A 72,089-nucleotide genomic window follows, 5' to 3' on the forward strand; every position below is an offset into this window, starting at 1 on the left:
AGCTTTGTATGAGGTGAAGAGGGGATTCCTTGCTGAGAGGATGATGTTGGGTCAGAACAACTGGTTGTAACTCCCACTTGGCTCTTTCTTGTTTATCAATAAAAGCTATTCAATTTTTCCTCCATACTCTTGTGTAATTTATGTTTGTTGCATTTGTATGGTCAATTTACATCTGATCCTAGATTATTTATGATTATAGATCCATGTTCTTGTATAGTGCTATGCTACTGTGATCTTACAGGTACTTTGTGAAGTTGGGCGTGCAAGGGAACAGGTAGCGAAAGACTATCAAGAAAGAGAGGAATCGAACCAGGAGATTAGCGCAAGACAGAGGTTGGTCTTCTTTGTTCTTCTCTATCTATACTTCATAAAGGAAAAACGAAAGTAGCTTTAATTTGTTTGTTTCTAAGGCAGCTATCACACCTTAGTGGGATAAGTAGTTCTGAGTAGACACTTTTCCCTGTAACAAAATGGCGACCATACTAGGGATGAATTAGTTTGTTTGTTTATCTTCCTTGTTGTCTATTTTATAAACTTACAGGCGGAGCCTGAAGTCGAGCCAGGTAGCTTTCACTCTGCATTTGCTATGCAAATGCAAAGTAGATAAATGTCGCTTCAGCCAATCTCCGGGCTTTGTTTATAAATTAAACAACTGATTTACGAACTCTCTAATTGCCCTTTGTGATAGCTCTTAGATCCTCCTTAGATCTACCCCTGATTGTTGCATTACCGATTACCATTTGCTCGGCCAAAACCCATGAACTGAACTGCAAACTGTGACCCGGAATCCAAGCAAAGTCTCGTCTCTGGCCCAGCGCAAGTACTATTCTGAGAATCTGAAATTCAGCACACTTCCCGAGTGTAGTAGGTGCACTGCATTTCAAATTCCCCGTGTTATAGGTGCGCTGATCAGACTAGGCATTGTTCAGTTTTGGTTTCTGTAGTTCATTCTTTCCAGTTCTATTCATGAATTTTGCTACCTGTGATCAGTATATCTCTGTTTGAAACTCCTTTTCTTTGCTGTTATTCCGCCTCCTTTGTACAAAAGAACTGTAAATGTTTTTGTGTGTTTGTTGAGTCATTTTCAGTTCTCCTTTGCAAAAGTAACGTAATCGTACTGTCGTCCATTGATTTGAAAGCATCGCAAGTGTCGTTTTCAGGCATAGGAAACAGTTTGATTATTGTAGATAGTCGATTATCCTATTACTATTGTATTTGGTTTGAATTTGTAATCATTCTAGTGTCGAAAACAAGTATTCATTTCCAAATCGTAAGGTGTTGTGATTGCCTCCATTTTTTATTTTGAAAAGAAACTTGTTGATAACTATCGCTTGAAAAGTAATTCAGATTTGTGCATCAACTTTCTTTTTACCATTTACATACTAATAAAGTCGAAAACAAATACATGCATGTGCATTTTCATTTAGACTGTTTGATTGGTTTGATTTAGGAAAGTGCATTTAGAGTGTGCTCTTTGCTCTTTGTGAAAGAATTCTGTCTTTCTTTCCTTAGTAGCTAGGATTGTCATTGCACAAAGAAGATAAAAAGATTGTTTGTCATCTTAGATTGCATTTTAGGAATTATACTACATCTCGCGGTGAACCTGAAAGGCAAATTTCTTAAACAAGATCAACTATAAAATAAATTTAATGAATCTAACAACGCTTTGGAACCTAACGCACAACATTTAGAAGTCTAGGCTAGAGACATATTCTGGCGTCGTAAAGCCTGGTAACTGTTGTTCTCACTGATGGTTGGGTGATTCCTCCACTTTGAGACGATAAGTGCCAGTATGGACTTGTGTTCCCACGTACCATCGAGTATATTTTGGGAGACCACAATAGGCTTAATCCTTTATCCATAGGAAGTCGTGTCTGCCTCCCTATCGATCGCAATGCACTGAACACAGCATTCGGCAAGATTGACTGTCGTACCGTAAAAAGTGTTATGCAGTTTTGCGATTGGTTTGGTAATCCCTCTACCTAGATTTCCAGAGCAGTCCCTTTCGTTCCTTTTCAGACTCCTTAACGGAAAAGGTCCATCTAAGCACTTGTCACTTCAGGCTCATTAAAAATCGAAGGCGACTAGAGTCATCTTTTGTTTTTTCTCGACTCTTTAAAATTGAAAAAACAAGTTGTGTCAAAGCGTCTAAAATTCATCTAATTCGGAAACATATTTCCCCTTGATTTTTAGTTGATTGAGTAATCCGCGATCATGGAAGAAAGTCAATCGAAATCGCTAGAAAATCTTTTGGATAGACTAGATATGTCTGAACAACTGTCGACATCCAGGACTGTGTCATCCGACGCAGCAGCAGCAGAGCCTCCTGCTTCTACTCCAACGATGTTCGATGGTATACCATCTGTCCCTGCAAGTTATCAACAAAAAGCCGGAGTCCAATCAGGGACTGTGTTGACGACATGGTCAGTTCCTATTTCTTCATCCGGATTATCATCTGGTATTTCTTATGTTGAAACTCAACAAATTGATCCAATGTGTCTTCAAACGCCAATCTACCCTTTAAGTACTGGATTTCCACCATATGGAGGGTAGTATGCCCTTTCATTGTTCCCTCCCAGAGAACAACCATATGGGAGTTTACCTTGTGTCGAATATTCCCACTATACCTGCTATGATGATCGTGTCGCAAGTACAAGCGCTACCTGTTGTAGGTCAACCCCAAGTTTCTCAGGTTGAAATACAACAGCCTCTTGTCTCAACGACTCAATCACAACCTCAGGTTAGTGCCTCCTTATCTGGAGCGACTCAGGCTCAAACAAGCACTATGACTCCTCATCTTGGTCAATCATCCAGTATTGGACAACAGCAAATGGTCCAACAACCATGGCTGGTTCAATCTCAACAACCGCAATTCCAACAATCATATCAAGGACCTGAGAAACAAGTCTTTGTAAGTAATGGGCAACCACATTTCCAAAGCGGTTATCAACAACCATATTATAATGGTTATGCCCATCAACCTTATCAAAGTTACCAACATCAAATACATTATGCTGGTATGCAAAGACCCACTGCTCAGGAGATTCCATCTTATCCTGGGTATGTTTCGCCTAACCTGAATCAACAGTTTCCCTTTGTAGCAACTCTAGAATTACCAGATCTAAACCGGCTGATGAATGATCCAATTTCTTATGCCCCTTGGTGGCCGGCGATTCCGCATAAACTTCCGTCAGATATTCCTAAATTTAATGGAAATCCGGGTGAAGACCCGTCGAATCATGTGATGACCTTTCATCTGTGCTGTTCATGTAACACTCTAAATGATGATTCGATTAGGCTTCGCCTTTTTCACCGAAAATTAACTAGTCCAGCAGCAAAATGGTATATCGAATTTCCTAGAGCTTCATTCGATAACTTCAGCACCCTAGCCACAACCTTTTTAACCCATTTTCAGTTACCAATAAGGTACGAAACAGGAACAGAGCTTCTTACCAATTTCAAACAGACAATGGCCACTCACATATCTGATCATATTCATGAGTGGCGACGTCGTCGCAGAATGGTAAAAACATATGTTCCTGATCAGCTGCTAGCCGAATGGTTTATTAAGTCATTATTACCTTCTATCACAGAAGATGTGGCAAAGGGAGGATTCGTCACTAAAGAGAAAGTTATTGCTCGTTCGCAATATTTAGACTTGATTTATACTCAGCCTGGCATGCTCTACGATAAAATCCCTAACGCTCTCAGACCAGAATTTTCCGTTCCTCCTCCTCCTAAATCGAACAATGAGTCTCATGCCAGCGATGGCGTGATTGGTACTACAAACACGAAATCAACAAAGGGTACATCTAAAAAGGCCCGTAATATTTCCAGTCAAAATGCAAATGAGGAACTTCTTGCCTCGGAAGTAAATGTCATGTCGACCAACAAGGGAAAACAACTGAAGCAACCAGGGGGCAAGAAGAAAAAGAAAGGGAGAAAAAGGAAGCAGGATGAGTCACCTCCTGAAAAACCTTCTGCAAACCCTTCTGGGCAAAGGAAACCCCCTGCGGGGTGTCATATATGTGATGAGGATCATCGGACAAGAGATTGTCCACATAAAGCTGAAGTTAAGAAACTCTTTAAGAGTTCAAAAACCTCAGCGGTATTGACTGATCAGTTTCCAAACCTGGGAACCAAACTGGTTGCTAATCAAAATGCTTCCCGATCCCAAGTGCTTATGTTGTCTATCTCAAAGCAGCAAAATGATGCTTTGACAAGGAATAAAGATTACGGGAATCCACAGCTGTCGAATAACAAGGCTAATGAACAACCTAGTAGTTCGACAACGAATTTGACCAAAGTTGTGCCACCCATCATTCCTAAACCAATGATAAAGTCTCCAAAGGGAGTAGTACACAAATCGACATTTAATCCTCATGCAAAAGTAGCACAGAATTATAATAAAGTAGAGGACTTGGCTCAATTGTTGTCCGCTATGTCGACACTTGAGGTACCGCAAAATTGCCTCTCCCAAAGGCATGATTTATTATCAGTAATAGGTGGGATTGACCCAATGGATTCCAATCTTGTGGCCTTTTATCATAAAGGATATGGCCCTCAATTACCGGCTCAACTAGATTTCCTTATTCAAGTGAAAGCCCTCAACAAAACTGTTCATCGAACAATTATTGATGAGGGGCCATCTACATGTATCATGTCGATGAGTTGCTGGAAAAATTTAGGCTCACCACCCTTGTCGCAATCATCAACAATGTTAAAAGCATTCGACGGACGGACATATACCCCATATGGTATTCTAAGTAACTTGCAAAATGAACTGGCGGGCAAAACAGTAAAACTTGATGTTGAAGTAATCGAGGGAAACCTAGATTACAACATCCTACTGGGAAGGCCCTGGATATATGGCATGGCCACAGTTGTGTCGACCTACTTCAGGAAGATTGCATTTCCCTTCCAAGGAAGAATTACAATCGTCAACCAACAAATATTTCTCCCCAAAAGTTCACAAGTTACGGGAAGCATTCCAGTGATCCATGGAAGCAATCATTCGCTTCAAAATATTGGAGAAGGCCTCCTAAAAGACCCTGCCTTAATGGGTACTTTTGCCCTACCGCCTCAAAGTAATCTGGCGGAAGTAACCACAGTGGAAACCTACAATATGAAATCTTCTATATCTAATGGATTCAGAAGGTTCCTAAACATTTTGTCAGCATGGATCATCGCCATTTTAGAAATATTGTAGCAATCAATTTTCTTGGCCTGGGGGGCAAACCCAAATCAATGCTCATCGAGTGTTTGGATAAATAGGTCTAAGGAATATGGCACCTCTTCAGATCCTTGGTCGCATGTACATTCTACAGACGAAGGAATCATTCAATCAATGATGATAGGAGAGGCACCATGGGAAGATTACCACCATCACTCCCATCTTCCGGATTACCACGAAGATTATTCCAGCAACCTTAATCATCCTTCAATTTTTTATTTTCTATAAAATACTGTAAATATGGTGGATTCTGGGGATAGTTCTTTTCCAGTGTCAACCTCATTAAAAAATGAAACAACTCCCTTTCCAAATCGAGTCTTTAACTACAATCTCGTCAAATCCAAGTCGAGTATTTCAAAGATCTCGAAAGTAAACCTTCATTCCAACCACCATGTTGAATGCAATGAAGCTTGGGGGGCATGCACCTCGATTTTCGTTATTATGCTGGGGGCATGCAAACTTATCACAAGCAGTGTTACTGCAGGGTTCAAGCTCGTTAAGAAATAAACCCGCCATGAGCAGTGTTACCATAGGGTTCAAGCTCGTTAAAAAATAAACCCTCATCGAGCAGTTTTAGCGCATAGTTCAAGCTCGTTAAAAAATAAACATAAGCCATGAGCAAATGTTTCCCCCCGCGTTTAAGCTCATTAAAAAATGAACTATTTCTTGGTAAATCATCATCGTGAATGTAGTACTTCAGCCTTTAAAAGCCTTGGTCGTGTTCTCACCATCACCTCCACTCTGTATTGGCTGATCATTCACCTCCATTTGATTGTTTACCCCTTTTGAGGAACAACTGCGAAGAGTGATCTCACTAGCCATCCTTGTAACACTGCCGTGATTGTAAAATTCCAAACCTTACCTGGAATCAGCTGCTACCCATTTTATCACTCGTTCCTCAAAAGACGAGTGTCCTTTAAGCTCTTTTCAACTGACTCATAAAATATGAAAAGATTGCCGAGCCATTGGCCTCTCTAGCTCGTTTAAGGCACCGGAAGTGCTATCCCTCCTCTAAATTTTAATCTTTTTGGACCTGAGGGATTATTACACAAAAAGATCGAGCGCTTGTTTTGTTCGGCTCGTTAAAAGTATCGAAAATTCATCCCTTCTGTATTGTTTTATACTTTTTTGGACTTAAGAGATTAGATGACGAAAAAGGAATTTTGGAGTTTCCTTTACGTTCCTTTTCAGACTCTCTAAAATTGAAAAGGACCGAGTCATCTTTGTCGTTAAACTCGTTAAAATTTTAATAGCGACAAACTTGTCTATAGACGAGAACGAGTTTCACTATCGCTAGGCTCGTTAAAACATAGCGATGGGTTTGCCCGAAGGGAAAATTATAGAACAAGCATGTGTTATCCTCCTCAAGCTTGACAAAAATAAAGAGGTACTTGTCAACAATGACTGGGGAAAATTGGGAAGAAAACTTGAAGAAACTTTGTTGGTAGCAAGTCGCTCTTGAACATGACACTTTCACTCCGCATCCAAGTCGAGTTGGGTTGTTTCATTCACCGGTCACATCGCCATGGTCCAATCACACCATCCACATTTGGGGTTAATGCTACCAATCCATCATCTCAGTGTCGCCGATATGTTCAAGAGAAGTCATTTAGAGAATTCACCTGTGTCTCACCCGCTACAATACATTTACACTCCATTCTTTCATGACCGCCACCCTGAACCTTATATCACCAGATCATTTTCACCTCCATTAAAATCATTTGCTCCGTTCCGTGTCATTGATGTGGGATTCAATAAGGCCCTCCTATGACGGATCGCTTCTTGTCGACATCAGCTCATTATCCAAGAAGTTGATCTAGGAACACCCCATTCAGTACTTTGAAGCTTGCATGCCTCAATGGCAAGTTTCTCACTTCCGGCGATAGGTTTACATCAATGACCTTCGACCGAAATATTTTGCGTGGTGTTCGACGCCAAGTCCTTTATTCACACCACGTGAATTGTACTGCAGTACCTTGAGGGTCATTATCATTATCAGTGATTCCTCTCGCGCCTGTTAACAACTTACATCATTGGCTGGTAATCAGGCAATGTATTTCCATGTTCGACTCCAGAACATCTCTCACATGGATCGACTTGTACTTCGAGTGAAGATCGAACGAGATTGAAGACCCCGGATCTAGTTTCATGCATCCAGGCTGCGATATATATTTAGGGAAATAAAGACATCAAATGTACATCATTGCTGCACAGATAATCATCCAATCAAAGGGATGATGGCTCTACCAGAATCATCAGTCTACACTCAAATGATTGTCTGTCCTATGTACATGAAAATGAATTTATAAAGCTGAGCATGGGAATGCCCGCCTCAGCTAGATCATGAAAATATTATGAAGATAATATATTGTATTGTATCTTATTACAGGTCTCCTCCCAGTTTGAAAGAACTTCGGATCCTCATAATAAAGCATTTCACTCGACATCAAAAGATTAAAGACCTCATGCTTTAGGGGGCAACTGTTATAGACATTTTTGGGCACTACAACCCCAAGCATGAAATGTCCATAAACCAAGGGCTCCTAAGTCCCTAAAAGTGTTGTTCTAACCCCTAAAGGAACAAGGTCAACTAATTACAGCTTCTCCCAGAAGTTATCCATGAAAAACTGCTTAGAATTGATCAAAACAGGATCATTTCAGCTGCTCCATAGGCAAAGTGCGTTGCATCTCACCTAAACACACTGTGTGGGTGTGTTGCATTTCAAAAAGACCTTCTATGGGGTGCGATGGGCGAGAAGTGACAAATGGAAGTGTCATTCCGCGAGGTGGAGAGGCAATGGAAGCTTCCAGAAACTTCTCCTGTGACACTTGCCTCTCTCAATTTGACCAAGGATGAGTAAGAGATCATCAATCTCCAAGTGTAAGCAAGAATTATTAGAGGGAAGACACTAATCAAGTCACAAGCTGACTCATCTCCCTTACAGATATCTATATATGGATCCCTCATCCCAGAGATCCAGAGGCTGCAATTTTGCATATTGTAAGGAATTGTTGTTGGTTTCTTGAGACAAAACATCAGATTGATGGGTGATCTAAGCTTTGTATGAGGTGAAGAGTGGCTTCCTTGCTGAGAGGATGATGCTGGGTCAGAACAACTGGTTGTAACTCCCCTTGGCTCTTTCTTGTTTATCAATAAAAGCTATTCAATTTTTCCTCCATACTCTTGTGTAATTTATGTTTGTTGCATTTGTATGGTCAATTTACATCTGATCCTAGATTGTTTATGATTATAGATCCATGTTCTTGTATAGTGTTATGCTACTGTGATTTTACAGGTACTTTGTGAAGCTGGGCGTGCAAGGGAATAGGTAGCGAAAGACTATCAAGAAAGAGAGGAATCGAACCAGGAGATTAGCGCAAGATAGAGGTTGGTCTTCTTTGTTCTTCTCTATCTATACTTCATAAAGGAAAAACGAAAGTAGCTTTGCTTTGTTTTTTTCTAAGGCAGCTATCACACCTTAGTGGGATAAGCAGTTCTGAGTAGACACTTTTCCCTGTAACACTGACCTTTCTCCTTTAGGGTATGAAACAACACTTTTAGGGGTTTAGAAGCCCTTGGTTTATGGACATATGATATTAGGGTTGCAGTGCCCAAATATGTCTATAACATTATTGTGAACATAATAATTATAATAACATTGAAAATAAATATGTTGACAACAATGAAGAAGCCCAAATGGATTATGAATCTGAAATAGAAGGAAAAATTCATGAATATAACTTTGAAAACCTTGAAAAATCACCTTCTATCACATTTACTAATGAACATGATGTGTTATCAAATCTTAAAGATCATGAAAAAGACTCTTCTCTCTCTTTAACGGAATTTCATATGAGACACTTATTCTTAAAGAAATATTCAAGTTCTATAACTCCTAGTGGTTCTTATCTATCTTTGATTTCATGTTTAGAAGAGGATAACAATGAAAATACTAAAGGATAGGTTACATCTGAAATATTTGATTCAACATCCTAGGAATCAAACATTCTGTCACATATTCCTAAAGTTCCTAAACAACAACTGAGAAACAAAGATTTTCTTCCACCTATTGATCCTATTTTTAAACCTTTTTGTGATACAATAGGGAAGATATTAAATGAGCTAATCTTTGACTCTTTTAACTCAACTTCATTTGGTATTCATGTTGACCTTTCCCAACCTCTTGTTTATGATCAATATGACGATGAATTGAATCATAAATTAGGCTTACAATCTGATCATGAGTTTAGTTCTTGTTTCTAACATAATTTAGATGTTTTTAACATTTTTCAGAATGAGGGCTTTGATAACTTAATTGAATCAATATTTCCGCAACCTGTTTATGATAACTATGAGGAAAATGAATTTATAAATGAAAATGAAATTAAACATATCAATCATTTCCTTTCATCTCCTCCTTGCCATTATATTTATATCTGATGTAATAGCCTACAAGGTAATCATGATTTGAATTCACATTTTTCAAAATATAAATCTTATAGTGAGGAAAACATAGTGTCCCATGTTTCTAATGATGACATTTTTACTCAAAATTTTGAGATTGTTGCATCTTATAATGACAATAATGATTTTCATTTACAATATCTTTTGTGATATACTAAAGAATTATATCATAATACTATAAGCTTTAATTTGAAAAATGCTAGTTTTTTCTAAGAATACACTTTATCTGTTTTAAGTCATGAATATGAAGAATGTTTTGTGACTAATTCTATCCCATTTTGGAAAGCAGCAAGAAGCCCTCCTATGAAATAATTGTTAAAAATTTCACGCATCAAAATTTTAAACATATAAATTCTCAAATGGGATATCATGACTTTTGGAGGAATGGACGAATGAAGTTTTTAAAACACCATCAATCCCATGCTTCTTTTGTATCTACTTTCTTCTGGGAAGCATGCTAATTGAAGAAAATTACTCTTTGCTTCCAATATTATAGTTTTGGTTAAGAGTGGAGCCCAATGTCAAAAGGTTTGCCATTGACAAAAATTTTGTTTGGTTACACTAGATTTTCATTGTCTTTGATAAATATTGTTGTTGAAACACATTGTATATAAATTATGTATATAACTAAACCTTTTATGCTTTGTAGGTTTACAATGAATAAAGATGAAGGTTTTTGCACCTTGAAGAGTCTTTATGTGATGAAAGTGTTCGGGATAATGATTTTCGTTAGACCACAACCCGCAAGTGTTAGTCAACGATCGCATCACCAGAGATAAGGATCGACGAGAGGTGGTTAGTCCATGTCGCGAAACACATAGGGAGTGTTGGTTTATGCAATGCCCAACAATCTCCCCCCAATGCGAGCCTGGTGTGTATCAAACTCGTGACCTACACTCTGATACTACTTGTTGGGAATCACGATTGTCGGTAGAACAAAACCTGCAGGTGTTTGTCAACGTTCGCATCGCGAGATATAAGGATCCACGATAGCTTGTTAATCCATGTCGCGAACCACACAGGAAACGTTGGTTTATCCAATGTCCAACACAAAGTAGAATGGAGCATATATATATGAGTCCTTAGCATGAACTATATTAAAAATATTTTTAAATATATAATTAAAGACTTGGTTTGTAAACCATGTTTAAGGGGTAACAATATTTAAAGGGCTCCTATATTACTCTCTTAGTAATGTCACCCTCATATTGAATATTCCTCACCACATTCCTCTTCCATTCTACTTACACATAAATACTAAGGGATCACATTAAGTCATAAGGGCTAGACCTATAACCATAAGATTGGGCTTTCATAAAATTTAATTGAAGCTTTGGTAGGACTAGTTGCATTATAACCATGAATGCGACCTTCCCTTATCACCTTACTACCCTATGGATAGGAACCAATGTTTTCTTGTATGGGGCATGTTGGCATCTCCGTATGGGCTATAAACGCTCACTGGAAGTGGAGCAAGGCTAGTGACATTAGATAAAAATCTAGTGTGTAATCCTCCCACTCCTTCTGTCGGGGTAACTTTCGATGGGGCATGTTGACAGCTCCACGGGGGGTATGAACACTCACTGATAGTCAGTGGTATTGGAATAAATCTACTTGTAATCCTCCTATCTTGTGAATGCTATGTTTATTAAATAAATTGAAATAAGGACCTCTAACACGAAGGGAAAACAACGATCTAGAAAGTTCCTCATCTTAGGATAGTGGATGACTCGGTCAAGGCTATAGACGTTCGATGGTAGCGGAGTGACATCCGATTCTGGAACCTCATGTTATGGACCAAAAATAGAACCAAAATCCCTAATGGCTACCCTCCTTAGTTTCAATAATCTAAGGAATGAAAGTCACTCTTATGTATCTTAATTAGATCCATAGTTTATGTAATTTCTTAATCATTAATTGTAAGTAGGTATGACCTGTTATGGTGTTGGATGTTCTTATGAAGTGATACATTTATCATTTTTGAGATCATGTGCCTTAAACATTTTCATAGCTACCTCGATATACTTAATATACAAACAAATGTCTTTTATGTATGTAAATAATCATTTAATTCGCTAATCTATACATAATGAGACCTCACATTTATTCTTGTTTCATTCTTGCTATCGATTGACTGAGCTTTTAAGATGAAAACTATTTTCCTTTAATTACTTTTTGTCTCTTCAATTTCCTTTTTCGACTCAATGGCCAATATGAAGGCTTTTGGTTCACGTTCTTAGTCCTCCACAGTGGAGCACCATCCTCAATTGTAGCCAAATGTTGTCGTCAATTTGACCCCAATTAGATCTTGGCTCCTTCTCTTAGGTTCGCCTTGTGCCTCCTCTCATATTATCATGATTGAAAATTACTTCCTTGAATTCTCTTATTTACCCTGCATTAAGTTGATTGTTATAAAAATCATTATAATTTATAGAAATTATTGCATTAAATGAAAATTTGAAATTTTACTCTTAAATTAATTTCTCGCCTAAAAAATACTCTTTCTATAAATTATCATTATTATTGTAATAATCATTATTAATAAAATAATTAAAAAATAATAATTATTAGAAAAAACAAATCAAATACAAAATCATTATTGCAAAACATTACAAATTAAAAATTAATCACAATAATTAAAAAACATAAATTAAAAACTAAATAAAGGTTAATTAAAGATTTAAATTAATTAAAATACAAATTAAATATAATTAATTAAAATTAATTAATAAAATAAATGAATCATGTAATAAAATAAATTATAATAACATCAAGGAAAATATAAGAAAATTAGATTTTAATTAAAAATAATAAAAAAACAAAATTAAATCATATAACTTAATTAAATAAAAACTAAAATAAAAAACTGTTAAACTAAAACTTACCCTACTTACCTCCTTACTCCTCACTTAAACTATTAAAGAGGTTTGCCAACGTAACATTAAAAGAGGGTCCTCATTTTAAAAAGGCTTACTAAGTATGAACTCGCTTCCATGCCATAGGGTGGACCATAGTATAACAAAATGACATACGACATTTACTAACCCATCGAGCCATCCAAAAAATTAACTTTCGATCAAATCCTCATCGGATACAATTCAAATCTAAACCGTTCTTCACAAATTCTATCGACCGTTGAATTTGTCCGGTCCAACTCACTCTACTTCATTCATCAGGTTAAATTTAATTATTTTACAAATATAAATATATGTGGTTTGTTTATATGTATAATATATAAACCATATTATATGTATAACATTGTATGTATTATTAGTCCCTGCCATCTGGCATCCGGCAGGGACTATAGTAATCGTTCCGGACGGAGATAGCATTAATTCGAAGGTGTTATTCGGTTGTTTCGGTTGTTATGCTAAAGTTTCGAAATGCTTTGTGCGGGACGTATGCTAAGTTTCATTCGCAGCTCAACTTCGCCATCTTATTTGGCCTCTTCCCGAGGCGGAAGAGGCTCGACCATAGCTTAAAAGCAATAAGCCCGGTGCATTTTCGCTAACCGTCACGGGTGTCTGGTTTTAATGTTAGCATTACTTCTGCCCGGGTATGCGAAGGTTTAGTAAAGCTCTGTGTTCCCTGTTACAATGTTCTGCATTGGCAGCTGGTGCATGCCATGATGCACCATGGTTCAACAGCTGTTATTCCGAGGTACTAGGTGCTGTTTCCTCGGCCGTGCGCAATGGTAAGAGGAATAGTAGTTACAGAGGACAAGCTTTTCAGCGCCCACGCAGACCAAGAAATCTGCGTATGAGGCCGCTCTGGTTCGAGTTCTGGGGATGGCCACAAGCAAATAGCCACAATACTCACGTTGCTGGATTGCATACATCGTTGGATGAAGCCGAAGCACGACGTTTTTGGATGTTGGTCAGGTGGTACTGAAAACCCTAAGTCGACAAACCCTAAGTCCCCGAAGCATGTGGGCGCGATATGCTCTCTGGCTTACACCAATGGTTTCATGTATTCAGGCTCCTCAGATATGACTGTGAAGGTATGGCGAGTCTCGGACCTCAAGTGCGTCGAAACGATTCAGGCTCATGATGACGTTGTAAATGCCATTGCTGTCGGGCGGGTGGCATACCAGGGCTAAGAATCAGACTTTCTGTGGCCAGCAAAGATTGGAAACTTAATTGTCTGTGGCAGCGAGGGTTGGGTCAACCTTGTAAGGCAGCGGATTACCTTTGCCAAGTAGCAGAGTCTTCCTGAGCCTGAGGCTGCAGGTTGGTCTTCCAAGGCGGCGAAGGGCCTCCTGGGAACAACGAATTACTCTTCTGGGTACCAGAATCATCCTGAGGCTGAGGATTGATCTTTTAGGGCATCGAAGGCCCTCCTGAAGAGGACAGAGGATTGGCCTACCGTGAAAGCAACGGAATTCTGAGGCAACGTTTCACAATTCTATGCATGTGCACAAGGCTATATATATCCTCAAGTACACTCACATAATAGGTATGTCAAAAACACTGATAATCATCAACCTAAGTGACTCCTGATTAAAAGTTAATTGCAACTAGAGTAAATCCTAGTATAATAGAAACTGAATATCAAATTACAATTCTCATAATATGAGGCATAAAATCTACTGTTCACCATTACCATGTTAGCAAAGCAAGAACTGCCAGCTTTTCATAATTCCTGGATCTCTCTGCTCTTCTCTGAAGGCATAGAATTTGTTGTCTAACAATGCAAAGGAAGCAAGCCATTCACAACATCACCTACCTACTCCCAAGTCATTAACTGCACGAAGCCATTCAAATAAGCCATTAACTCAAGTGGTTCACCCACTGCACACAAAAAATGGTTCACCCGCTACGCACAGAAGCCATTCATTCACTGCATGAATTGTGCCATTGGGATTTTCCGTCGGGACTTGGATGAACCCAGAACAGGAAGAAGAGGAAGATATGGGGGAATTGGTTGAGTCACCACAGATTGATATGTCTCTGGTTTTTCTGTACCGTCAGGATCAACACACAGGATGAAACATCCCAGGTATTCCTATACGGCATATACTGGATGGTTCTTTGATTTCTTATCTTTACTTACAACGTATTCCAGCTTCGTCGCTTGATCATGGCGATCTTAGGGTGCAGGGAACGCGACACTTCGTATCCATGTGGTAGCATGAAGTCCAGCGGTCCAGCTGTGGCGACTTTTATATATTTATATATTCTAATTGTCATATTATTTTATTTAATAATTTTTTATATAACTTTTAATTATTCGTTTTTTCTTTTTATTACTAGCCTGTTTATTACTATGTCCAGTCTATTTGCTAATCTAATTGAAATTCATAGGCTTCATTCAGGCCTGCTGACTTCTTGCATGGCTAGTTTTTCAGGGTTATCTGGTTGGAAATGGAATTACAGATGAAGCATTTGACAGCACATGAAGCATTTGACAGCACACAGGTGCCAGCAGTAGCAAAATGGGAAGCAAATTTCTATGTTAAGGTCGATGATGATGTGCATGTTAATTTAGGTACCAATCCCTCATTCTTTTAGAACCAGGATAAGTTGATAACTACTATCAATGGAAGGATATCTTTGCCCTATTCTGTTATCACTAAGAACATACAGATGCTCTTCTCAGGGATGCTGGCCACCACTCTTGCACGATACTGATCTAAACCAAGAATTTACATTGGTTGCATGAAGTCTGGACCAGTTCTTGCACAGAAGTAAGTAGCTATGACCAAATAGCATAAAGCAATTTGGGTTTCCAGATTTAGACAAAACAATTTCTTCTCTTGAAATGGAATTAGCAGTTGCTCGGACTGAAAAATCAACCAACCTCAATGGGTCACCTGTTCTTGAGAAGCCTGATGGACAAGGCCCTAAGGTACGCCAGAAGGCATTTGTTGTGATTGGAATCAATACAGCGTTTAGCAGTAGAAAGCAGCGGGACTCTGTTCGAGAAACCTGGATGCCACAAGGTCCATATCAGTTATTGCTAATAAATTTATAGGTTTTGAAATCTGGTTAATAAATAATAAATGTTTTTAATTGCAAAAATAGTTCTCATGAACATGTATGAACCTAGGGCAGGGATATTCTGTTGTCTCTAGCTTTTCTAGATATCCGTTGATTTTGATAATTGGACCTTTTGTTCCTCACAGGATCCAAACTGAAGCAGTTGGAGGAGAAGAAAGGCATTGTTATTAGATTCGTTATTGGACACAGTGTTACACCTAATGGTATTTTGGATCGTGCCATTGATTCAGAAGACGCACAGCGTCATGATTTCCTTAGATTGGAACATGTTAAAGGCTACCACGAGCTCTCAGCAAAGACCAAGACCTATTTTTCTACAGCAGTAGCAAAATGGGATGCAGATTTCTATGTTAAGGTCGATGATGATGTGCATGTTAATTTAGGTACCAATCCCTCATTCTTTTAGAACCAGGATAAGTTGATAACTACTATCAATGGAAGGATATCTTTGCCCTATTATGTTATCACTAAGAACATACGGATGCTCTTCTCAGGGATGTTGGCCACCACTCTTGCAAGATACCGATCTAAACCAAGAATTTACATTGGTTGCATGAAGTCTGGACCTGTTCTTGCACAGAAGTAAGTAGCTATGACCAAATAGCATAAAGAAATTTGGGTTTCCAGAGAATATCCTAAAATACGATTTTAGTGTGTATCATCTACGTTACATTGGATGCAAAGAAAAGAGGAATATCCACATAATCTTTTCATTGTTTCCTGTCAAAATATATACACACATCATAATTATTCTTCACTTGTGTATATACTCCATTAGGGTCTGGGCAATCCCCATGGCTCCTGCAAGCAGGGCGTTTTTCTTATTTCTTGTAATGATACCTGTTGTTCAGGTAGCGAAGTGTTATGTAGCTGTTGACTTACCATTCCAGTTTACATGTTTAAAATTATATTCTTCTGCTTCTCTAATGGAGTACTTAATACTTTTCTCTGGGGTTACATATATATTTGTAACTATGAAAAAGAAACGAGAGGATTTCCTGCACTCCTTTTTTAGTAGGAGAATTATATTGTTACCTTGTCTCCTTTTCTGATAAAACATTTATATACTAGCCATTTTCATAATCCATTCTGTGTCATAGGTTTGTGTTGTAGGGTGATATTGTATACTGGCATCAAGTTGTGTCCAGCTATAGCTAAATTTTAGTTATGTATATTTATGCATGTTCATTCTAGTTAAAGCCCAATTGTTCAAGTCTCTTTTTCCTAATCTTTTTAGCTAGTGTAAACAAGAAGTAGTTGATTAGGTTAGAAATTAACTCATTGGTAATTTATGAATCAGTTGTCTGTGAAAGCTGCTGAGATTGGAGTTTCCACAACAGCTGGGGTGAGTATATATATGGCTAGACTATCACATTGATATAATTTATTCTCAGGTGAGAGTTCAAATCATGACTAGATACAGAAAGCCCAATATTACATATATTGAACTAATCACATTGGGTTCCTTTCTTTTCCTGCTTCCAGGTCCAAAGGAATGAGATACATGGGCTGATTTTGCAGAGCATAGGTATAAAACGTTTGACAGGACACAGGTGCCAGCAGTAGCAAAATGGGATGCAGATTTCAATGTTAAGGTCGATGATGATGTGCATGTTAATTTAGGTACCAATCCCTCATTCTTTTAGAACCAAGATAAGTTGATAACTACTATCAATGGAAGGATATCTTTGCCCTATTCTGTTATCACTAAGAACATACGGATGCTCTTCTCAGGGATGTTTGCCACCACTCTTGCACGATACCGATCTAAACCAAGAATTTACATTGGTTGCATGAAGTCTGGACCTGTTCTTGCACAGAAGTAAGTAGCTATGACCAAATAGCATAAAGCAATTTGGTTTTCCAGATTTAGACAAAACAATTTCTTCTCTTGAAATGGAATTAGCAGTTGCTCGGACTGAAAAATCAGCCAACCTCAATGGGTCAGCTGTTCTTGAGAAGCCTGATGGACAAGGCCCTGAGGTACGCCAGAAGGCATTTGTTGTTATTGGAATCAATACAACTTTTAGTAGTAGAAAGTAGCGGGACTCTGTTCGAGAAATCTGGATGCCACAAGGTCCATATCAGTTATGGCTAATAAATTTATAGGTTTTGAAATCTGGTTAATAAATAATAAATGCTTTTAATTGCAAAAATAGTTCTCATGAGTGTGTATGAACCTAGGGCAGGGATATTCTGCTGTCTATAGCTTTTCTAGATATCCGTTGATTTTGATAATTGGACCTTTTGTTCCTCACAGGATCCAAACTGAAGTAGTTGGAGGAGAAGAAAGGCATTGTTATTAGACTGTTGTCTGTAGCTTTTCTAGATATCCGTTGATTTTGATAATTGGACCTTTTGTTCCTCACAGGATCCAAACTGAAGCAGTTGGAGGAGAAGAAAGGCATTGTTATTAGATTCGTTATTGGACACAGTGTTACACCTGGTGGTATTTTGGATCGTGCCATTGATTCAGAAGACGCACAGCATCATGATTTCCTTAGATTGGAACATGTTGAAGGCTACCACGAGCTCTCAGCAAAGACCAAGACCTATTTTTCTACAGCAGTAGCAAAATGGGATGCAGATTTCTATGTTAAGGTCGATGATGATGTGCATGTTAATTTAGGTACCAATCCCTCATTCTTTTAGAACCAGGATAAGTTGATAACTACTATCAATGGAAGGATATCTTTGCCCTATTCTGTTATCACTAAGAACATACGGATGCTCTTCTCAGGGATGCTGGCCACCACTCTTGCACGATACCGATCTAAACCAAGAATTTACATTGGTTGCATGAAGTCTGGACCTGTTCTTGCACAGAAGTAAGTAGCTATGACCAAATAGCATAAAGCAATTTGGGTTTCCAGAGAATATCCTAAAATACTGGACCTTTCCGAATTGAATTTGTTTATAATTTTGTGAAAATTGTGATTGAAGATGTATAGAGCTAAATGATTTTAGTGTGTATCATCTACGTTACATTGGATGCAAAGAAAAGAGGAATATCCACATAATCTTTTCATTGTTTACTGTCAAAATATATACACACATCATAATTATTCTTCACTTGTGTATATACTCCATTAGGGTCTGGGCAATCCCCATGGCTCCTGCAAGCAGGGCGTTTTACTTATTTCTTGTAATGATACCTGTTGTTCAGGTAGTGAAGTGTTATGTAGCTGTTGACTTACCATTCCAATTTACATGTTTAAAATTATATTCTTCTGCTTCTCTAATGGAGTACTTAATACTTTTCTCTGGGGTTACATATATATGTGTAACTATGAAAAAGAAACGAGAGGATTTCCTGCACTCCTTTTTTAGTAGGAGAATTATATTGTTACCTTGTCTCCTTTTCTGATAAAACATTTATATACTAGCCATTTTCATAATCCATTCTGTGTAATAGGTTTGTGCTGTAGGGTGATATTGTATACTGGCATCAAGTTGTGTCCAGCTATAGCTAAATTTTAGTTATGTATATTTATGCATGTTCATTCTAGTTAAAGCCCAATTGTTCAAGTCTCTTTTTCCTAATCTTTTTAGCTAGTGTAAACAAGAAGTAGTTGATTAGGTTAGAAATTAACTCATTGGTAATTTATGAATCAGTTGTCTGTGAAAGCTGCTGAGATTGGAGTTTCCACAACAGCTGGGGTGAGTATATATATGGCTAGACTATCACATTGATATAATTTATTCTCAGGTGAGAGTTCAAATCATGACTAGACACAGAAAGCCCAATATTACATATATTGAACTAATCACATTGGGTTCCTTTCTTTTCCTGCTTCCAGGTCCAAAGGAATGAGATACATGGGCTGATTTTGCAGAGCATAGGTATAAAACGTTCTGAAAGTTTTAAACATATTTCATTATTTCTGAAAACTCTCATTGTTTGTTGTTGTTGTTTTAACCGTTGGTTGCTGCTATTGCTGACTCACTCTTTTTAAATAAATGAATTCAAGGTTCATTTCTGACCTTATTTCTTATTATTGTTTTCTGTTTATTACTTATTTCTTGTTGGTGTTGATGTTTCAAAATTTTCTTATAAATTCAAGACTCTTTCTCATAATCACTTATTATTTTTTTTGTTGTGTTAACATTTTTTAATAAGTTCAAGACTCTTGCTCAGAATCCCATGCTGTTTGATTTGCTTGTGGCAGATTGCAATGCAGCATGTGGAGAAAGATGCAAAGAAGCATCCCGCCATAGGATATGCTTGAGAGCTTGTGGTACATGCTGTGCCAAATGCAACTTTGTTCCTCCTGGTACATCGGGAAATACTGATCTCTTCCCCTGCTACGCCAACCTAACAACACATGGCAACAGACACAAGTGCCCTTGAGAATATAACATATCTTTTGAATAAGATGTATGATCGGTGTGTATGCTTTTGTGTACAGTTTCCCATTAACAGGTGATATCTAAGATGTTTGTTTAATGTAATTAATAAGATGTATATTTACTATAACATATTGAATAAGACGTATGATCATTATGTCAAAAGAACTTAGCAGAAGTGGTATGTGTTTTTTAATTGTGTGGTTTCAAGATAATTATTGGTTCAGGTCTTTAGAAATAGTTATAAAAACATGAAACCATCCTAATTGTGTGGATTCAAATCTAACAGTGTGAATTCAAGTCTCCATCTCCAGGGAAATAATGTACAAAGATACTAAGTGAAATATATCAAAGCAAATCATATCCTTGTGTTGTGTTCTGTCACTCTGTACAAAATTCAAATTAGTGGCTTGTAAACAGTTTCCGAAGTCGTTTTATATTTAGAGGGGACATAGATGTCTTCCACAGAATTGAGGTTCTTTGTTTGAATCAAAAGCCATGGTATTATAATACTTGAATGGCAGTAAATCATGTGTAGACTGCTGTGGAGTTTGAAGTTTAAACTGAGGTGTTCTTTTAAGGCTCCCTGTTGAGGATTTTCGTGTGCCTGCTGCAATACAAAACCTTGGTTCTCGCAGTTTTCTAATATTTACTGTCTTACATTTAGGAAAATGTGCTAATAAGAATAATTTGTGTTCTTTCAGAGGTGTCAAGTATCATGAGCCAGAATATGGGCATATAGAAGTTGTCATTACCATCAGCCAACTGGACCTACTACAACCTCTCTACTTGCCATACTCTACTTGCTCTACTTGCATGGATACGTTGTTAACCTAGCAGCCCCAGTCCGCTCAAGACGTTAGCTGTTAACTCTCAATGTTCTCATGATCACGATTGCTCTAACAATCAAGAGCTGACCTAGTCCCGAAGTGTTTCCGCTGACCTCTTCTCCTATATCGAATTGTTTGTTCCTCCCCTTTGAGAAATCAAGAATGCAGCCCCCTTAACTAAATAAGTTGAGTCAATTCCTTTTCCTTGAACTAGTAAGAACTCATTCGTTCTTGAGGGGAATCTATTTAGTTAATGATTCTATTGGTAAGGATAGAAGGCAGAAAGATAAGATGGGCTGGTGCAGTAAGGTAGCCTACTGTCTAGAGAAATCATACATAGAGAATATCGGCATATAGAAGTTGTCATTGCCATCAGCCAACTGGACCTACTACAACCTCTCTACTTGCATACTTGATTAGTCAATAGAAACTTTCTCTCTAAACTCATCAAGGCCCACTTCCATAGCTGACAAGGCCTATGAAATCTGAAGTCTCCATCCACTACAGAAATCATACATAGAGAATATCGGCATATAGAAGTTGTCATTGCCATCAGCCAACTGGACCTACTACAACCTCTCTACTTGCCATACTCTACTTGCTCTACTTGCATGGATACGTTGTTAACCTAGCAGCCCCAGTCCGCTCAAGACGTTACTAGGCCATGCCCGTTCAATTGTTTCGGGACATTAGATTAGTGCTATTCCCATTGCTTAGACCATTGCTGTTAACTCTCAATGTTCTCATGATCACGATTGCTCTAACAATCAAGAGCTGACCTAGTCCCGAAGTGTTTCCGCTGACCTCTTCTCCTATATCGAATTGTTTGTTCCTCCCCTTTGAGAAATCAAGAATGCAGCCCCCCCTTAACTAAATAAGTTGAGTCAATTCCTTTTCCTTGAACTAGTAAGAACGAATGAGTTCTTGAGGGGAATCTATTTAGTTAATGATTCTATTGGTAAGGATAGAAGTCATTGCCATCAGCCAACTGGACCTACTACAACCTCTCTACTTGCCATACTCTACTTGCTCTACTTGCATGGATACGTTGTTAACCTAGCAGCCCCAGTCCGCTCAAGACGTTACTAGGCCATGCCCGTTCAATTGTTTCGGGATAAAGAGTGGTGAGTAACGTGATATCCATACTTGATTAGTCAGATAAGCATTAGATTAGTGCTATTCCCATTGCTTAGACCATTGCTGTTAACTCTCATACGTAAATCACTACTAGCCACAGCCACCTGATTTCGCATTTACTACTGCCGCCACATCCATCATTCCATATGCTATTTGCTCCCCATGTCACATCGATCACCTAATTGCACATCCATCATTCCATATGCCATTTTCTCCCCATGTCACATCGATCACCTAATTGCACCGATCGCTCACTTAACGTAAGGTTTTCGTTTTATGCCCATTAGCTCCATTCCAAATCAATCCGTATATGTACTTATTTCTGCACCTAGATATTGACATAAATCTCCTGTCTAGCGCGACCCAATCTACCACCAAGATTGCTCGATGTCAGATACATCACCTAATTTCGCATTTACTTCTGCCGCCACATACATCATTCCATATGCCATTTGCTCCCCATGTCATATCGATCACTTAATTGCACCAATTGCTCACATAACGTAAGCTTTTCGTTTTATGCCGACCATTAAATACTGCCTGCTCCATCCGAGCTTCAAGTATTTTAGTCAAGTATTTTAGCTCCATTCACACTTCAAACCAGCTTACAAACACGTTGAACTTTTTTATAAATTGGCCTCTTCTGCACCTGGATATTCACATACATCTCCCCGCTTCACATAACATGGAATCCATTAGCATAAGCCAACTTACTCAACTCGCGGCATTGTTTCTCTTAGCACTTGTTCTCATGGCTCTTCTGATTATTGACATCGTAAAAGTCGAAAGACAAAGAAAAAAGAAACCAAGAAAACAATAATTCTGAATCTCAAGCCTATTTTTGCATTATTTTACGCATTGTCTCATTTCCCCGCTTCCTTCTCTGTTACAGGTGTACAACGGATGCTTCAAATATGCATTTGGGTCTGCCATGGTGGTGCAACTCGCATTTTTTATGCTTCTATCGTCTCTGCTAGGATGCCGGTCTAATGTCCTAATTGTTAGCATTCGTGCTTGTCTTGTATTCTTCACATGTTACAGTCTGTCATAAGAAATGCTTATTTTCAAGGTCAAATGTAAGCTCCACGGCGGTTTTCATGTTACTTGTGTCTTGAATTGATGACGATTCTCTGCAAGTTAGTTATTCAATAATGTTCAGATCTTTGGTATATAGTGCTCATGTGACTATTGCTATGCCCTTTCCAGTAACATATCATGTAATATTGCAGCCCATAGTTAATGAAACTTACACTCTTTCTTGTCTACTATTTTGACATTTATCATTGCCTGTTGTCTGAGTTTCAGAAGAAGTTGACACAGTCTACCGGAACTGGTACTTCAGCCTTACACTTGCATCTGTTCCTTGAGACTTAGTAGTTAAGTAATTCATTCGACACTCCACTGCGTTATCTGCCCAGCTCCCTGTTCTTAACTTCATGCAGGGACTCGCTGCCTCGCAGCTGCCTTGTTTGTAATTGAAATTTTGGGTTTACATATATAGATATATATATATATATATATATATATATATATATATATATATATATATATATATAGATAGATAGATAGATATAGATATATATATATATATATATATATATATATATATAATTATATATATATATATATATATATATATATATATATATATTATTTATACCTAATTGAAATTTATATGTATGGTTTATATTTTTTTTTTTTAATTATTTGAGATATATATGAAAATAAAATTTATAATTTATAATTAAAATTTTATTTTAAATTTGAAATTGAAAGGTATATATATTTCAGATTTGCTCTATGTTGAATTCATAATTTTGTTTTTAATGGATGAATAAAGACTGTGCATGATTATGGGAGGAGTATTGAGATTCTAGGTAGATTCTGTAGAAACACATGTATTTAAAAAGGAAAATCACATTCAATTTATTAAATTTAATATTTTTTTTTACTTTATCTTGTATTTCTGGAAAATAAGTGCACGTTAAATACATATTTTATGACCTAAAATTTTATATAGTGGGAAAATTTTACTTGGTCTTACCTTAAGTAAAAACTAAATTTCATTAATAATGTACGTGACATAATGAGGAGAATATTATGAAGGGTGAGCTATATTTTGATTTCAGTTATTATAATGTTTTATATTAGAGAATTAATTATTATCTTTTCTTTTAATGCATAAATATTATTAGAAGGAATTTTCACTTGGATAATTTGAGAAGGGATTTAGTTAAATGATGAATATGTATTATATTTAATCAAAATAATTATCAATGTAATTTTGTTTGGAGGTTACGAGAACTAAAAATAAAACGAATTTCCCAACATTTAAAAGAAGAGGTAGAAGACTATTCCAATGCCTTTTTTTGGCAGGACTTTTTTGGGGAAGATTGAAGGATGGTAGTGCATCGGAGATAAAGGCTTGATTCATTTTAAGGCTATCATGTACTTTCTGTAGTGGTATGGTTCATTGTGGTTGTGAGGATTTTTATTTAATAATATATTTTCTTTTCTTTTCTTTTCTTTTCTCTCTATGCATTATTATTATGTGAGGTTTTATTTACTGGTTCATTGTGCATATTATTGATATAACACAATTATTAAATAATATTGCATCCAATAACGATTTAAATACTTGAATACTTGTTATTTAAAGTATTTAAATTTACATTTTAATTATTTGTTGTAAAACAAAAATATAACAACACATGTTATTTAGGTTTTTATTTTCACATAAATTTAAATACCATAAAACGAGTCCTCCTATTTTATTTTTTTGTTAATTTATTTTTTATTTTATTATTTTATTATTTTATTAGTAATATGTGGTGATTACCAATGCTTTGACATGATCAAATTGATTAATCTCCCAACATTAATGTTGATTTAGTTTTTCCTCCAATATTTACTCTTTAGAAAAAATAAATCAAATATTTAATTGTTTTGTTGCAGGATGAATAATAATAGCATTTAATGCTATATTGTTTCAATTGCAACATTTCTATTAAATGCATTGAAACCAGTTTGTCGTAACCTTTGTGTTTTCGTTTTTTTTTTTTTTTACTAACCTTTATGTTTTGTGAGAAATATAATATATTAATTTAAACCTCATTTAGTCATAATGATATTTTATTTTAATAAGTTTTCACATGTTATACGCCTACCACCTCTATTTCCTAAAAAGCGTTATTTATTTAAAATACTCTTTATTCAATAATCTGGCCTATTTTTTTGTTAATTAGAAAATCTATTTAATTTACATTATTCTACAACGACTATTCAATTTTATTATCACCGTGGATTACCCCCTATGGTGAAAGGGAGGCCAACCCTCGTTACGTAGTGCAAGAGGATCTAGGATCCTCATTGATGTGGTCTCAGACTGTCTTCAATGACTGAGACAATTTGAGCACCGACATCTTTTGGCGTTGTTTCCAGGGAACGAAGGTATAGTTTTTTTTTTTCCTTTCGTAACTAAAGTAATCGGTTAAAATTCTGACCCATTGGTGGACAGGTTACAGTGGTATGCGCTTTATAGTGTTAAGGATAAATATTTATTGTTTATTTGTTCACCTAGAGACTCCTTATTTTAATTTTCTTGTTAATTTTGTTTCAATGGTGGCTTCATAGATTTCTTCACGCTTTTCTCACTTGAGTTTTTCTGATATTGCAGATTATCTACATGATTTACTGACATAGATATATCAAATCCTTACCTACCCCATTTTTGGAATGATGAAGGGGGTAAACCAAAACAACACCTTAGATATTTCCATGATAATATTTTGAAGATGGGAGTACACAATGAAGATGTTCCAATGAAGTTATTCATGATTTCCTTGGAACGTGACACTCATAAGTGGTACAAAAGTCTCCCTCCTGGTACAATTTCCTCTCTCAAAGATTTTCATGTAAGTTTTCCTCACTATCATAGATGCATGTATCCTACAAGATTGCTTGACTTTTAATATTGTGAACATAATAATGATAATAACCTTAAAAATCAATACGATGATACAATGAAGAAACCCAAATGGATTATGAATCTTGAATAGAAGAAAACATTAATGAATATAACTTTTAAAACCTTTAAAAATCACCTTCTATCACATTTATTAATGAACATCTAAAATATTTGATTCAACAACCTCTATCACATTTATTAATGAACATCTAAAATATTTGATTCAACAACCTACGAATTGGACATTCTGTCACATATTCGTGAAGTTCCTCAACCAAAAATAATAAACAAAGATATTCTTCCACCTATTGATCCTCTTGTTAAACCTTTTTGTGATGTAATAGGGAAGCTATTTCATGAGATGATCTTTGACTCTTTTGACTCAAGTTTACTTAGTGTTCATGTTGAAATTTCCCAACCCCTTGTTTATGATCAATATGACGATGAATTGAATCATGAAGTAGGTTTACAATCTGATCATGAGTTTAGTTCTTCTTTTGAACATAATTTAGATATGTTTAACATTTTTTAGAATGAGAGAAACCATAACTTAATTGAACCAATATTTCTGCAGCCTATATATTATAATTATGAGGAAAATGAATTTATAAATGAAAATGAAATTAAACATAACAATTCTTTCCTTTCATCTCATCCTATTTATTATAGCTATAACAGATGTAATAGCCTACAAGGTAATCATGATTTGAATTCACATTTTTCAAAACATAAATCTTATAATCAATAAAACATAGTTTCCCATGTTTCTAATGATGACATTTTTACTCAAAATTTTGAGGTTGTTAAATCTTATAATGACAATAATGATTTTCATTTACAATCTCTTTTGCGATATACTAAAGAATTGGATCACATTACTATAAGCTTTGATTTGAAAATTGTTTGTTTTTTCGTAGAATGTTGTTTCTCTATTTTAATCATGATTCTAACGAATGTTGTGGGACTAACTCTATCCCATTTCCGAAAGCAACAAGAAGTGCTCCTATGAAATAATTGTTAAAAAATTCACGCTTGAAAATTTTAGTCATTTAAATTTTCAAATGGGTTAAGATAACTTTTTGGAGGAATGGATGAATGAAGCTTTTAAAATAACATAAAACTCATGTCTCTTTTATATCTACTTTATTCTAAGAAGCATGTTAATTGACAAAACTTACTCTTTGCTTTCTATAATACAATTTTGGTTAAGAGTGGAAATCAATGTCAAAAAGTTTTCCATTGACAAATTTTTTGTTTGGTTATACTAGATTTTTGATTTCTTTGATAAATATTGTTGTTGAAACACATTGCATATAAATTATGTGTATAAATGAACTGTTTTATGCTTTGTAGTTCTATAATGAATACATATGAAGATTTTTGTATCTTGAAGTGTCTTTATGCGATCAAAGTCTTGAGAGTAATGATTGTTGTTATACCAAAACCCACAGGTGTTAGTCAACAATCACATTGCCATAGAGAAGGATCCACGAGGGGTGGTTAGTCCATGTCGCAAAACACACGGGTAGTGTTGGTATATCCAATATCCAACAATATCCTCCCCAATGCAAGCCGGGTATGTATCGAACTCGTGACCTATGCTCTGATACCACTTGTTGGGAATCGTGATTGTCCTTAAATGAAAACTTCCAGGTGTTAGTCAACGATCGCATCGCCAAAGATAAAGATACACGAGACACGGTTAGTCCATGTCACGAAACACAAGGGGAGCATTGGTTTATCAAATGTCCAACACAAAGTATATATGTGTGTGTGTGTGTGTGTCCTTAGTATGGATAATATTAATGATATTTTTAAATACATACTTAAAGAATTGGTTTGTAAATAATGTTCAAGGGGTAAAAATATTTAAAGGGCTCATATCTTAATCTCTTAGTAATGTAACCTTGATATTGAATATTCCCCACCACATTCTTCTTCCATTCTACTTAAAGATAAATACTAAGGGATCACATTAAGTCATAAGGGCTACACCTATAACCATAAGATTCGGCCTTCATAAAATTTAATTGAAGCTTTGGTAGGACTATTTACATTATAACCATGCATGATACCTTCCCTTATCACCTTACTACCTTATGGATAAGAAACAATGTTTTCTTGGGTGGGGCATGTTGGAATCTCCATTAGGGTTATAGACACTCACTAGTAGTGGAGGAAGGCCAGTGGCATTAGCTTAAAATCTAGTGTGTAATCCTCCTACTCTTGTTGAGGTAACTTCTGATGGGTCATGTTGACATCTCCACTAGGGCTATGAGTGCTCTCTTATAGTAGAGAAAGGTGAGTGGTATTGGACTAAGTCCAGTGTGTAATCCTCCCATCTTGTGAATGCTTTATTTGCTAAATAAATTGAAAGAAGGGCCTCTAACATAAAGAGAAAACAAGAACCCAAAAATTTCCTCATCTTAGGTTAGTGGATGACTTTGTCGAGGCTATGGACACTCCCTGGAAGTGAAGCGACATATGATTATGGAAATTCGTGTTATGGACCAAAAAGGGAACCAAAATTCCTGACGGCTAGCTTCCTTAGTTTCAATAATCTCAAAAATGGAAGTCACACTTATGTTCCTTAATTAGCTCCATAGTTTATGTAATTTATTAATCATTAACTGTAAGTAGGTATGACTTGTTATGGTGTTGGATGTTCTTATGAAGTGATACATTTATCATTTTTGAGATAATGTGCCTTAAACATTATCATAGCTACCTCGATATACTTAATATACAAACAAATGTCTTTTATATATGTAAATAATCATTGAACTCGTTAATCTATATGTATTGGGACCTCAAATTTATTCCTGTTTCATTCTTGCTATCGATTGACTAAGCTTTTAAGATTCAAAATATTTTCTTTTAATTACTTTTTGTCTCTTCAATTTCCTTTTTTGACTCCATGCCGCTTACTAAGGCTTTTGGTCTACGTTCTTGATCCTCCACAGGGAGCATCATCCCCAGTTGGAGCCAAATGTTGTCACTAATTTGACCCCACTTAGATCTTGCCTCCTTCTGTCAGTTTCTCCTTATGCCTCCTCTCATACTCTCCTGATCGAAAATTGCTTCCTTGAATTCTCTTATTTGCCCTGCATTAAGTTGGTTGTTATAGTAATCATTATAACTTATAGAAATTATTGCATTAAATGAAAATTTGAAATTCTACTCTGAAATTAATTTCTTACATAAGATACTTTATCTATAAATTATAATTATTATTGTAATAATCATTATTATTAAAATAATTTTTAAAAAATATTAAAAAAAAAATCAAATATAAAATTGTTAATTAAAATTTTAAATTAATTAAAATATAAATTAGATGTAATTTATTAAAATGAATTAATAAAAAAGTTAATCATGAATTAATTAAAGTATAATAAAATCACAACAAATAAATTTAATTAATTTTGAATTAAAATTAATAAAATAACAAAATTAAAGAAGAGCTACATAGTAGCTAATACCTACCACTTAGTGTAAATATAGCTTAATTAAACTCAAAAATAATAAAGACAACTTTTAACATAAAAATAAAACAACTAATAAAATATTGTATTATTAAATGTATCACCATAAATTACGAAATGTAATTAACTAATATTGTTTATATTGACATATATACACTTTAATATATATGTTTATATCTGTGTGGCGGAAATCGTGATATTATCGCGATAATATCAGAAAATTGCGATTTTTTGAGTTTGGAGATATTATCACCCGATTTTACACTAATTTTTTTTCACAAACAATCGCAATAACTTGAAAAAGTCGCGATTTTTTGGGGAAAAAAATCTTGGAAATTTTTTTTTTCCTCCAATTTTTTTATGAGGAGGAGGAGCAACAGGAGGAGGAGGAGGTGACACAACCTACCCAGCCTACCCCTGTCACTAGTAGAGGACGTGGTATACCTCCTGTAGCTCCTAATTCTACAGCTTCTAGGGCACAACGGAGTCCACTGCCAACTCCACTGGCATCTACATCTAGAGGGGTAGAGGAAATCAATAGTATTAGACTTTAGTTATTTGGTTCATTTCATTGTATATGACATTATGACTCTTGATATGAGATACATTATTATATTTTTTGTTGATATTTTGAGGCTAAGTTGGGACTCAAGAGTCAGGACTTACTATCCAGGACATGATTCATTGTTATGTGTGATGTAGCACTAGAAATGGTATTACGTATCTTATATATTAGTTCTTTTATCATATTTATGTGTCAATGTATTTATTTTATGTTGTAGGTGCTCTAGATGTTAAAAAAATTGAAAAAAATGAATATTTTTTTATTTTACGATTTTTTCCCCTCACCAATAATATGATAACTACAACATTGGTTTATATGTTTGTGTGTTTATCCTTTATATATATATATATATATATATATATATATATATATATATATATATATATATATATTTCTTTTTAATATAATAATAAGTTATCATAAATTGAAAATATGGACAAAAAACTATAATTCATGAAAATGAAAATAATAGAAAAAGGAAAAAGAAATAAAAAATAAAAATGAAATAAAACTAAAAACTAATATTTAGTAACTAATAGAAATAGAAATTACTAAACAACCCATAATAAAACCACAACCAATCACTTTACAAATAAATAAATTTAAAAATAATAAAAAATAACAAAAATTAAACTGTTAATATTAAACTACTTTTTATAAAAACATGAATACACAATCAACATGAAACTAAATACCTAATACCATACCTACCACAAATCTAATAATATAAATACCTAATTTACCCTACCTACCTCTTTACTCCTCACTTAAACGATTCAAGAGGCTTGCCCACGTAACACTAAAAGAGGCTCCTCATTTTGAAGAGGTTCACTATGTATGAACCCGGTTTCATGCCACACGGTGGACCATACTATAACCAAATGACATACGACATATACCGACCCATCGGCCCATCCAAAAAAATAACTTTCAATCAAATCCTAACCCGATACTAATCTAAACCGTTCTTCACAAATGCTACGATACTAATCTAAACCGTTCTTCACAAATGCTATCGATCGTTGACTTTGTCAGTTCAACTTTTCTCTACTTCATTGATTTAGCTTCAGTTTAAATGTTTTACTAGTATATATATATACCTTACTATACAGTATACATATATAATATATTATATTTGTTTGAAATTATAACATTGTATGTATTATTTGTAATTGAAATTTTAAGTTTATATATATATATATATATATATTATTGAAATATATACGTATTTTTTTAAAAAATGATTTGAAATGTATATTAAAATAAAGTATGAAATTTATAATTAAAATTTTATTTTAAATTTGAAATTGAAATATATATATTTGAGATTTGCTTTATTTTGAATTCATAATTTTGTTTCTAATGGGTGAATGAAGATTGTATAGGATTATGGGAGGAGCATTGAGATTTCATGGCAGATTTTGTAGAAACGAAAGCATTTAAAAGGGAAAATCACATTTAATTTATTAAATTTAATATTTTTTTATTTTATTTTGTATTTTTGGAAAATAATTGCATGTTAATACATATTTTATGACTTATTTTTTTATATAGCGAGAAAATTTTACTGGGTCTCACCTAACGTAAAAACTAAATTTCATTAATAATGTACATCAGATAATGATGAGAACATTATGAAGGGTGAGTTATATTTTAATTTAATTTATTATAATGTTTTATATTAGAGAATTAATTATTATCTTTTTTTTTAATGCAGGGATATTATGAAATGATTTTTCACATAGAGAATTTGAGCAGGGATTTATTCAAATGATGAATATGTATTAGATTTAATGAGAATAATTATCATTGTAATTTTGTTTGAAAGTTACAAGAACTAAAAATAAAACCAACTTCGAGACATTTAAAATAAGATGTAGAAGATTGTTTTAGGGCCTTTTTTCATACGACTCTTTTAGGGCATATTGAAGGATGGTGGTGCATCGAAGGTAATGAATTATTATTTTTAAGATCATCATGCACTTGCTACAATGGTGTTGTTCATGGTGGCAGTGAGGATTATTATTTAATAATATCTATTTCTTTATTTTCTTTCTTTGTGCTATTTTTATGTGAGGTTTTATTTACTAGTTTAGTGTGTAGGTTATTGATATAATATGATTATTCAATAATATTGCTTGCAATAACTATTAAAATACTTAAATATTTGCCATTTAAAGTTTTTTAAATTATATTTGAATTTATTGCAGAAGAAAACTCTAACAATACATGTCATTTAGGGTTTTATTTGCACATAAATTTAAATACTATAAAATGAGTCCTCCTAAATTTTTTTTGTTAATTTTTTTTTCTTTTTTCAATTCTTTATTTTACTGGTAATATGTCGTGATTAGCAATGCTTTGACATTATTAGATTGATTAATCTTCCTCACACTAAAATTGGTTTAGTTTTTCCTCCGATATTTACTATTTAGAAAAATTGAATCAAATAATTTAATTGCTATGTTATAAAATGAATAATAATAGCACTTGCTAACATATTGTTTCAGCTACAACATTGCTATTAAATGCATTTAAATCAGTTTTTGCTAACTTTTGTCTTTTCATTTTAATTTGGTTTTTAATTTTTACTAACCTTTATGTTTTGTGAGAAATATGATATATTAAATTAAACGTTATTTAGTCATAATGATATTTTATTTTAATAGGTTTTGACATGTTATATTCCCACCACCTCTATTTCCTAAAAAGCATTATTTTTTTCAAATACTCTTTATTCAATATGCCTATTTATTTGTTAATTAGAAAATATATTTAATTTACATTATTCTACAATGTCTATTCAATTTTGATTTTCACGAGGGATTACCCACTATGGTGAAATGCAGGCCAACCCTTGTCACCTAGAACAGGAGGATCTAGGAGCCTCAGTGATGTGATCTTTGGATGTCATCATTTACTAGGACAATTTGAGCACCAACATACCCCAAGCTTCGTTTATGAAGCTAAACTCTCATATCAAAAAAATGGTTACATGGGCACATACTGAATAATGGTGGGGCTAAATCTAACATTAGGCCTGCCAAACTTGATTTCCATCAACTCAAGGCATTGGTGCGTCACCAAATATTACGCTGTAAGGGATTGTATTTCAAGTGTACACTTGAGCAAGGCATACCCAGTAGGAAGATCAAAGAAGTGAATTCAAAAGGATGAACACTACTCGATTTCTCCTCTCCATCTATCAGAAAATGCTCCACCTCTAGCCAACTCATTGTCATCCTCCATTGCAGCAGAGCATATCTCTACTTCTGTGGACAACAATGAAATAATTAACTCAAAGGGTTTCCAAACTATTCCTGCAAAACCCCCAAAGGATACACCTACATCAGTGAAGATTTCTTTGGGGGGGGATCCACCCCTATGTATTCGAAACCGCCCCCGCCCCCCTCTTTCCTTTCCTTAAAATTTTTGAGCATCTCCCTCTAAGACTATTGCTCCAGTTTCATCCAATTTTTCCCCTACCATCATATACCCTAAGGACTTATTATCCTTCCTAACTAATCTCTCCCTTCCCATCTCCTTACCACTCTTCTCTATTTATCCTCCCATACCGACTCTTCCCACTACTTTACCTCTTTCAAATGTCTCCCCCCTCCCTAGTTTGGTCACCTCGACTACCATTCAAAGTTACACCCTTCATTACAACCTTTACTCCTAGTCGAAAACCCTGCATCATCTTCAAATGGAGCCTCCCATATGTTTCCACTTGGATTCGGGTTCTATGATTGGATTCAAGGAGGTAGGGGATCAAAAGTTTCATAGCAGGGGAAGAAAATCCTTCCTCTCTTTGGATCAACTATAGATAAACTCAAAAATTTTCTCAAGGAAAAAAATATGTCCTCAAGGCCCTTAGAGCACCAGAACCAATGATTGTTTCTAAAGGACTTTTCTTTCCCTAAACTACAAAGGATTAGCCAACCACACCAAAAAATTGGCAATAAAAGGATTGATTGAGTTGCACAATTCTCATGTTATTTTTCTGCAAGAAACAATGATAAAGGGAATGAAAGAGAAATTTCTATTAAGAAAAATTCTCCCCACTGAAATTTTTTCTTGTTAAATACTTTTGGGCATTTAGGAGGGATCATTTCTAGCTAGAATGCTCTCTTCATTCGACCAAAGTTCACTTGATTTACATGCTCAGGGTTATCTCTAGAACTTTACTCATTGGAACTTGACGTGGTCTTCATTTTCTACGACATATGTGGTACTTACTCTAATAAAATATCTTATCGGGAAAACTTCTTCAAGTTACTCCACACAATATGATAGTGGGAGACGATGTAAATTTTACCCTTTGGGAATCTAGATCTAGTGTCCCTTGGCCATTCCAGAACCCTCTCATACTTTAACATAAAACATCTAGACAACTCTAGACTTAGAGATCTCATCCTCTCAAAAATTTAGCCTACCTAGTAAACAATCAAGCTAGGATAGATAAAGTCTCAAGATGCATATATCGGGTCCTAATTTTGGAATATTTGATAGATCATAATCTTTGGAAATGTCAATAGGTGGACACTCAGATTATCAGCTTATTCTCAAACTCAATCCCTCTCCCCCTAATCCACCCAACCTCTTCAAGCTAAACTCACACTATTTTGAAGATCCCTCCCTTGACATGGCTATCAAATAGGCCCAATTCCCCTTATCCTTCGGTTCCCATGAATCCCCATCATTCCAGTTCTAAAGGAATTTAAAATCATCTAAATTTGTAATCTTAAATTGGGATAAATAAGAAAGGGATTGAGACACACAAACATTGGCAGATACATAGGGGTTTCACTCAATGAACCTTTGACATATCACGTGCATTCATGTCATACTAAATAATACCCTTAATTTGACTATATATTGAAAAATACCTCTAAAAATCACATTATTTAACCCCCTATCAATATGAACCCAATACACCTTCCCAATTTAAAAAAATCCTACTTGCGCTAGTTATTGCAGTTATCTTTTTTTATTAACTTTGAGTCCATTTTTTATACCCGTGAATATAAAAACCCTTTACCCCCTACTATATTATGTCGTTTTTTCCTCAATATATATCCCTCAATATGAACACATATGGTATGGTATTGATCCACTCTTGAATCCCCCATGGGAAAAAACTAAATAAAAACTGAAAGTCTTTCTTGATCAGAGCACATATGAACATTGGTCATCCGACCAACAAGAATGTATCAAATTCGTTGAAGAAAAAAGAAGGAAAATGCTCCTAGATAAAGAAAATGAGTGGGGTATGAAAAGTAGAGACCTTTGGATTTAGGCTACAAATGAAGACAAAAAATACTTTCACAAGATTGTAAAGCACTAGAAGGTGATCAATACCATATGGGAGATTAAAATATTAGATAGGTCCCTTGTCTCCTCCTTCAAAGACGTCTCTCAGAAATGTTGTAGACACTTCAAGGATATTGTTCACAAGGAAAATAGATCAACAATAATCCATATATTAAAACTCATTGGGATCTTCCTCAAGTTTTTAAATCAAGAGAAAAATGACAATCTTATGGTCAAGATCTTTTTTTTTTTTTTATTTTGGAGTGAAGGTGCTCCAAAATCCCATCTTCTGCAATTTGTTGTTTCCTACAAGGAGCAAGTAGTTCTTGATTAGTACATAATAAAACAAATAACAATCAACGTAATGAAATCTAACATGAAACATTAACCCTACAATCCAAAAACAATAAACATAGAAGGAAGACAAGAGTTTGTGAATAAATAAATTTCTTTATTGATGTAGAAAGGATAAAATCTCTCCCTAAGACACTAAAGAGAGACTTAGAAATAATTGATCCTTATATCTCCTAAAGGAGGGTTCCTCCTTTCGCTCTCATGTTGGTGTGATTCTCTCCTAAAGAAACGTTTTGGACACTCTTTGAATAGAAAGCTCCAATATTATAAAGAATTGCCAATTGGATGTAAATTTAGGTAGCATAACCTTGCAATGACTTCTCTCTTATAAATGGCCCCTAATGGAGTAGTATTTATAGGCTAAGGTTCATGGCTTCCCCAAATCTAGCTCATTGATGAGATTTAATCTTTGAGTGAGAATCTCATTTTGGTGAGAGACAGTAGTAGTCCTTTTGAGGCTTCATAACTCTCCTTTAATGCTATAGAGATTTGAGACTAAAGACTTGAACTTGTACTTACACCTACTAGGGGGAACTTAGGGTGACTTGGCCCATATATCTCTCAAATTTTCCTAAAGTGGACAATTAGTGAAAAATAATCCTTTTCTTGTGAACACTTGATTTTTTTACCTTTGAGAACCTTCGATTTTGATGATCATTAACATATTACATCATTTAATTCACACATTAAAGTGCACATTTTTTAAGTGATAATAGTTTCCCCCTGATGTGTGAAGCTAGGAGCATATATATAGCTGAAACACATCACATTTTTCCTGACTGTGAGTCTTGTTGATTCTTGGGAGAGATACATTTGTATGAGAGTCTAGAATAAGGGTCTTGAAGGGTAGTTGTGTAACAGTGGCATCCATTATTGAAAATGAAATGATGGTGGGCATGTTCCATTCTTGTGATCATGACTATTACAATGATGGTTACAATTGTATACAATAGCTTGGTTGTTTCCAACAATGATGAGAACATAATTGTTGATGTTGAAGCAGATGACTACTTCACCCTCAAGGGAATCTTGTTAGAAGAAATTATTAATGATGTACATGCACCCATGTATTGGGCATAACCAGTGATGATGAGACTATAAATTTTGGGATGCTAGCTCGTTTCATGGGTCTGCCATTTAAATAGAAAACTACATATGTTATAAAATGTAACACATCCTACCATAAAACAATGTTGACATTGAAATTTGAGGAGGCTGATGAACCCTAGCATTTTGTTGAGGATTTGTGGGGTTATATTGTGGTGGTTGTGCAGGATTCCCATAGGAGGGTCAAGGTATTGAAACAACATTAGAGTTGTGCAAGGTGGAATAAGTTCCCCCCCGCATGGGAAGGGCAGTAATTGTAGCAGGAGGATTATGGTAATAACTTTCCATTATAGGGGGGGTTGGTGGTGTCCCACCAATATTAGGAAATGCTAGAGGTGGACCATACGGGTTTTCATGGTAGGGAATTTTCTCCCCATGCTGTTGTTTATATTAGGTTAATGGACCCTATGAGGTCTTCCATAGCATTTGATGCCTATGATTTCTCTTTATTGAAAATTTGAGTTCAAGGGGCATTCAAGATGACCACATAAAAATACCCTAGTTTTGCGCAAATTAGATCAAATTGTTAAGCCTTGGAAATTTCTACTTCCTCATATAGAAGCATGGTGATTGCAATATCCTTTATTATAATTGGAAAGTTGAGGGACTTCAAGAAGAAGTGTAATAGAAGTTCTTTGGGGGATTTGATATTGAAGATACTACATTGTTTGCACTAGTCATCATTAGGGTTCATAATGTACGTGGGTGATGACTGTTGAAACTTAGATAATAACTCAAATTTTGTATCATGACAAACTTGAAGGTGGAAAAATGTGAGAAATGATTTAACTATGGGTTCAAATGTTTTATGAGACTTGGCCACTCTCACTAACATACCACTTAGCTAAGGGGCCAATGATTATGCACTAAAAGATCCTTATTTGAATTAATTCATCAGTGACATTGTTCAAAGAATACCATAGATGAAATACTATAACATGATTAGAAAGGTATTCCCTAGAAATGCCTTCAAACTTAGGGATGTCTGAAAGTTGTTTAGTGGGCATAGTGAGCCATGTTGCATTATGAGCTATGGGATCATTTTTCAACTTCGAAAGATATGAGAGATTCTGTTACGATTCCAAGAAACTCTCCTAGGTTGTAGCTCGGAGATGCCTAGTAACATATAAATTCAAATATTGTTGTAGGTTTAATGGAAGGAATGATCGTTTGGTTCAAGCCAGGTAACCACTTCTACTTTTTTTCACTCCAGACATGCGTGAACACCCTCAGACTGCAAGGCTTTAGACCACCAATGCTCATAGTTTTAGAGATTAGGTTAATATGGAGAATCCTAACCACACCAGCAGATGCAAAAGATCATGTGATGGCCGGCTGCAACTAGTAAAGAAACCTATAAATCTAATCTACTAATGCATAGACAAGATGACATCTCTCTTGCATCAAATAGAAAGAAACTTGAGTAACCTATTTAGTGATGAATTCAACAATCTAACACAGAGATAAGATCACAGTTATCTAGTGCTAAACCCCCAAAAGATCAAGAACACAGCGTATCAGGCACAAGATTAGAACAGAGGAAAATGGAAAGTGAGCGGTTAACAACAAATAATCTTGTATTAGCTGAAAATGAAGACAAGATGCTGCAAGTGACAAAACTATCTACAGTCTCCAGAAGTTGAACCTTACATCAAATGCCAACCTTGATTACATCTTGTTTCTGGGTATTTATATATTTTCATTACAAGGGCACTCATCCATTTAGGTATGGAGGGGTCATAATTGACCACCAACCGCATTTCACTGCCTGATGGAGTCTCTGAATGAATTTGCTTGCTTCAGTGGAAGAATATGATCTATTGAGGTGTTGTGTTGTCCTTTTTTGCTCTTGGAGTGCTCGTACCTGTGGAGTTCCATAACTGATAAATTCAATTACAGGGTCATGCTTTTCCTTTTCTCCCTTGGCCATGCTTTCTATTAAATATGGTGGCTGGGGGGCTGAGAGTGACTAGTACTGTCATATTTGATTATCTCCTTCTCTAGGCAAACAAAATGGTTAGGGGACATGGAATGCATGGGCGAATGGACGGACAGGATGAGAGGGAAGAACGGTCATTGGATCGAGGAAACAAACAGTGGAGATGGCTCGACGGAGGTTACCGATCGAGGTGAGAGCGGGTTGATTTGGGGCTGTCGGATCTGTAGCGGACAGATCGGACGGTCATTTGGGAACGGAGTTGCACGGGAGTTTAATGGGCGTGAGCGGTTTTGTTGGGTGGTAAAGGCACTCATCTCACCACTTTTGGGCCCTAAGCGGTAAAATACCGAGGTCGTACAATTCCATTTAGGGATCGACATGTAGCAGTGGATGAGAGAGAAAAACTACTCTCACCACACGCTAACGTTCGATTAGATTGCCAGCACAATGAGAGAGAAAATCATCATATCTTAGCAGAGATGATCTAACGGTGGGAAATGACTGAGAGGGTCACTTTATCGGGTGTGATGAGGGATGTTGGATTGGCAAGGATTGATCAACAGTGAGGATTCAGGAAGGGGTTTATGAGTGTACAAGGTCATATGGGTGAGGTTTTATGGCAGCTTTGGGCTTTGCGCTTAGAACTGGGGCTAAAAGGGACTTTGTCAGATTTCATAGGGTTTAGTTAGGGAATGGAAAGGGTTTAGCAATAAGCAGGGTGGAGGAAAAAGAGAAAAATGACTGATGTGGGCTTCCCTTTGAACATAGCCAATCAGGCCATGATCTGTTCTGACCTTGGAAAATCAGTATTGCACAGAAGAGCTAACACTGGCTCCTTCTGGGGATGAAATCCTCCCTGTGAGGTTTCAAGAACCGTAGACCACTGCCTTTCATACAAAAAACAAGATCAGAAATCTTTCCTAGTGTTCCATTGGGCATGGAGTCTAACTAAGCCTACACTTAAACTTGTAACAAGAACATATTTACAATACTGAGGCCTGGAGGCCTTAAGCAACATAAACCTTTAAAAACCGCCCATTTACTGGGCCATCAAAAACTGTTTTTCCTTCCATACTTTGCAGCATGAAAGTGTTGTTCCCCTGGATCTGAGCAATGATGAAAGGTCCAGTCCAGAGAGCATCAAACTTCCCATGATTGCATTTATTTTCCTTCAGTGCATCCCATTTGAGCACCAAGTCACCAACTTGAAAACTGACCATCTTTGCCTTTCAGTCAAAGGCTTCCTTGATTCTATTTTGATGTGCTGCAAACTTTTCAACCAATTGATCTTTGATTTGATGCACTTCTGCCAAGTCACTAATCCTCTTTGCCATGTCATCTTCCTCACTCTGCTCTTCTTGCAAGATCTTGGCCACAGGGAGGATCAACTAGATTGGGAATACAGCTTCAGTGCCATATACTAGCTTGAATGGAGAATTCCCTATGGATTTCTTGGTGGTCACTCTGTCAGCCCAAAATGCAAACTTCAGCTTGGAATCCCAGTTCCTCTTCTTGTCTTCCAACAGCTTTTTTATTATTCTTATCAGGCTCTTATTGGACAATTCTGCCAGACCATTAGCTTTAGGATAATATGAGGTGGAATGTACGAGCTTAATGACCATTGAGTCACACATGTCCACCAACTCTTTTGCCCTGAAGGCTATTGCATTGTCTATAATCAATTTGTGTGGACAACCAAACCTGGTAAAGATGTTTTCTATTAAGAACTTCATGACCACATGGTGATCAGCTTTCCTAATAGGGATGGCCTCAATCCATTTAGTGAAGTAGTCAGTGGCTATTAAGATCCATTTGTGCCGGCCACTGGAATGTGGATTAATTTCTCCTATGAAATCCAAACCCCACTGCTGAAAAGGCCGACTGGCATGTATTGGCTTCAAGGGCAAGGATTTCAACTATTATTTTCCTTCAAACCTCTGGCACCTGTCACAGGATTTTACAAATGAAAAGACATCGAAAAACAAAGAGGGCCAGTAATACCCAGCTCTGAGGATCTTATAGGCTGTGGCTTTCCAATAGTGATGTCCTCCACAGATGCTCGAATGGAACTGGTGCATGACCTCCATAGATTGTTCTATGTCCAAACATCTTAAAAGGATTCCAGATGGGTCCCTCCAATATAAAAAGTTTTCATGAATGCAATACTTGGCTACTTTGAGCTTAATAGTCCTAGCTTGGCTTGAACTTAGGCCTGGAGGAACTTCTAGCTTCAGCAAAAATTAAACTATTGTAGAATACCATTCACAAGAAGCTAGATTTTCAGGCAATGACTGATCATGTCCTAGTCCAACTGTTTCTTCACCTCTTTGTCTATCATCGGAGTTTGTGCTTATCAAATTCATGTCCAGCACCCTACAATTTTCTTCAGCCATCAGCTTGGCAAGGCCCTGACCTCTGACAAGCTTCTTGGGCTTCAATTCTATCTTGAACTCAATAAGCTTTGCAATCCATTTAGCCCTTCTTCCATCAACATCTGGCTATGTTAGGAACTCCTTTATTGAAGCAGAGGGCACATACACAATTACCTTGAAGTGCAGAATGTATATTCTGAAAGCTTTTAAAGATTTGATAAGAGCATAAGCCTGTTTTTCGATGATATAATACCTTAGTTTAGCATCCTTTAATGTTTTGCTGAAGAATGCCACTAGATGCTTTCAACCCTCATGATCTTTCTACAATAAAACTGTTGCAAGGGTGTCATCTAAAGAAAATGAGAAGATATGGAACTCTTTGCTATAATCTGGCCTAATTAAAGTGGGAGCTTCCATAATAGCTCTTTTGATGGCTTCAAAAGATCTTTTCGCTGCATCATTCCATTTGATCTCTGATCCCTTTTTCAGTATGGAGGTAATTTGCTTTACTAATTCTGAAAAATTAGGAATAAACCTCCTTACAAAAATTATTTTTCCCAGAAAGGATTGGATGTCCTTTTTTGTTCTCGGGACGGACAAGGTCGGTATTGCTTTCACTCTCTCTGGGTCAATTTTGACACCTGCAGCAGAAACAATGTGTCCTAATAGCTTGCCCTCTTCTAAAGCAAATTGTGACTTCTTAGGATTCACTGATATCCCAAACCTTCTACACTTCAAAAACACTTTCTTCAAATGCTGCAAATGATCTTGATGGCTTCTAGAGTATATTGTTATATCATCCAGGTAAACAAGGACAAATTTATCCTTCTCTCCTACAAACGCTATATCCATAGCTCTCTGAAAGGTGGCTCCAATGTTCATCAATCCAAAGGGCATCTTAGAGTACATGAAAGTGCCCCAAGGAGTGGTGAAAGTAGTCTTTTCTTGGTCATCTGGATGTACAAAAACTTCGTTATACCTTAAAAATCCATCTAGGAAAGACATAACTTTGGCTACTGAGACTTTTTGTAGCAAATGCTCCATCTTGGGCAGGGGATAGTTGTCTTTCTTGGAGCATTTGTTCAAGTTCTTGAAATCAACACATAGCCTGATTTCTCCACTCTTCTTCCTCACCACTACCAAGTTGGCTACCCACTTTGAATATCTCAAAGGAACTATGATTTTCACAGCCAACAAATTCTTGATTTTTTTTTCAATCAGAGGGAGGAGCAAAGGATTTATGGGTCTTAGCTTCTGCTTGAAAGAAATGGTATCTTTCTCCAATGGGATCTTATGTTGGATGATCTTGTTGTCATAAGTTTTAAGGTCACTGTATTCCCAAGCAAAGATGTCAACAAATTGGTTCATTAGGGTGCAGTACTCAGCATTTTGGGTAGCAGACAAATGGGTGGACAGATTTATATACTTTGGATGATCTGGACTGCCTATGTTATGCCTATGAACTACAGACTGATCTTCTTTTTGGGTGATCTTATGAGGCACTTCATTATGGTCAAACAACTTCTATAGAGGCACTAGCCCTTTAGGTATATGATTGCTAGGCGGCTGCACAATACTATCTTGTCCAATTCTTTTCTTTAGCTGGGGCTGGGGACATTCTTCCAAGGTTTCATTCTCTTGATCAATTTGCATTTCAAAGAAATCATCAATGACTTGCAGAAACCTATTTACTTCATCATCATCCTTGAAAACTTTCCAATGCTAGACATTATCAAGCAAGGATGGTCTATATTTTATCTGGACTTCATAAACCAATTTAGGGGGCATGGGAGGGATGAACATGCTAGCAGACATAGTAAGGGAATCAGCGAGCTGATTTTTGACTCTAGGAATATATGAGATACAAAAACTATCAAAAGAATATTTATGTCTCCATACCTCATCTCTATATGCTTTTAGCCTTAGGTGCCTTTCTTGGAATGTTTTGTTCACTTGTTGAATGATGAGATCAACATTTCTAAACACCTTTATGTCTCTGATTCCCATGTCTTTGGTAGCGTTTAAGCCCAATATCAGAGCCTCATACTCTTTTATATTTTTGGTGACCTGGAAAGTCAATTTGAAAGACAAATGAGTGCTTTCTTGTTTTGGAGACACCAGCACCACTCCTACTCCTACAGTTTCCCTTGAACATGCTTCATCAAAGAACATATCCCAAGCTTTTGTCCCTCCTTCTCCCACCACCTGGCCTACTGGTTTCTTGAGCTACATGGAGGCCCTATGGGATTATTCAATTTTGAGGATACATGCTCCAAAATTGGTGTCCACTGTGCAAATGGGATGATTACTGGGATTCTTCTCATCACTGATGATATAGGCCAGTTGGGCCTCCCTGTATAGTCTTCTGCTTTCTCCTCCAAAAACTAGGACAGTGGCATAAGATAAATCATTTTGCAATGTCCCACCTAATCTTTTAATCCACCCTCTGGATAGTAGTATGCCAAATTTGGGGGGGCATCTGCTACTACAATATCCATCATCATGCTCTTCATGGGCAGCTGAGCTAGGGTGATAGCCAAGTCATTGATCAACCCGAGACATTTCACCTTCCTTGAATCAAAGGAGAACAAGTCATGATAAGGTTTGGTAATGTCAAGGCCTAACTCTTCCATGACAGCTTTGGGCATCAGATTATGGCTGGCACCAATGTCCAACAGACAGTTGTGGAGGGTTTTATCATGAATGGTTAAGGAGATGTAAAATGATGGGGAATTGTTATCAGCAAGTTTAGTTATTGGGCTAAGGACAACTACAGGTTTATCATCTTGTAAATTTACATAATCAGTGGATGCTTGTGTGGCTTTTAGCTCAAGGGCATCAAGGATGGGCTTCCTAAAGGCCTCACTCTTTACAAGTTCTATCAGAGGTACGAATATTTTCAATTTCTGAGCTTTTGATTCAAAACTGAAAGGGGAAGGGGAATTCTCAGGGCGTCTTACCTCTTGAGCTAGTGCTTTGAGGATGATGGGATCAACTGCTGGTCTCTTTTATTTGCTGATCTACTGCTCTGTGGGGACAGCAGCTCTTTGGGCAGGATTCTCTTTGACATTACTCATTTTTTACCTCAATTTGTATATTTGCTCGTCTTCAGTCTATAGAACATCCTCTATGTCCCACTCTTGACTAGTCTGCTCCCGGAGTAATGACCTTTCATAGGCAGCTAATGTCAAAAAGGCAGCACTGCCCTTGTCTTCCATGCTTTGAATCTCATCCTCTTCATCAAATTGTTCCTCTTCCATGTCTAAGTTTTGGAAAGGAGTCTTAACCCTTTGCTCTTCACTGGGTTCTTTGCCCCTCCGAATGATCTGCAGTTGTTCATTTGCTCTTCTGAATGGATTTGGAGTTCTAAGAGCAAATATATCTGGAAGCCTTGCTTTCCCAGAACTCTGCCCAACCTTCAATTTGGATATTTCAGTAGCCAATGACTCTATCATTTTAGTCATTTTATCTATTTTAGGCTTTAAAGATGAAGAAGAAGAGGAAGCCTCACCTTTCTGCCTCCTTCTATCAACATGACTTTTGAGTTTTTCTGCAGCCATGATATTGGATTCCACCTCTAAGGCTGCATCTTGCATTTCAGCTAGAGTGGCACATCTTCTTTCTCTTAATAGTAGGTAGAAATTAGAATCAAATGCATTGGCATAGGTGAGTTTCGTAGAGGTGGGGGTAGGATTTACTTCAACTGGTATCTTTTTATACATACGATTGAATCTTTTATTAAAATCAGACAATGACTCCCCATTTTCCCTTTTGAGGTTGCCAAACTTAGTATGGTAGTGTAGAAGATCTTTCTTATCTCCCCAATGCTTTAAAAACACATCATCTAATGCTTCAATGTCTTCTTTAGACCTAGGGGTCAGTTCTCTGAACCACTTTCTAGGCTCCCCATCAAGGCTTTGGATGAACACTCCCATCCACACATCATCTTCACTGATATCTAAGTTATCAACATAGCTATAAAAAGAATCAAGGTGTTCTTAAGCTATTACTCCTTTTGTACCAGTGAACTTAGGCATGTATTTCTGATATTCTCCTTCAGGCATGGCATTCAAAGGAACAGGCAGGACGAGGGGTCCATACCTAGCAGCTATGATTCTTTCCATTTTGGTCGGTGCTTGTGGGCCTACCATGATGGGGTAGATGGAAGGGTATAGGCAGTTTGGAAGGTAGGGAGCTGAGAAACGAATGACAGGGCTAGAGAAGTATGATGGACTGGAAGGGAGGATTTCTTTGGATTGAGATCCAAAGGGGAACTTATTGAACAAGGAGCTTGACGAATCTCTAAGAGTATTTCTTCATTGACAGTGCTAGGCTCTATATTTTCAACATTTACATGCTCAGTTACAAGCCTTTCTTGCAGATATACATAAGATTGTTTAGGTTTACCTAATCCTGATGCTACTATTAGTGATATCTTGCTTTGCTTGACAATCTTCTCTGGGTCAGGCACTGGGTCAGCTGGTGATTTCTGAGGATTTCTCCGAGTATGCCTCACAAACTGAGCTAGACAAACTGAGCTAGAACTATTATGCGGAGTTGCCAAAAGGTTGGTCCTCCAGTACAGTCGCCAGATAGATGATTACAACCAAAAATGTGTCCAGACTTTGTCTATCATCAAAGCTGGATCTGTGTCATTCTCCTAGGGAAGCTGAGCTTCAATCTCGTCTCCTCGGCAGGCGCCAATTATGTTAGGATTCCAAGAAACTCTCCTAGGTTGTAGCTCGGAGATGCCTGGTAACATGTAAATTCAACTATTGTTGCAAGTTTAATGGAAGGAATGGTGGTTGGGTTCAAGCCAGATAGCCACTTCTACTTTGTTTCACTCCAAACATGCGTGAACACCCTTAGACTACAAGGCTTTAGACCACCAATGCTCACAGTTTCAGAGATTAGGTGAATATGGAGAATACTAACCACACCAACAAATGCACAAGACCATGTGATGGCGAGCTGCAACTAGTAAAGAAACCTGTAAATCTATTCTACTAATGCACAGATAGGATGACAGCTCTCTTGCATCATATAGAAAGAAACCTGAGTAACCTATTTAGTGATGCATTCGACAGTTTAACACAGAGATAAGATGACAGTTATCTGGTGCTAAACCTCCAAAAGATCAAGAACATGGCGTATCAAGCACAAGCTTAGAATAGAGGAAAATGGAAAGTGAGCAGTTAACATCAAAAGAAGCTTGTATTAGCTTAAAATGAAGACGAGATGGTACAAGTGACAAAACTATCTACAGTCTCCAAAAGTTGAACCTTACATCAAATGCCAACCTTGATTACATCTTGTTTCTGGGTATTTATAAATTTTCATTACAAGGGCACTCGGCGATTTAGGTATGTAGGGGTCATAATTGACCACCAACCACATTTAATTGCCTGATGGAGTCTTTGAATGAATTTTCTTGCTTTAGTGGAAGAATTTGATCTGTTCAAGTCTTGTGCTGTCCTTTTTTTCTATTGGAGTTCTTGTACCAGTGGAGTTCCATAACTGATAAATTTAGTTATAGGGCCGTGCTTTTCCTTTTCTCCCTTGGCCATGCTTTCTATTAAATATGGTGGTTGGGGGGCTGACAGTGACTGGTACTGTCATAGCGGATTATCTCCTTCTCTGGGCAAACAAAATGTTCAGGGGACATGGAATGCATGGGTGAATAGACGGACAGGATGAGTGGGAAGAATAGTCATTGGATCAAGGAAATGGATAGTGGAGATGGCTCGACAGAGGTTACCGATCAAGGTGAGAATGGGTGAGTTGGGGCCGTCAGATCTGCAACGGACAGATCAGACGGTCATCAAGGAATGGAGTTGCGCGCGAGTTTAACAGGCAGGAGCAGTTTTGCCAGGCAGTAAAGGTACTCATCGCACCACTTTTGGGACCTAAGCGGTAAAATCCTAAGGTCGCATGATTGCATTCAGCAATCAACACATAGCGGTGGATGAGAGAGAAAAACCGCTCTAATTGTACGCTAACGTTCGGTCAAATTTTTTGGCACGGTGAGAGCAAAAACCATAAGATCTTAGCGGAGATGATCTGATGGTGGGAAATGATAGAGCGGGTCACTTTATCGGGTGTGATGATGGCCGTTGGATTGGCGGGGAGTGATCAACGGCAGGGATTCAACGAGGGTTTTATGAGCGCGTGAGGTCATATGGGTGATGTTTTATGGTGGGTTTGGGCTTTGTGCTTAGAACTGGGGCTAAAAGGGACTTTGTAAAATTTCAGAGGGTTTAGTTAGGTAATGGAAAGGGCTTAGAGATGAGCAAGGTGGAGGAAAAAGGGAAAATGACCAATGTGGGCTTCCCTTTGAGCGTAGCCAATCAGACCATGATTCGTTCTGACCTTGGAAAATCGGTATTGCACAGGAGAGCTAACAGGTTCAATGAAGCGAGAAATGGGAGAATAAGTGTTGTATTTTCCATCTTTGTGTCGTTTTTGGGTTGGAATTGTAATTTGAGGTAAAGTGGTACTTAACAAAGTAGTGCTAAGGATAGTTGTGCTTAGTAAAAATATATTAGTAGGTGATCTCTGAGGGGAAGTCTGAGTAGGTGAAATTGCAATTCTTGGCACTCCTCGAGCTTGAGGTGGGAGGCCTTGAAGGAAATGAGCATCAAAGTACAAAGTGGTCCCCCATGTTGTTCACTAAAATGAATAAATAGTGAGGGGGATGTCAAGTATCCAAACCAATGTATCAACACATAAAACAAATAAAAAAAAGGTTAATTAATTTAATGATGCCTAACATGTGAAAACCCCACATTTTAACGAGGGTTTTGCTTATAAAATTGTAAAAGAACTAATGTCCTTCCACTCAATAGTAATTGGACCTTTTGAAAGTTTTCAATGGTGGGAGATGAGGCCACTAAAAAAAACTAGCAAGGGTATGAAATGCGGGTTATAATTAGGGTACAAGGACACACCTCGAAAAAATTGATGATGTTTCCAACATTCATTCAAAATCATCTTTAGTTTCAAGTGCTCCTGCACCTGCCATCTTGGGTAAAATGCTCTAAGATTTGACCATTGAGCTACCTCTGATCAATGTGAGTGACAGAATCTTAGCTTCTATGTATTAATTGCATATTCATATCCCCTACCAAGAGTTAGAAGAATCAATGAGGCCCACAATAATATTTTGTCTAAACCTTATCCCCTTCACGTGTTTCTTCTCACTAGTGGTTTTTTGACATTGGATATGGAGGATTTAGAGTTCCCTAAAAGACAACATTACATGTTAATGGTTTTTTTTAAAAAGTTTAATGTTGTTTCATTAAGCAATAATAATGAATTAATATATATTAACTACTAACAACTAATAATATTAATTGACAATAAAATTACAATTTATAATAATTATCAAAACTAATACTATTACTTGGAAACCATTCCACAGATATTAAAATGAGAAAGTGGTAAGTACTCTTTAATACACATGACATTGTATATCAAATTTCTATAATAAGTTTATAATTTATTCAGCAATCATATCTCTCTCTCTCTATATATATATATGTGTGTGTGTGTGTGTGTGTATGTGTGTGTTTTAAAAGTTAAATAATATATTTTGTATAACTAAAAGGCTAATAATATTTAAAGAGTAAATTTGTTTCCATAATATTCTTTTGATAGAAATTAATAAAAAATTCATAACGCACACACACACACACACACATATTTCTGATTATTTAAATTTATAAATAATAATATTTTTATTCTATATTCAAAATTTAAATATAAAGTATATATTATGAATGATTTTAACATACTATAAATTATTTCATGATGGGGGTGTGAACCGAGGAGAGTATAGGAGCAGGCTGGCTCATTTACCCCCTGTAGCAATGGTAATGATGATACATGGTAGCGGGATGGCTTTAGGAATTGGATTGGAGAACATTCTTGAGGTAACATATGGTACATTTAAGTTTTCATGGGTCTAGTGGGACTATGGATTTGGCAGTGAAATGAACTAGAGTGTTACTCTGAGTGATTCCATCTCCTTCTATGCACATGGACCTCTTGGTATCGTAATTTGTTCCTTAAGTGTATGGGGGGAGCCCTTACTGTGGCGAAAGAGTGGGTTTATCCATGGGTAAATTACTTGTGACTACATGGAGGAACCTCAACTACATTCTAATCACACCACTCTACGTGCTAATCACAACACTTTGCATGCTAATCACAGCGAGCCACAAAAGGGTGGTAAGTTATTTCGCTACAAATTTTGTGGTATTATATAGTTTAATTATCCATCCAAGAATTCTTTACACGTAACATCCACCTGGTGACCCGCTTTGGTATTTCTTTTGTTTATGGGTTGTGATTACCCATAGGTTGATAGAGTGGGCTTGGTTTGTGGAGTTTAAGGGTGTTCATGAAATCTATTTTCTTTCTATTCTGGATTTGATGTTTGTGGAGAAATATAGTAACCAATTTTCTAATGTCATTAAACTCACCTGGAAGGGTGGAGATAGGTGAACCCTATCTCTTAGAGGGGACTAATAGTTAGTGCCTCGTGCCTGGATTTTCTGGGCTCAAAAATTTTCAATTCAAAGGAAGAATTACTTTGGTTGTCTATTGGGAAAAGGCATAGCAAGCGCGGGCGCTTATCTCTAGCAAGAATCAATCAATGTGCTCCTTCTCTCTCGGCAAATCTCATATCAGCATTGTCAGACTCATGTTGAGACAATGAGGATGTTGCTTCCATGGGGGTCACCAAAGGGGCATGGGAGAGAGACACCTAAGGGAGAAACTAGAGGAGGAAGGAGAGGTAGACCTAGCCAAGGAGGTTCACTAGGCCATATTGATCTACCACTCCCATTTGACTCAATTGAAGCACATATTTGATTAGTACAGGCCTTAGTTGACGAAATCGCTCAGGATAGGAAGTTTGATTTCAATGACACCATTAGCTTCTCTCTGACATTCTACATAATCAAGTGTGTATCTTTGATCGTCAAGTTTCACTATGTCACAACCAACAATGATTGCATGACCAGATGGCTAGTTTCGAAGGGTGGATGACCCACATGGAATATCATATCCATGAAGCCTTTCACTGGCGAACGAAAGATGGGAATGTTGGTAATGTTTCTCATGCTCTGAATGAAAATAATCTTTAATGAAATAAGTGGGATATGTTTTGGGTTTTTATAAATTTCGTACGTGTTGGGCTTTAGATAGAAAATCCTCTAGTTTTGTGGAGATGTTATTTGTTATTTTCTGTATATACTTAATGGCCAACAAATCAAGTTGGACTGAAGCCTTGCAACCATGAGAAATGCTCTTCTCACAATGTATTATCATTTTGATTTAATAGAAAAAATAGACTTACAAAAAAAAATATATAAATTATATATAATTTAGGAATTTATAATTTAATCATTCATAGAAAAATTGGAAGAAAACCATTAATGTGTCATGAACTTTAGCATCACTAGTATATTAAGAAAGGTAGAAAATTAAAATTTGAACAATTTTAATATATATGCTAAGATTTTTTTAGATTTTTTAAATATTCACACAATGTGGTTTCCGGGTAAAGGATGACTCAACAATTCTTATGGATGACCTCACAAACATCATTAGTCTTTCATAACTAGTTTTCTTTACTGAATCCAAATGAGTGATTTATAATGGAAATTATTGTATATTTATGGTAATATTGATTTGGGTATATTTTATTTGTTATTTGTTTTGAAAGATTTTTGGATGTATTTTTTAGTTGAATTGAGAGTCTGACAGGGATTTGTTGGAATCACAAGTTTGAATTGTGATCTGTCCACAATTCAAGTTCTCAATGCATTCTTCAGGGCATTGAACCCATTGAACCCATATCTATAGTCAAAAATAGATTTTATATAACAAAGATAAAGATTTGGCAAAAAAAAATTACACTCGATTTTTAGGAAGATTTAGAACACTTTATTAAATATATTTTTAAAGTTTTAAAAATGTTCGTCGCCCTTTATTAATTTTAAATAAGAAAATAATCTCTCGAGAAACAATTTAGGAATAATATTTAAACAATAAATTGATTTCCATAACCTTGTTGTGATAGGAATTAATAAAAAAATCACACACACACACACACACACACACATATATATATATATATGCTCATTCTACTACCAAGTATGAGAGAGATGTGTAAGTATATTTGTGTTTAACTTGGAGTTGACACGTGTCTTTTTTCAAGATATATATATATATATATATATATAAACAAAAATGAGTATATGTCTTTGGTTTATTTGATTAAAAGTATAATAGAGCATCAATCATCTCACTCTTAGTGAAAATATTTCACTCTCACTCTCAACCATAAATAAAATATTTAGATGTCCATATGAAACAACATAGTCTTATATCAACTTTATAGAGAAATAAAGTAGTTAAAAGTTTTAAAAATAAATAAATATACATTATATAATGCAATTTAAAAAAAATAAAATTATACTCTATATATATACACAGATCAAATATGTCGAGGTCCAAACATTTTATTCAAATTTTGCATCCTAAAAGAAGTTTCCACCTCAAGAGATTTGATTCCTCTAGACTCCTGCTAGATCCATGGTTAAGATTGTCTATACTAGTAACAAATTATAAATTATAAAATTTACAATTTACAATTTGATCTTTCATAAAAGAATAGAAAAAAACCATTAATGTGTTATGAAATTTAGTATCATTAGTATATTAACAAATGTAGAAAATATAAATTTTAATAATTTTAATACGTATATTAAGTTTTTTTTAGCCTTGGATTTGACACATAAAAATAAAAATAAAAATTACAAAAGGGTCAAATATAATAAAAACATAAATGAATATATGTGTTTGGTTTGTTTAATTAAAATTATTATAAAACATCAATAATCTCACACTCGCTCTTGGTGGCCATACTAATGATAACTTGTAAAAATACTTCACTTAAGATATAATAAAAATTGAATATATGTGTTTGGTTTGTTTAACTAAAAATATAATAAAACATCAATCACCTTACTTTCATTGTCGATACTAAGGAGAAGTGGTAAAAATCAATGTCCATATAAGACAATATAATTTTTATAGAAAAATAAAGTAGTTAAAAGTTAAAAATGAACTATGTATACATTATATAACCAATTCAAAGAAACATATTTTATATGCTCTTTTATAGTTAAAACATTTTAAGCAATTTCATTGCCCACGTAAATTTTGATCCATTTTATATTTTAAAAAATGCAACCTAAACAATGAAAAATTATAAGTGGTCTCTATATATATTGAGAGGATCAAATCTGTTGAGGTGTAAACATTTTATCTAAATTTTTCGCTCTAAAAGAAGTTTTCACCTCAAGAGATTTGATCCTCTCGGCTCTTGCTAGATATTTGGTTAACATGGATCTGGTTGCCGGTACAAACTGATTGAACTACCCTTATGGGTGACCTCTTGCTAGATATTTGGTTAACATGGATCTGGTGGTTGCGGGTACAAACTCATTGAACTACCCTTATGGGCGACCTCACAAACATCAGTCTTTCATAACTAGTTTTCTTTAATGAATCCAAATGTATGATTTATAATGGCAATTGTTATATATTTATGGTAATATTGATTTAGGTATATTCTATCTATTATATGTTTTGGAAGGTTATTTTGTGTTCTTTTTAGTTTAATTGGGAATCGAGAAGGATCTGTTTGAATCAAAAGTTTGAGTAGTGAAGGGGTAATTCTCCAAAATTAAGTGTTGAAGGGGTTTTTCAAGGTTTTGAATCTATATCTGTAGTCAAAAACTGATTTTAAATAACAATGATCAAAATTTAGCCAAAAAAATTTCACTAAATTCTTGAAAAAACTAGAAAATCATGTAATAATTAGACAACGCTGATAATAAAGTTAAAATTTCAAAGTCTAACTTTGAACATTTATAGAACTTTATTACATATTTTTAAAGTTTTAAAAATTGTTCATCGAATTTTATAATTTTTAACAGAGTTTTAGTGTGACTTTTTGGACTTGAATGCAAGGGAAAATTTGAGGTGAAATCTTGATTTTGTTATTTAAATTGGCTTTTGATTGTATGTATGGATTAAATTGGCTTTTGATTGTATGTATGGATTCTGCTTATAGGGAACTTTCATTCTGCATGGATTACCCATCAAGCTTGTGATTTCAATAAATTCCTGCTAGATTTTAGAGAAATTAGACCAAAAACCCCACCTGAAAAACTTCGAAAACGTCTTACTAAAGAAAAATCAATTTTTGCATCAAGATGTGCATTCTACAACCAGTATGATGTGTAATGTTGTCCATCCATGATCAAAATAATAGTTTTTAAAAATCTAAAAATCTAATGTGAGCTCATAAAAAATAGAAATAATTGTATATATAAAAATTAATGTCCATTCATTAAAAAAAAAAATTAAAATAATTGTATAATTAAACAATTAAAAATCTATTAACCCAATAAAGTTCGATCATTATTCTTTGCATTCCCTAGATTTTTGTTCGCTGAATTTGTTTTGGCTTTGAATCATTGGATTCATGTTCTTAGTCCTCTCCACCTACAAGAAAGTTCCATAGATTCTGAACCATGTAAACTCAACAAAAAGAATTTACCACAATAAAATTCTAAATCAAGTAAAATTTCAAACATGTTTAATTTTTACAAAAGTTAATAACATTTAATATAACAAAGTAAAAAGGTCAATCCAATGGATAATAAATTTACCTTCAACAGAAAAATTCATCACATTAAATTTCTAAATCAGTTAAAATTTTAAACATGTTTACTTTTTACTAAACTCAATACCATTTTGTAAAACATAGTAAAAGGGTTAATTCAACATGAAGAATAAAAAATCATGCTCCAAAATCTTTTAATATTTCCTTTAATTAATATTTGTAAAATTAATTTTTAAAAGGAAAACCATATGCTATGGATATATTAAAATATCTAAAGACATAAATATTTTCCACATCAAAATTATAATATTTGAAAATTTTGTTATCATGCCATGTAGGAAATATCATTAAATCTAATATTAATATTAATATATTAATAGTATAAATTTAATAGCTTAGAATTAATACAATATTAAATTTGATATATTATAATATATCATGATATATATTAACTTTAGATATATATGGGAGGGAAGAACAAAAAGTGATAGAGATGCAGAGATAGAGGGAGTGAGAGGAAGCAAGAGAAAGGGAGAGAGAGAAAACATGAGAGAGGACTTGAGAGACAAGAGGAGAGAGGGAGGAAAAGAGAAATAGAGTTGGAAGGAAAGAGAGGGAGGGAAGAAGAATCACATACAAAGAGAAAAGTGGAGACATAGAGGGAGTGACAAGGGAGAGATGGAGAGAGTGTGTATATGTTTGGGGGTAAGTTAGAGAGATAAAGAAGGATAAAAAAAGAGAAGAGGGGTAGGGAAAGAGAGATACTGGCAGATTTGGATGACGGAGAGAGAGACAAAGACAGAGAGATGAGGGGGAGAGCCAGAGGGAGGCAGGAGAGAAAGGGAGAGAGTAAGGATGTGAGAGAGAGAAGGAGAGAGCAAGGGAGAGAAAGAGGGAGGTAAGAATAAAGAGACATAGAGATAAAGGTGGAGAGAGAGAGAGGGAGTGATAAGGGAGATGGAGAGAGAGGGAGAGAGAAGAGTAGGAGGGAAGAGAGATAGAAGGGGGTAGAGAGGGAGAGAAGGTGAAGAGAGAGAGAGAGAGAGAGATAAATAAATATGGAGAAAGAATGTGTATGTTTTGGGGGTGATATAGAGAGAGACAAAAGAGAGATGGAGAGAGATAGATATATAGATGGAAGGTGAAGAGAGGGAAAAAGAGAGGTAGAGAGAGGGAGAGATAGTCAGGTATGGAGGTAGATAGTTAGGTGTTTGGGGGGGTGAGAGGGAAGATATAAATATAAATATAGGTATAGATGGATGGGGGAGAGAGGGAAGAAGGATTTTTGCACTAAATGAATTAATTTCAGTGTATATGGTGATTTCTAATCCTATTTGATTTCATGCATTGCAGGAGATAATTCGAAGGAGAGGGGAGAGAGAGAATGATATGAGTGAGAAAGGGAGAGAAGGGTAAGACAGCGAGAGGGAGGCACAAAGATGGAGGGGGGAGAAGGGGGAGAGGGGGGGAGAGAGAAAAGAAGAGAAGGAGAGAGATAGTGATAGGGTTTGAGAGAAAAGAGAGAGAGGGGGGGGAGAGGGAGAGAGAGGAGGAGAGAGGGAGGAAAAGAAGATGGATTTGGAAGGGGAGAGAAGTTGGTAAGAAGAAATCCATACAAAGAGAAAAGGGAAGTAAGAGAGGGGTGGGGGCAGTGAAAAGGAAGAGATGGAGAGAAAGTGTGTATGTTTGAGGGTGAGATAGAGAGACAAAGAAGGATATATGGATGGAGATATAGATATAGATGAAGGGGGTAGAGGGAAGAATAATTTTTGCACTAAATTCATTGAATTCATGGTAGATGGTGAGTTATAATCCTCTTTGATTTCTTGCACTAAATACATTGTTTTCAGTGTAGATGTTGATTTCTAATGATATTTGATTGCTTGCACCAGATGTATTGCTTTTAGTGTAGATGTTGATTTCTAATCTTATTTCATTGCTTGCACTAGATTAATTGATTTCAATGTAGATGTTCTTTAATTCTATTTGATTGCATGCACTAGATGCATCGATTTCAATGTAGACGTTGATTTCTAATTCTATTTTATTCCTTGCACTATGTGCATTGATTTCAGTGTAGATGGTGATTTCTAATTCTATTTGATTGCTTGCACTAGATGCACTGATTTTGGTGTAGATGGTGATTTCTAATCTTATTTGATTTCTTGCACTAGATGCATTGCTTTCAATGTAGACGTTGATCTCTAATCCTATTTGATTGCTTGCACTAGATGCTTTGATTTTAGTGTAGATGTTGATTTCTAACCATATTTGTTTGCTTGCGCTAGATGCATTGATTTCAATGTAGATGCTAATTTCTAATCTTAATTGATTGCTTGCACTAGATGCATTGATTTTAGTGTAGATATTGGTTCTTAATCTTATTTTATTGTTTGTATTAGATTCATTGATGTTCTCTAATCTTATTTGATTGCGTACATTAGATGCATTGATTTCAGTGTAGATGATGATTTCTGATTTAATGTAACTCAATGTATGATGGTACATTAACTTAAAGTGATTGGATTAACAATGTGCATTGATTTCAGTGTAAGCACAAAAAATGATTCACAATGTGCATCATTTTTTGTGTTATAGTAATTCAACCCATTAATATTGGAGAGCAAGAGAGACAAGGTATGATGTTTACTACAATAGATCAAGTTAAGGAATTGAATGGTTTACATGTCAACTGTCATTTTCATATAATCGATATGAAAAGATGGAAAAACCAACAAATAATGTAAATATTTTCTAAATATGGCCACTCATTAAAAAAATCAAAATTACATTATTTCTTGACAAACAAACTAGATAAAATAAATAAATAAATAAAAACCAAAATATTTTGAAGGAAATAAATTATTTCAAGGAATGAAACAAATGATTTCAAGAGTAATATTGATGCAGTAAATTATTAAAACTACTCTTCAAGATATATTTAGTAATATGTGGTAATACCTGGACACTATTAAGGATTATTAATTGTCAACAGTTGCAATACCTAAAATTAAATTAAGTAAATGTTTAGTATCAATCCTCTTGCAAATTGTTGACAAGATTGTTTTTCTCCTTCACCACCAACTAATTACTAACAAATAATTACATACACATATAGAAATATAACACAATAATTGTAACATTCACTAACATTACCATCCAAATCCAAACACATAAACACATAAACCAGTATGAATGATATAGTCATATCAAACAAAGAAAACATAATGTAAATTTCAAAGTGAGAAGTTTATCTCAAACATATACATAATAATAATAATCTAAAATATGTCAAACATATACATAATAATAATAATAATCTAAAATATGTCATTGTTGCTACGGAGCCAAGATGTATCTATCATACCCCTTGAGGGATCAAATTCCTCATAAACCTTTTTCAAATTCTACACTCTGAAAAGAAAATTTCCGCATAGAGAAATTTGATTCTTCTCACAATAATAGATCCTTCGTAAATAAATCTAGATTTGCTGACTAACAAAATAATATCTTCATAAACACACCTTATTCCTGGAATTTTGCACATATAATATCTTCATAAACACACCTTATTCCTAGAATTTAGCACGTAGATCACTATTGCATATTTATATATACCGTTAGACGGATCAAACGTCACTCTGTAATGTTTATTGAACAGATCCTCATAGTGAAATTGTTTGTAGGGTTTGATAGTTCTGGAAAAGCACCGTACCACCGACACAAATTTTCAATCATCAACTCTTACAGACGACTGATCCGACAAAATAGAAGTAGGCTCTAAGAGTTATGAGAAGCCGAACTGAGCGCGAACCTTCTTTCTGACTGCCTTTTGCTCGACACTTCCTGCAAAATCTCATTAGATGAGTACCTGAAAAGGCCTCCCGGAGAGAGACCGCTAATACTGATCACGTTAACCCAATCTTCTCGGAGGTCGGGAAGAGGAGCTTCGCCTTCCAGTATTTGACAAATATGGCGAATGCTCATCCTGTTCTCCGGATCTGGATGGGAACACAACAACCCCAATTTAAGTACCCTCTCCATCTCCGTCACATCATATTCTTCCCCTAACTTCGGATCCACCACTTCCAGCAGCTTCCCCTTGCTGTACAACTTCCATGCCCACTCCACCAATATCATCTCCTCCGCGTCCTTGGACTGATCTATAGGTTTCCTCCCGCAGGCCACTTCCAACAGCAGAGCCCCAAAGCTGAACACGTCCGAGCTGGGAGTGGCCTTCCCCGTGTGTATCAGCTCCGGTGCTATGTACCCTATCGTTCCCACCACACGAGTCGTTTCAGGATGCTCGCTGTGATCATACAGCCGCGCGAGGCCGAAGTCTCCAAGCCGCCCATTCAGTTCCGAATCAAGAAGCACGTTGCTTGACTTGATGTCTCTATGGACGACCCTCTTCTCCCATTCCTCGTGCAGATACAGCAACCCTGCCGCCACGCCCTTGAGGATCACGTATCGCTGAGACCACGGGAGGACCGTGGTCGGGTTCCGGAAGATGAATTTATCTAGGCTGAGGTTCGGCATGTAGTCGTAAACGATGAACAGCTGCCTGTGCCTCCTGCACCACCCACGGAGCTGAACAAGGTTCCGGTGCTGCAGGCGGCCCATGCTTGATATCTCTGCCACAAATCCCTTCATTCCCTCACCGAACTCCTTCGTTATGCATTTCACTGCAACTTCCTGGCCGCTGCCCGGGAGAATGCCTCTGTAAACCCTGCCGAAACCCCCGCACCCCAAAATGTTTTCGTCCCGGAACCCCTTCGTGGCCATCCTCAGATCCTTGTAACTAAATCTATGGGGCCAGAAATCTCGTTCCCATTCTTCTACCATTTCCCTGGAATTCGCTCTTTGAAGAAAAACAGCGACGGCTACAAGCAAGAAGAGAACCAGAGCTGCCAATGTAACACTGGCTATGACTCCCCGGCTTAGATGTTGGGAATAAGTGTCAGCAAACGAAGGCAGACGCGAGATATCGAGGTTTGGTGCCTTACCTTCGGTGGTGAAACTCCACGCCAGAACGTAATGGTCTCCAACGAAATTCCCTGTTGCCGCTGAAAAGCCGACGAACATCTTCTCTTGCAGAACGCTGTGCAGATCGATTTTCAGAGATATCAGCGGTGTCTGCGGTCTGGACAAGCCGGCCAACGTGATCGTAACATTGAGGCGACTTTGAATATGATCATAATCGATCCAGGCCTGTATGTTCCGTCCGCTCGTGAGGCTGATTCCAAGGAAGTCCTTCCCATTCCAATACCCGGCAGGATTGGCCTTCACAGAGAAGAGACTGTTGATATCCACGCCCACGTGGTTGCCGTCAGTATCATTGAGATCCAGACTATGGACCGTATCGAACTCCACTGCGAACAAGTGATTGTATGGCTTCCCGTTGCTGCTGATGTTAAACAAGCCCAGATAATCGGCTGACAGAGCGCCCATGAGAGAGGTGTAAGGGGTGAAGATGAAGGCCATTCCGTTCCCGCCTGCCTTAGCGCGGGGATGCACTATGCTGAAAATAAAAGTAGTGCTGAAGGAAGAAAGCGTCTTGTTTGTTTTCATCTCCAGAGGAATTGAATACAGCGCGCGGCCGATGATGAAATGCGAGTGATTTGTGAGGGCTAGAACGGATTTGGAGCGGATAACTGAAGCACCCGCTTCCAAAATCAAGTTGGTTCCATTAAATCCGTGGAACGCGAAACTGGTATGTGGATGATCCTGTGCAGGGATATTGCGCGCTATGACGAGGGTGCTGAAGGCTATCAGAACAAGGCTGCGCCATGTAAACATCCCAACTGATTCTTCAGCCTGAGACAAATTCTTCGTCTGAGAAGGAATAAATGGATTGATAGTTTGATCTTACACGGATGACTTATGTATTAAAACACTCATATAATCCCATTTAAAAAGAAAAAAAACTCAAAAAATTACTTGCTAGGCAAAATAACGACCTCTGTAAACATTCACCATATCTGCACTCTATCGGATAAGATGAGCAGGCCTTTCGCTTGGCCACAAAATAATATTTGACTAGAGAAAATATCTACACTCTTGGCCACAAAATAATATTTGACTAGAGAAAATATCCACACTCTGATCGGATAAGATCCAGGCCTTCGCTTGGCCACAAAAATAATATTTGATTAGAGAAAAGAGAGTAGCTACTTGTGTTTTCAAAAGTCACATACTCACTCACGAAGCATATCTTTTCCTAATAGCGTATTCTAAAGAATTTAGAAATTAACTCGGAAAATGTCATTCATTTCCACGATTTAAAAACTATTCAATCATTCCAACATTTTGATTTTTTTAATTTGGCTGACTGAATTCCAACCTAAGAATGTGTGATCCTGTACTGTGGAGAGAGAGCCTTTCCGAAGCATGTGATTGACTTTCTGCATCATGTAATCGAAGTATACGTGCATGTGATTGACTTTTTTGCATCACGTAATTGCATTTTTTCTTACAAGAAAGAGAAAGCACGGATATTTGTATTCAAACAAAAATTATATTACATGGTATGATAGATCCGATCCATCCTATCTATCTACAATGTAAATATACCAAACTATAAGCGTGTTACATAAATTATGTTTATGTAGATTTGTTCTATCATATAAAAATTTCATAAATCAAGTCAAATATATTTATATTGTTCCCCAAAAAGAAAACCTTTGTATATTACATGGCCTTTGAAGACATATATAAATTGATAACTATAAGCGTGTTACATAAATTATGTTTCTGTAAATTTGTTCTATCATATACATTTATGTTATAAAAATTTCATAAATCAAGTCAAAGATATTTATATTGCTCTCCAAAAAGAAAACCGGTGTATATTACATAGCCTTTGAAGACATATATAAATGGATAATAAAGTAAAATTCTACGAGTAGATATTCCTATCTCAAAGATGCTAAGAAAAATTATGTGTATGAAATTTTATCAATTCTTTGTATGTTACTCATGCAGTAAAACAATGTAATTGATCTTTCCCAACCTCTAAGAGTGTCTTTATTTTGAAAGGGCATCAGTAGTAGTAAACCTAAGAGACGTAGTAGTAAACATAAGAGACACACTTATTAAAATAGTGTTTTCATTCATCCAATTCTATGCATCCAATTTATAAGTAGTGGAGTATCAAATGTAGTCATTCCATTTACCTAGTCAATAGCTACTCATGAATCTCCATAAACATCTAGTGTATGAATGGACATGCATTTAGGGTAGAAGAGGATGCCTATTAGGGCAATGATCTCTCGCCTTGTGTTCGAGCCATATCCACCATTCTAACTCAAAAAATAAAGAAAGGTTGGCGTTCATAATAATGTAAGCCCACATCCACATCTATAAAATTTGACGCCCCATCAAAAAAATCGTATGGATATCTAAAAAATCGTATGGATATCTCGACAAGAAAATTAGATACTTAGAGAGTTAATTAGAGTGTGGGGTGATGCTTACGGGCATATTTGTAAATATAAGGGCACTGTAAAGAACATCAGGCCGAGAGACAGAGTTCTTATCCTGTAATTGTTTATTTGTATTTATATATACAGAGATTGATTCAATCTGTATAAATGTGTGGTTGCATGTTGAATGATAGACTGAGTGCATCAGAGAATTATATATATATATATATATATATATATATATATATATATATATATATATATATATATATATATATATATATGCTGACGAAGTGTAGTGAAAGCAAAGAGGCAGAGTTGAGGTGAATACATAGAGGATGAGATGAGATAGAGGTGTTGGAAATAATACTGAGAGGGGGGGGGGGGGGGGGTGAATCAGTATTATCAGAACTATAAAACTTTTTCAATGCTCAGAAACATATACGCTACTTTCGTTAAGTGAACCAGCGTGTACACGCAACTGTGTATAAAGAAAACAGCGTATAACTAGAAATCTTATAATTCAGTCAGTTTATCTTCAGTTAAGTGCATGAGGAAATTATTCACCATATTAAGAGTAAACAGATGCAGTAGAACAGATCACACAGAAACCACACACATGAACACCAAGATATAAGGTGGAAACCCAATATGGGTGAAAACCACCTGCTGCAAGTTGTCTCTATCTTTCTTTAATATGAAACTTCAGTTTACAATCCTTTTGTACTGGTGCAACCTTATACCAGTACGCAGGCTACAACCTTCTCTCGTTCTCCAAACTTCCTTGGAAGGGAGCTCCAACCCCCTTTGCTCTTGTACTAGCTAAGATACTAGTACGTAGGTGCTGACCTACAATCTTCTTTCTTTCAGGTACAACCTTTCATACATTTTCAGACTGGATATTCCTGAAGCACAACATTACAATCTGAAGACCACAATTCATTCAACTTTCACAACAGATCATTGGAGCATAAAACAACCAATACTAGCATCATCAAACTTTGAATTACTGAACCACTGAACCCTGTCAATCACCAGTTACCAGAACACAGAGCAGACTACAGAACTCTGCAATAACAGTCAGACCCAACTGTAAACCCAAAATCAAGCTTCAAAAGATATACGCTACTTCAATGAGCGAAACCCGCGTATATACGCGCTTTTACCGAAGCCAACCTGCGTACAGATCTAAAAAATAAATTCTCTCAACTTGCAGCTGTACCAGACATCAGTTAGACCCAGACAGTATGCAGATCTAGAAATACGCATAATCAACCATATCATAATAGTGCATTTCAAACCATTAGATCCCGATCTATCCTTAGATCTAGTCTTCCATCAACCGATGTGATCTCTCCTTAGCTTAGATCAAGCAACCCAGAACCTGCATATCAGATCTCTTTCTTTTTCAGATATTCAAGCCTTTTCAAAAGATGATCTTTGCCTAATGATCTTCTTCTCCTTATATAGCCTTAGGCCTTGCTCAATACCAAGAGCCAAAACCATAGAGATCCAATACCATCAACTTAAAAACTAGAGATCTACACGTCTGTCGAGGTACTTTGGTCCAAAGACATGGGCACAAGTACCGAGGACTAACTACCATGGACCAAAAGGAAACTTCCCGACATATACGCCCTTTTCTGTTCATGCATCTGCGTGTATACGCGCCTTAGTATATAGCTTTCCTGCGTATACGCGACTTAGTATGCATATGACCAGCGTGTATACGCAACTTTGACTTAATTAACCTGCGTATATGAGATTTCTCTTCATTCTTGTAGTCTGAACGGAGATCTGTCATCGAAGAGAGTTGCCATCAAGGACAACACCTGTATCATAGCGCCACACCTGAGCCAAAATGCCAACAATCTCCCCCTTTGGACCTGATGGCAACCTTCAGATCCTTAGAATCATTCTCCCCCTTTGTCATCAAGGGCAAAGGGTTGTGCTCCCCCTGAGGACATGCTGATACCTCTGCTTGGCTGTGTTGAATCATGCTCCCCCTGACTGTAGGCAAGATCTGCAAAAGATGTTCTTCAACAAGAACCAAGACTTATACACCATAAGGGACCTTCCTATCACCAAAAGACTTAATACATACATTCATACTCCCTACCAAGAGGGGACATATCAAAAACAACCAATTATATTACATCATTCATCACAGGCATAGTGGGGAAACCAACATAGGCCGTTACATGACCTTGACACCATAAAAGAGATATCACAAAAAAAATACATGACATAGAGACAACAGATCTAGACCAAGACTTATGAAAGTCACCAGCAGCATCTGATAAACACCTTTTAGATTAGCAACTAGGATTTCTTTCTAAGCTCCTTCTCCTGAAACCTACAACCAAAAACATCTAAATGCCAACAATGCTTTATGAGACCTTTAAGCTGCTCCCCCTGAACCTGTGCCTGCTGCACCCCTTGAAACTGTGCCTGAAGAATTCTGACATACCCATCTCAGACCTTTTCAAACCAGAGATTGCCCTTGCTGTTCAGAACTCCATATACGCGATTTCACCTGCATAAACCAGCGTATGTACGCGGATATATTTTCTGCAACAAGCGTACAACATACACGCGACTTACCCCGCATAAATCCGCGTATATACGCCGATATCCCTTACGTAACTTGCGTATACCAACTTTTCTGTAGAACAGACAAGCTTTAACAGCAGGATGAAGCATCAACTACTCCCAGCTTTTGTCTGAGATATTCAAAAGTTTCTCTGGGCAGTGGTTTTGTGAGAATATCAGCAACTTGTTCCTTAGAAGGAACATACTCCAACTTGACCTTTTGCTCAAGTACTTGTTCCCGAAGAAAATGGTACTTGATTGGTATGTGCTTGGTCTTTGAGTGCATGACTGGATTCTTTGAAATGTTGATTGCACTTGTATTATCACATAAGATAGAGACAGGTGGAGTGCAAGTGATTTGAAAGTCCTGCAAGGTCTGCATCATCCAAAGAAGTTGTGTGCAACAAGATGCCGCAGCCACATATTCTGCTTCAGCTGTAGATAAGGCAATCGAACTCTGTTTCTTGCTGAACCAAGATACTAATCTGGAACCCATGAAGAAAGCACCACCACTTGTGCTTTTCCTATCATCCACACTTCCAGCCCAATCTGCATCTGTGTAAGCATGAAGAGTGAGATCTGTATTTCTAGGATACCATAAGCCATAGTTTTGGGTCCCTTGAAGATACTTGAAGATTCTTTTGACTACCTGAAGATGAGTTTCCTTTGGGTTGGCTTGAAATCTTCCAACAATTCCTACTGCATGTGTAATATCTGGTCGGGTACCTGTCAAATAAAGCAAACTTCCAATCATGGATCTATAAGTGGGTTGGTGAACTGTTGCTGATTCATCATTTGCACTGAGGCTGCATCCTGTAACCATGGGTGTACATACTGGCTTTGACTCTTCCATGCCATATTTCTTCAAGATCTGCTTGAGGTATTTGGTTTGAGACAGGAAGATACCTCCTTCATTTTGTTGGATTTGCAATCCAAGAAAATATGTCAATTCTCCAAGTAGTGACATTTCGAATTCTTTCTGCATAACCAAGGCAAAGTTTTGACTCATAGTCTCTTCATTGCTGCCAAAGATAATATCATCTACATAAACAACAAGAATTAGCAATTTGTTATTTTCAACTTTTATATAGAGATTGCTATCTGCTGATCCTTTTGAAAAGCCTTGTTGGTGAAGATATTTGTCCAACCGATAGTACCAAGCCCTTGGAGCTTGTTTGAGTCCATAGAGAGCCTTTTTCAATCTGCATACAAGGTTTGGATCATTCCCAAGAATGAAACCATCTGGCTGCTCAATATATACTTCTTCTTCTAAGTCTCCATTCAGGAAGGCTGATTTCATGTCCATTTGAAATACCTTGAAGTTTTGAAAGCTTGAGAGAGCAAGGAACATTCGGATGGCCTCAAGTCTTGCCACAGGAGCAAAGGTCTCTTCAAAATTTATTCCTTCTTGCCGCGCATACCCTTTACAAACAAGTCTGGCCTTGTTTCTAATTACTTCTCCATTTTCATTCAATTTATTCTTGAAGACCCATTTTGTTCCTATGACATTCTTATCTTTTGGTCTAGGAACCAGTTCCCAAGTGTTGTTCTTTTCTATCTGCTCAAGTTCTTCATCCATTGCCTTGACCCAACATTCATCTTTGCATGCTTCTTTCACATTTTGTGGTTCAGTGGAAGATAGTAACGCCAAATAGCTTGAAGCTTCTGCAATTCTTCTTCTTGTTTGTATTCCTGCTTCTTTCTGCCCCACAATCTGAGATTCTGGATGATTCTTTTGAACATATCTGGATGGAGTCTTCTCTTCTATTCTTGTCTGCTCCTCTGGTTCTTCTTGAGGTTCTTCCTCTTCTTGAGGTTCTTCCTCTTCTTGAGGTTCTTCTTCTTCATCATTCTGCCTTTGAGGATAGTCTTCATCTTCTTCAATGTCTTCACGATGAATTTGCCTAGGAATGTATCCCTTCTCATCAACCACTACATCAATACTATCCACAATTCTCCCAAGTCTTTTATTGTAGCATTTGTATGCTTTGCTATATGGAGAATAACCAAGAAGAATACCTTCATCTGCTCTTGGTTCAAGTTTTCCAAGTTTCTCATCAGTATTCTTAATATAACATTTGCTCCCAAAGATTTTGAAGTGCTTCACCGAAGGAGTCTCACCACTCCAGAGCTCATGAGGTGTTTGAGTGCTGTTTACCCGGACATTTGTTTTGTTAAGAATAATAACAGCAGCATGTGCAGCCTCACCCCAGAAAGTTGCGGGAGTACCTGATTCATCAAGCATAGCACGAGCCATTTGTTGGATTGTTTTGTTCATTCTTTCCACCACCCCATTTTGTTGAGGAGTTCTAGCTGTAGAGAATTCTCTTCTTATCCCATGTTCTTCACAGAAATCGAAAAATTCGTTTGAGGTAAACTCCCCACCTCTGTCAGATCTGAGGCACTTAATTTTGTGTCCTGATTCATTTTCAACCAAGGCTTTGAAGGATTTGAATTTTTCGAATGCTTCATCTTTGTGCTTCATAAGTCCTATCCAGACAAACCTGGAGAAATCGTCAATGAATAATATGAAGTATTCTTCTCCTCGAGGTGTTCTTTTTCTGAATGGACCACATGTATCTGTATGTACTAGCTCAAGAGGCATGCTAGCTGATCCTTCCTTCTCTGGAAAGTTAGTTCTGGTTTGCTTTCCAAACTGACAAGATTTGCATATAGTGTTGTCTGGAATTTTGATATCTGGAAGACAACGAACTGCCTGATATTTGCATGCTTTCCTTATTTGTGAAAAGCTTAGATGCCCCAATCTTCGATGCCATAGCCAGTGTTCATCATCCTTGCTCAAATAGCATTTTTGTCTTTCCTCAAAGGTATATAGATTATTTGGAGTCCTTCTTCCCTTGAGCACTATTTCACCTGTATCAAGATCGCGAACACAACATCCATTTGATCTAAATATTACCTCTGTTCCTTGATCGCACATCTGACTGACACTCAGAAGATTATGCTTCAATCCATCAACATATAAAACATTTCCTGCTTTGACCTTCTCTTTCAATGGAGCAACACCTTTTCCTTTTATGGCTGCAGAGATATCGTTTCCAAAAGAAACTTTCTTCCCCTTTTCTAATGCGGTATATGACTCAAGCTTTTCTTTGTCTCCTGTCATATGCTTCGAACAACCGCTGTCAATGTACCATATACTTTCTTGACCTTCTGCATAAAAGGCTATCCCACATCTTTCTGGTTGCGGTTCCTTTATTCTCCATGTTCTGACATTTGAAGTTTGTTCCTTCTGAGTTGTCTTCCGGAACCTGCTCCTGCATTCAGAGTCTTCATGACCAAAGTTATTACAAATAGAGCATTCAACTTCATTTTCAAGAACCGAAAAGTTGTTATAAGTTCTCTTCATGGTTTCAGTCATTCTCCCTTGCTTTTGAGCTTCCCTAGTCATGATTGTCTTGTAGGCAACACATTGAGCTGCTTTGTGACCGAAGTTATGGCAAGAAAAGCATTGGCCATTAAAGAAACTTCTGCGATAATCAGATCTATCATCCAACCGATTGTAGCTTCTATTCACATTCATTCTTGGAGCAAATTGGGAAGATTTTACCTGTGGCTGATTGTAGCTTCTGTTTGTCCTTAAGATGGATTGCCCCTGATAGTTTCTGTTTGCAATTCGTCCCTGCTTTACCTGATGGTCTTCATTGTGCTTTTGCTCATTTCTTCTTGCTGCATCAAGATAACTTTTAGAGGTAGAGGCTTGAGATGTTTCTCCATTATATCCCAGACCTGTCTTGATCAGAGGAGATCGCTGCACATTGATAATCTCATCCAAGGTTTCAGATCCTTTAACAAATTTGAGATTGATAGCTTTTGTTTTCTCAATCTCTTTTCTAAGACCAACAATTTCACCTTCTAATTTTTCAAGATGTCTTTCCTTTTCATCAATTTGAAATTGTAGAGTATCAATGATCATATTATTCTCTTCTATACATCTCTTAAGTCTAGTAATTTCTTCATGAAAATAATCCACATCTATAGCATCCATATATTCATCATCTTCAAATGCCATTAACAATTTATATTCATTACCTCGTTCATCTTCATCACTGTTTGATAGACCATCACTATCTTCATGAGTGTAGTAGCTTTTCTTATTTGCACTTTGTTTCTTGTTCCATCTAGCAGGTTCCTTTCCTTTATCCTTATAAGGACATTTTGCAGCAGAATGACCTACTCTTCCACAAGCAAAGCATTTAAAGGGCAACTTACCTCTGAACCTTCCAGAACCCCTTTGAAGATTTCTGACAAAGTTTGATTCTTCTTCTTCTTCTGGGACGTGGCTTGCTTCATAATAATCTCCTTTCCCTGATGCCTTGAAAGCAGCTTCTCTTCTGTCTGATGGACCTCCCTTTCTCATTTCATAAGCAGTTAGAATTCCATGTAGCTGAGACATAGTAAGAATTCGTATATTTTCCTTTTCTTCTATTGCAGATACCTTAGATTCAGACTTGGGGGACAATGATCTTAGAACCTTTTCAACCACTATAGCCTCTTTAATTTCTTCACCCAATTTTTTCATACAATTAACAATCTCATCTACCCGAAGAAAATAGTTAGCCACACTTTCATCATTATACATCTTGAGAGTCTCATACTGAATCCTGAGAGTTTGAAGTTTAGCACGCTTTACCTGTTCATCTCCTTCATAGCTCATCACAATTTTGTCCCATATCTCTTTTGCGGATTTGTAGTGCATTACCTTCATGAATTCCGTTTGGGATATACATCCTAATAGGGTACTGACTGCTTTCGCATTTGTTTCATACTTCTTTTTCTCAGCTGCATCTGTAGGAGTAGCTGAAGGAAAGGCGTAGCCTGTTTCTATGATGTCCCAAACTTCTGTACCCAGAGATTGAAGATAGGCAGTCACTCTTACCTTCCAATAATTGAAGTTTGTCCCATCAAAAACCGGTGGCCTGATTGATGCTTCTTTCTCGTAGTTGCTCATGATGAACGATCTACCTTCAAGCGGTCAAGCTTCTCTGAAGGACCTGCTCTGATACCAATTGTTGGAAATAATACTGAGAGGGGGGGGTGAATCAGTATTATCAGAACTATAAAACTTTTTCAATGCTCAGAAACATATACGCTACTTTCGTTAAGTGAACCAGCGTGTACACGCAACTGTGTATAAAGAAAACAACGTATAACTAGAAATCTTATAATTCAGTCAGTTTATCTTCAGTTAAGTGCATGAGGACATTATTCACCATATTAAGAGTAAACAGATGTAGTAGAACAGATCACACAGAAACCACACACATGAACACCAAGATATAAGGTGGAAACCCAATATGGGTGAAAACCACCTGCTGCAAGTTGTCTCTATCTTTCTTTAATATGAAACTTCAGTTTACAATCCTTTTGTACTGGTGCAGCCTTATACCAGTACGCAGGCTACAACCTGCAGAAGGCTACAACCTTCTCTCGTTCTCCAAACTTCCTTGGAAGGGAGCTCCAACCCCCTTTGCTCTTGTACTAGCTAAGATACTAGTACGTAGGTGCTGACCTACAATCTTCTTTCTTTCAGGTACAACCTTTCATACATTTTCAGACTGGATATTCCTGAAGCACAACATTACAATCTGAAGACCACAATTCATTCAACTTTCACAACAGATCATTGGAGCATAAAACAACCAATACTAGCATCATCAAACTTTGAATTACTGAACCACTGAACCCTGTCAATCACCAGTTACTAGAACACAGAGCAGACTACAGAACTCTGCAATAACAGTCAGACCCAACTGTAAACCCAAAATCAAGCTTCAAAAGATATACGCTACTTCAATGAGCGAAACCCGCGTATATACGCGCTTTTACCGAAGCCAACCTGCGTACAGATCTAAAAAATAAATTCTCTCAACTTGCAGCTGTACCAGACATCAGTTAGACCCAGACAGTATGCAGATCTAGAAATACGCATAATCAACCATATCATAATAGTGCATTTCAAACCATTAGATCCCGATCTATCCTTAGATCTAGTCTTCCATCAACCGATGTGATCTCTCCTTAGCTTAGATCAAGCAACCCAGAACCTGCATATCAGATCTCTTTCTTTTTCAGATATTCAAGCCTTTTCAAAAGATGATCTTTGCCTAATGATCTTCTTCTCCTTATATAGCCTTAGGCCTTGCTCAATACCAAGAGCCAAAACCATAGAGATCCAATACCATCAACTTAAAAACTAGAGATCTACACGTCTGTCGAGGTACTTTGGTCCAAAGACATGGGCACAAGTACCGAGGACTAACTACCATGGACCAAAAGGAAACTTCCCGACATATACGCCCTTTTCTGTTCATGCATCTGCGTGTATACGCGCCTTAGTATATAGCTCTCCTGCGTATATGCGACTTAGTATGCATATCACCAGCGTGTATATGCAACTTTGACTTAATTAACCTACGTATATGAGATTTCTCTTCATTCTTGTAGTCTAAACGGAGATCTGTCATCAAAGAGAGTTGCCATCAAGGACAACACCTGTATCATAGCGCCACACCTGAGCCAAAATGCCAACAAGAGGGTCATAAATGACATAGAACCCAATTAGAGAACCCAAGTAAGGTTATGGAATGATCAGGATTAAGAATTCTTGCAGTTAATCTCAAGCAGAAATGAATTGAGCAGCAAAAGAGTGAAAGGTGAAACCATTGGAGAAACACGAAACCACAGTGAAATACTGAAGAAATAGAAAAAAACCCAAGTATGTGTGGAACAAAGAATTGAAACGTTAATGCACAACAACCGTTGGATCTGGAAGATCAATGGTCAAGATTAAATCGCATCGGTGAAATCTTTATGGATAGATTGGAATTAGGCCTTGGACAGTTGTGATGAGCAACTTCTGATTGATCGTGGACCATTGGATAGGGACTAGATCAACAATCATGATCTAATCGCAAATCAGACATCAGAGAGGTCAAGGGAGAGCGAAAATGGATGTTTCGATAGTGATTTGTGATGGGGTCGATACGCCGATAGCGATAAAGAACTGATTGGCGATCGGAGGTATCAGCAATTGGGGGTTCAAAGATCGGGAGCAGCGCTGTGGAAAGGAGATATGGCGGATCCGATATTTTTATAAGTGCAATTGAATACATTTTGAAATCTGATATTGCGTTAATCGCATTTTCGATGCGATAAAGGCCTGTGTTAAGAAACCCGCAGAGGATGTGATTGCGATTAGCGATAATGGTAAACCTCGATATCTGTGCAGAAGCTGTACCAAAGGCAGAAAGGTATGTTTTTTTGCATATTACCTTTGTAAATGGGTTATAACAGATTAAGCGCGGATATGTGTGGGTTTTATATATAAGTCGAATGTTATCAAAGGATAAAGGGTTTTATGCGTTAACATATATATAACCAAGGTTAAAGAGGGGGAAACTTATATATATGCGGTCAAGGTTTAATAAGGGCTTAGAAGGGTTGAACAAGTCCCGATAATGAATGATTGAAGGTTTGGAAGGGTTATGATGTCCCAATAGGAAGGATCATAAAAGTAGGGTTTTTAATAAAGTCATATGTGAAGGATAAGGCGTGATTCCTAGGACAAACAAGATTATGCATTTGTATATGCATATTGTGGGTATGTGCAGGGGTAGCCCTCCATCAAAATAAAGTTATATTCTAGGAATGACATAAAATGAAATATTAACCTTTTAAATCATATAAAATCTATTGTATAAAATAGCATGAAATCAAATATTAATCTATGGTAAACAATGGAAATCCTAATCTAGGAAATCAATATAGTTTAACTCTAGGAAGGTAATTGAGATTTTTACTAAGGAAATAATTTTAACTTAACTCTATGAAGGCACAGAGTTCTAGTCTAAGAAAACATACTAACATAACCTATGAAAGAAGGAAACTTATTCTATAAAGCATTGAAATATTATCTAATCAAGCATGAAATCCTAATATATGAAAGCAAGGAAATGTAAATTACGAAAACAAACTTATTATGAGAAAGCCTTGACATATAAACAAAAACAAAGATATTTACTTTTAAGAAAGCATGGAAATCCTATTTAACAAAAGTATGGAATAAAAGCAGGAAATTATACCATATGAAAATTATTTAAAGATAATATTCTAAGCTAGGTACTAGAATATAATCTAATGTGGTGAACTTACTAAATAATGTAAAAGTTATCGTATTAAAGCATTAAAACAAAAAGAAATTGGAAATCTAATCTATAGATAGAAAGAATGTGAA

General features: G+C 36.4%; 2 protein-coding genes and 2 pseudogenes across 2 annotated transcripts; 3 read left to right on the plus strand and 1 right to left on the minus strand.

Annotated features, from left to right (window-relative positions):
- Positions 1 to 13,256: 13,256 nt before the first annotated feature.
- LOC149161591 (beta-1,6-galactosyltransferase GALT31A-like) lies at positions 13,257 to 16,283 on the plus strand. Its single transcript, XM_089434931.1, has 6 exons — positions 13,257 to 13,560; positions 13,676 to 13,755; positions 15,074 to 15,185; positions 15,430 to 15,639; positions 15,823 to 16,080; positions 16,192 to 16,283. Exons 1-6 carry the CDS (start codon positions 13,257 to 13,259, stop codon positions 16,281 to 16,283), a joined length of 1,056 nt encoding a protein of 351 aa, XP_089291057.1.
- A 208-nt stretch (positions 16,284 to 16,491) lies between these two features.
- On the plus strand, positions 16,492 to 20,881 carry LOC149161592 (beta-1,6-galactosyltransferase GALT31A-like; annotated as a pseudogene).
- LOC149161593 (cypmaclein-like) lies at positions 18,807 to 20,048 on the plus strand. Its single transcript, XM_089435540.1, has 4 exons — positions 18,807 to 18,863; positions 19,313 to 19,357; positions 19,498 to 19,540; positions 19,867 to 20,048. Exons 1-4 carry the CDS (start codon positions 18,807 to 18,809, stop codon positions 20,046 to 20,048), a joined length of 327 nt encoding a protein of 108 aa, XP_089291666.1.
- A 36,312-nt stretch (positions 20,882 to 57,193) lies between the features above and the next one.
- Positions 57,194 to 59,720, minus strand: LOC149161594 (L-type lectin-domain containing receptor kinase IV.1 pseudogene; annotated as a pseudogene).
- Between the last annotated feature and the right edge of the window lie 12,369 nt (positions 59,721 to 72,089).

This window comes from Pinus tabuliformis, chromosome 5_2, assembly GCF_031772625.1.
Source record: "Pinus tabuliformis cultivar Carrire ecotype Pingquan chromosome 5_2, CPIR1, whole genome shotgun sequence".
Lineage (NCBI taxonomy): Eukaryota > Viridiplantae > Streptophyta > Pinopsida > Pinales > Pinaceae > Pinus > Pinus tabuliformis.

What these genes read in the sequence shown, in the direction of transcription:
- LOC149161591 (XM_089434931.1), top strand. Translation starts at nt 13,257, where the DNA reads ATGCGAAGGTTTAGTAAAGCTCTGTGTTCCCTGTTACAATGTTCTGCA. An exon ending in GGATGAAGCCGAAGCACGAC is followed by an intron (nt 13,561 to 13,675) that starts GTTTTTGGATGT and finishes TCATGTATTCAG; the next exon opens with GCTCCTCAGATATGACTGTG. An exon ending in TTCAGGCTCATGATGACGTT is followed by an intron (nt 13,756 to 15,073) that starts GTAAATGCCATT and finishes ATGGAATTACAG; the next exon opens with ATGAAGCATTTGACAGCACA.
- LOC149161593 (XM_089435540.1), top strand. Translation starts at nt 18,807, where the DNA reads ATGGCTCCTGCAAGCAGGGCGTTTTACTTATTTCTTGTAATGATACCT. An exon ending in TAATGATACCTGTTGTTCAG is followed by an intron (nt 18,864 to 19,312) that starts GTAGTGAAGTGT and finishes TTTATGAATCAG; the next exon opens with TTGTCTGTGAAAGCTGCTGA. An exon ending in GAGTTTCCACAACAGCTGGG is followed by an intron (nt 19,358 to 19,497) that starts GTGAGTATATAT and finishes TCCTGCTTCCAG; the next exon opens with GTCCAAAGGAATGAGATACA.